Raw genomic sequence first — 72,089 nt, 5'->3', positions numbered from 1 at the left:
CCTTCTATGCGATGGCTAGACTGTGCGGACTACAACTGGTATTCCTCATTATGCTTCAGTGAAATCAAATCTACATTTTGTCTTCAGATACTTTTGTTTCCTAAAAATAAGTATGGGAAAAAATTAAGATTATTTGGTAAAATATGGGAAAACTGTTTTCAAGTAATTAACCCTGCTATGGGTTGCTTTCTTAGCTATGTTACTCTGTGTGGTTCTGCCTAGGGTAACACAATATTTTTGCCACCTGGTAACCACTTAGTGGCTTGCTGTCTGTCAAATTGGAATCATTAATCTAAGATCCACAAAACACACTGACCTCATCAAGAACTATCAGCCACATTAATCACATGGTGAGCAGTAATTAATACCCTTGCTGCACATCTCAGCAGATGCCAAGTGGTAACTGTGCCCAGAGACAGAGACATTTGGTGGGTGGTCTGAAGGTGGTATTCTTTTAGGATGAATTGAGACACATTGGTAGGAAACTCGCTGCCCAAATGAATGAGAAAATCAGATTCCTTACTTGTCTAGTCTTGAGCACACCCAGTGGTCGTACAGATTTCCTTGATGGCCCTAAGTAAAGCTGATCATCTTTCCTTTCATCTGTGCTACTGCAGTATCTTTGACCTGTTTCTCTGAATGCAGTTATCATAGAGGTTTTTTAGTAGGCATTTCCCCCTCCCTTATTAATATGTGAGCACCCAGAAGGCTGAATATATGTTGTATTTATATTTCTAACTCTGGACCAGCACAGCTCCTTGCACTTGTCACTGTATCATTAGGTACCTATTAAATGAATGATTGAATATGCACATGAATATGCAATATATGCAAACAAACTATGAGAAAAGCATGTCCTTCTCAGGGGTAGACCGATGGGTGTCATGTTCATATCCTAGCAGTATGTTGGGCACCAAGAAGATGCTCAGTAAAGGCTCACTGAATGTGTGCACTTCTTGCGAAGACTTCAGTAGGATGCCTCTCCCCTGGGACTGCTGCTGATCCTGTGCATGTTGGTAAATGGGGTCAGCTGTCAAATGAATTTTTAAAAGACCTCTTTATTCAAGTAAAAGTATTTTGTAGAAAGTTAGAAACTATAAACAACAACAACAACAACAACAAGCCTGGAAGGATATTTATTGTAAGGGAAAATATTTATGTTATTTTACCTAAAGAGAAGAACCAGCAGAAGTCCCCGATGTGTTTTCAGAATTCTCTGAGGACTTCTGATAAAGAAGGAAATACAAGGATCTGAAATATAATTTCCTTTTGAAAACAATTAAAAACCACACACACACACACAGATACAGGTACACACACACACACACACACACACACACCCCTAACTCCAGAAAGGGTTATGTTAGAGTCTCATTTTTACTGTAGCTAATAATGACATCAAAATAAAATGAAATATACCTTCCTATTTCTGGCTAAAACAACAATAAATAAAAACAATTTTTTTATGTTGAAGGATTTATGTAGCTTTTATTACATAAACCGTTTTTACCAGTGGAAATAGGTCTGTTATACATTAAATACGTATTAATGAATATATGAATTTATTAAAAAGTCTAATGGAGTTTCCTTTTTTTGTCTTCAGAGTGTACCATGTGAAAGGAAACTTTGAAATTCCCTTGTGATTTTACTGAGTTTAATTTTTAATGGAAAAAATGTTTAGCATGTATTGGCATATCTGGGGCTAGGTGAGTAGTGATCAGTGAAGAAAATATGTCTAATTTACCCTACCAACTTAAAGCACTCTAAAAATTCTAAACAAAAATGACAGGTAACCATGGTGAAAAGCTAACTGAGGCGGACTTTGGCATTCAGGACTCGTCTCTCTAATTTAGTGGCTTGTGCCTTTCTGACCTGCTGCTTCACTCACTTGATATTCTTATCAATTATTCATTCGTTTGGTTTCAGCCTGGCCCTCAATCTGATCATCCCATCATGTAGTCAGCTGGTCTGGTGTCTCTGCAGAGCTCATGGCCTCTACCTCCTTTTCTCCTGTGTGCAGGCCTGCTGCTTAAAACACTACCAAAGGGCAAACACTACCCTTCCCGTCCTTCCCACTGCATTGGCTTCAATTTTGGGTGGAAAAATACATCTGAAATAATTAAATTTAATAATTTATTTTCAGAATTAAAATGCGTATGTTCAAAATGGGTTGTTCGTCATAGTAAATCATTTCATCAATTTACTATTCTATCCTAGGTCCTTTTCATTTCTCTCTCTCTCCCTTTTTTTTCTGAGATGGGGGAGAGGAGCAGAGGGAGTGGGAGAGAGAGAGTCTCAAGCAGACTCTGGGCTGAGCTCGATGCTGCTGTGGCGCTCTGTTCCATGACCCTGAGATCATGACCTGAGCCAAAATCGAGTCGGAGGCTTAACTGACTGAGCCACCCAGGTACCCCCATTTCATCAATTTAAAAATAGTCCTTCATTGCTGTCCATTTCACCACTTTTCACCTTTCTGAGCTCTGAGCTCTGTTTATCTGCACTCAGGGTTGCCCCCTCTGGCTTGTAACACAAAACGCCCATAATATGGGCTCATTTTATTTCTTCACCAGCTTTAGGGAGTTTTTTTGAAAGGGTGAAAGTAACAGCACTTTAATTCATACAATCAAAATATGGAAAGCAGTTATTTATTTCTGTGACTGTGTCATGTGCCTAAACATTTTTATGTCGCAAAGTATATATCATCTGTATTTGTCTCATGAAAACGTCCTGGAGACACTTAGCGTACCCTTTTACTAAACAGCAGTAGCGTAATAGTTCCCACCCCGAGAGGATGCTTTATCATAGCACACATATCTACGGTATTGACCTTGGATTCATCATAAAGAAATTTAAAAATGATCAGACCCACAGTTTATTTTCCAAGTATTCTGATAGATGATCTGGGCAAATACAGTTTCTCCAGTCATGTTTCAGCCTCCTGCCATTTATTTTACTGGATTGAAGCCTATCAATTTGAAATGTATTGGCACAATCGCGTGAAATGAGGTTTGGAGGATATTTGAGGAACGAAACTTGAAATTCAGTAGGGAAAATTGAGAGGATTATATTGAGTAAAGCCTAGTAAATGGTAGTATTTGAACTGAGCTAATAGACAATGGAACAAGAAAGCTATAAGTCTGACAAATTACTGTATAAAAAGGTAGTGAAAAAGCTGAGTTATCAGAATTTGGCACTGGTAATATGTGGGTTAGCTGAAGAAAAATGTGTACATATGTGTATGGTTTTCCTACTCTTTCTAAATGTGTGAGGGTGACAAGGTGTTTTCATAGCTGATCATGTGCATTATAGGTACATGATTAAAGGAAACTCTACTGGTGTTAATGCAAGAACAAGAAACCATTCATCATATGAAAAGATAAGCACTGCCTAGCCACCGAGTTGTGAATTTGTATATGAATGAAGCTATATCTGCAACGGATTGTCTGTTTAAAACAGAAAGCAAAACAACTTACTCAGATTCCTTTTTAACCCATACTGCTAAGGCATCGGTTTCAAACTCCCAAGATACAGACGAGTGAGAAAAGTTAGCATGCGTAGTGTGATATTATGGCGTGTTATAGATTGGTAAACATACACTTATGTCGTAACAGTGAGAAAACTACTACGTGGATATAGGACTTTCTGATTATGTATTTGTTTTTAGAATAAAACTTCTGAAGGACAGAATCATGTTTTATTTAATAATCCGAGTAAACCACATAAAGGGGACTGTGGAAAATTAAAGGAGAACAAATATTGAAGATTTTTCTGCCAACTGCAGCCTTTGCAGAATAAGTGTGAGCATTTCACTCTTGTACCACAGTAGTTGTAGGAGGGAGACATTTTAAAAGGAGGACAGGGCAAGGTCACGGAGCAAGGGTGTGGGGTATGTGTGTGTGTGTGTCTTGGGGAGGGAGGAAGTGGGGAAAGGGCACGGAATAGAAGAAATACTCCCAGAGTTACTTCCCCTCACTGCCATTCTTTATGTCTGGATTCTTAGGACAGGCCAAATAATGTCTAACTTGCTGAAAAGAGAGAGAACAGAGAGATCAGTGGAAACCGAAGGGCAAGAAAAACCCTGAAAGGAAAACACAGATTCAAAAGCACGAGTAGGCCAGCAAACTATGTGGCTAGATTGGGCAGCATAGCTATGGGTGGTCAGAAAGTTCATGCCATGGAGCTAACCACCATCTTGGGACAAGAGTGCTATTTCTTGGAACATCTAAACCACAGTCTGTACAAGTATCTGCAGACAGCATCAGAAGAGGAGTCTTGGTGAGGTATCCTAGAGCACATAAGGAGTGGGTGAAACCATCCTCTTGGCCCAGATGATGACTCTGTACCAAGTGCGAACTGTAATGTATAAATGATGAGTTTGGTTTTTGTGACTGGTCGGGAAGGTTCTCCCATAGAGCAGTGCACAGCAATGTATGAACATGGAAATACAGAGGGACGGAGATAGATGAACAGTAAGAAGACAGTGGTAGTAACAGTTGAGCCCAGAGGCCTTGTCCATTAGAGACTGGATTTATGTAAGTACAGAGAAATTATGCAGCTTGTTATACTTAGAGCTTCTACCTCTTATCAGAAGACCACCTTGATAAAAGTAAGAAAGATAAAAACAGAACCAGTACTAGCCCTAGGACTTTGAGGAGAGATCGTTAATTAAAAGAGACTCCCACCTGATAAGTAAATGTTACCATTAATCATGTCTGTGCCTACATCAGTCATTTAAGAAAGTCACCACCTTTGTTACCTTTTACAGCATTTTTCTTCCAAAGTTTATTTTTAAATTATAATTTAAATATTATGCCCCCAATCCGAAAACTCCATTCAAAAACTCTATTAATTTATAATATAAAAATATCTGACTCTGAATGAATACAAATTAATCACGTGATTGATCAGTCATCTATTTTATTCATTTACGCTTCCACCTATCCATCCATCTATTTATCCAGCCAGCAAACATTTATTGCAAATAGATGGTGTACCTGACCCTAGAATAGAAGCATTAACAAGATCTTCTCCCTGCCCGGAGTTTACAAGTCTATAGATAAGAAAACCAACATTTAGTGAATGCAGAGAGATCAGTGTGCCAAGAAAAGCCTACATAAGGAAATGATGGAGGTCTCCTGAGTTAGTATACTGACACGCAAAATAAATGAAATAGTTTTTCTTACACCTTTACATTCTAGGCATAAATTACTGGTGTAGTCTGGTGGTTACATCCTGTCAAGGCTCTGGGTTTCTTCTATCTTGTTGCTTTGCCATCACCAGTGTGTTCCTTCATCCACATGGTCCACTGTGGTTCCCACCACCGTCTTCACTCCAGTCAGCAGGAAAGGGAAGGTGGAGAAGTTGAAGCCACTCAGGATTCTCTTCCGAGCACAGCTCACAAGAAATGCAGCATATAAAGATTTCTGCTCACATAAGAAAATCCTTCTCCTGGAGCTCAGTAATGGAACAGAAAGCTGGGGCTGCCTTTGGATACACAAGGATGGAAAATTTAGGGGATTGATTGCTTCAATTCATGGGAGTTAAGAGAAAAATCTATCCAAAACAGATTATAGAAAAAAATTTATTTGTATTATGTGTTGTATTCCTGGTCCCTCTTTTTGCTGCCTCTTCAAGGCATTTCAGTAGACTTATATATTATTCTTTGATACTTTAGGTCATATGATTTTATTTTATTTTATTTTTTGGATGTAGTACTACACTGAGATAAGATTTGAGGCTGGGGTAAGAAGATACCATTTTATTTGAAGGACTTAGGATATTCCTCTTGCCCAAGTATTTTTTTGAACTTTTAAAGATCAATAAACTGAATAGATAGGTGCCCATATAATGAAATCTTGGATCCTAGAGGAAAAATTCACCAAACTCTCTCCCCTGCCCAGTTTCCTAGAATCCATCTTTTGGTAGATTAAGTAATGATTGACAATTCTCTAAAAATGTACCTGTTCCTTCCTCTGTGGAGTGACTTATTCAGTCTCTAACATTTTAGTGTACATTGATTTACATTTCAGTTATCTGATAACTGCAGAAACGAGGGCCTGGGGACACAGGTGAAAAAACTCCCAGCCGAGGGGAGGTGTTTGAAGCAGGGATAGAGTAAAAGTGGAAAAGTGGGCAGAGGAGAGGGTATCAAAGACAAATTTCATCTATTTGCTTTTTTGCCTAAGGCTGACTCAGCCACAAAAACTTAAAAATGCAAATAACAAAAATTATGTTTCTCAAGGAAAACCTCCTTTATAGAAAGACTATGTTTGTTTGTTTGTTTGTTTGTTTTTCCATGTGGTATTACTTGTTAAGGCAAAGTTTTCTCTGGAATAAATGAAAGACATTTACTATATTTTCTCTAGGTGTACTTCTAAGCCTTTCAACAAATATGAGAAAAGCTAGAAAGGAATGTTCCTTTCCTAAAAACCTATTTTTGTAGGATGGATTTAGAAATTCATCATGTTTGTCAAAATGTGACAATTATTTATCAAACTTGATAGACTTCAGGGCTGTCTCATGGTCTTATTTCATTTATTTTCTGTAAGCAATCCCTCTTCTTCTTTTGACAAATGAATGCAAACAACATTTACAGACTGACATATTTTTCCCAGAGCCATCATCATTGGATTTAATGATCACCAGTGATGACTTTTTTCCTTCATTTTTAGCCCTAATTCCACAATATAAATGGAACACAAAAGCAGGTTTGTGTGGCAAGCCCCATTTGAGGGATAAGTATAGTTCAGAGCCCTAGGGAGATGTCTTGTTTATAAAGCTTTTCCTTCCATTAACACTACCTGACCTTCAGGGTGGTCTCACATAGCCCTCATGTGCCAGAGATAACAGGCCTCAGGATGACTAAGACTGTATGTGTCACAAATCCTCGACAGCAGAAAACCCAAATTATCTTGTCACCATTTCACACAAATGAAATAGAAGCCCAAGATAAGGACAATGGCTGTTTTCCACAAGATGGCAGTGGTCTTTGTGTAAAGAATTGAAGCATAGCATTCACTGGGTCTGATACCAACTGTGACAAAATTTTGCCCTTGTGAATTTAATGCCTGTGAAAGCCATGTCATGGTTGTTTTCTCTGCCAATGGGCTGAGTTCTGAAGAACAATTAGCTCTGTTTTCATTGGAGAGAAAAAAATGCTACATATATAATATAATGTCTTATATAATGTCTTTCTCTAAGGAGCCAAAAGTATTTTGCAGCTGTTATTTAATTAACCTCACACTATGCCTCTGAGGCAGGAAAAAGGAATTACTGTATATCCTATTTATCACAGTGAATTTAAATAATTTACTGATATCATTCATAGGGGGAAATGGTGGCACAGGGAATAAAACATTTGTTGAATTCTGGTGCATACCCCTAATCATTAAACCAAGCTGATTTTCTATAGAGGGTGATGTTTATAAATTTAGAGAAGACATTCTATATTTAGTCCATATTAAAAAATGAATTCCTCACAAATGCAGATTCCAAAACAGTGGTTTTCCCATTTTAATTTGAGTGCCTAAGTACTTTGTGAGTTTATTGCATAAGAATACTGGGGAGCTTTCAAGACACAAAATCCATGTCCCAGACAGTTTGCTTTAATAGATCTAGGAAGGGGCAAGGACTTCCTTCTAGGAAGGAATTTGCATGTTTGAAATGTAATCCAGGTGATTCTGAGACACTTTGAGATACTGCTCTTACAAGCCTCAAGTAATATACTGGAATGATAGAGAAATGGACCCAATTTCTGAAATTAAAAGAACATAATTTCTTTGGAGAAAGATACTCTATTACTTAAAAACTTGAAACATAACACTTTTCCTCAATTTGGAAGGGTAAATCCATAAGTGCAATTATTATGCCTTATACATAAGTTTTATTTAAAAATCAGTTAACAAAATTTTAAGCATAATTATTTTTAAACTGTACTGTCAGAAGAATAACTATAATGATTTTTTTTTTTTTAATTAACACATAATTTGTCTTTCTCTTGAATTCAGTGGTCACTTTTGCCTAGGCTTTAGGTACCTGGATTCTGGTCTATCTAGAATCTTGTACTCATAGGACTAGAAGGGACCCTAAAGATAGGCAGGTGCCAGGTGTCGTATAAAAGTTAACCCACTTCTGGTAGCATGAATCTGTTCTCCTTCTTCTGAGATAGAAATCATCCAAGTCTTTTTACTTGGTCTTATCTGCTTGTTCAGTTGGACCTATATTAGCTCTCATGATAGTTAATACAATGGTAAACTTAACTGAATCACTGAGTTAACAGATGCCCCATTCCAAAGAGGTATGAGTCCATGATGCAGGATATTTGAGGAATATGATAAGAGACCACATGAAGATGGCTGTGCAACTATAGGAACCCTTCCCTTGCATTTAGGGTACAGAAGGGTCAAGGATTGATTTGTGAAGAACACTTTCACAGAAGGCTCTTGGTGTGCTGTGTCTCTTGAACCTGTCCACAAAGGGATGGTGGGATTCTGCCTTTTGTCAAGTCAAGTCAAGAGCATCTCATTAAATGCTTGCTGCATTTTGATATTTTAAAAAATATGTTGCTTATTCCTATTCTTTGCCCATTTTTCTGCCGGGGCTATTATTTTTTTTTTTCCTATTGATTTACATAAGTTCTAGGTAGAATCTAGTGTATGTTTATGTATATAGCATATTCTGGTGTAAGTCTTTGATGCTTTCAGAAATTACAAATATATTCTCCCATTCTGTCAATTGTTTATTAACTTGGTGGTATTCCTCATTGAATAGAAATCCTTAATTCAGTTGCCATGAAATTCATCCCCTTCCCTTTTTTCAGTCTTTATAATTTTGTTTAAGCAGTCCTGCCTTGCTTAGGAAACAAATAATGTTTACCCAGGTATTCCCCATTGGTTGCAAATTAATACCTGTTATATATTTATATTGATGCAGAGATGTACAAATTATTTTTCTGCTTGATCTAGAAAATAATCAAGATGATCTATAATAAAAATAATTATATAAAAAGCTACTCCTAATAAAATAGATACATTTGAAATGTCAAAAACAGTGGAGACAATTTAAAACTATATAGCTAGTACTTCTGAAATTGAGGTCTATGGGCTACTTGCATTATAGTTATCTTAGGTATTCATCAGGAGGGCACATTTGAGGCCCTATCCCAGACCTGCTTACTCAGAATCTCTTGGTGTGGACCCAGAAATCTTTATTCTTAATATGACTTTTGAGATATTTTGAATGTGTACCAAGAACCGTTTAATACCACTAGTCTTAAGAGTACTAAGTTTGAGCTTTAAATTAAGATTTGAGCTTTTAGGCAGCACTGATCATGAAGAAAACATTATGGGATGTAAATTCTAACTATATGACAAAAATAAATGCATAAGTTCTATACAAGAAATAAGCTTTTTCCTGGTTCTAAATTCTGAAAGGATATATCCCTATCCATGCTGAATCTGCATGAATCCTTTTGCAGAGGATTCTGAGCAATATAAAAACAATCTCTTCAAAAGTTCTTTTAAAAAAATATTTAGTAATGGTTTTTTTTGTGGTCTTTCTTGGTTTATATAATCTTCAGCAGAAACTGAGAGTAAAACATTAAAGTAACTGCATGAATGCATTTTCCCAACTGAGTTTGAATTTGTGTTTTATAATGTATCAAGATTAAGAACTAGTTCAAACAGTTCTGCATGGTGAAGGATAGTCTTGGGGTGGGGGGAGGGGCAAGGTAAAGAGGGTCAAGGTAAAGATGCTTAGTCATCACAGGATACTTGGATAAGTATCAAAATGTTGAGGTAAAGGTCTCCTAGGTTGTTACATAATGAGAGGAGGAACTTGCCGTGGACCAGGGGAGACTGAGTTGTTCAAGGATTCCTGAACTGCTCTTTCTTTCTACTCCAAAGCTTTCAATTGCTGATCAATAGATGAAAGCCCCAGGAGCCCTTGGTATTGGCTTTGTTGTAAGATATCCTACTTAAGGACTCACCTTTGATAATGTGTCAGAGTTACTATAATTTGATTGAAAAACACTTAGCACTAGTTCAGTGTACCTGGAATCATAGAGTTTTTAGGGATAGGAAAAAACCCTTTCAAGTTATCTAGCTCAATTCATCATTTTATATGAGAAAACTGAGAAAACAAAGAAGTGATATGGCTTAGATCTTTCATTTATTGGCAAAGCTGAGCCTAGAATTCAGTACTCCTGAGCCAAAATACAAGAGAAAATTGAGAACAGAACTTTATGCTGGAAAATATTGGATTTGGGACAACACGGAGATAGATTTTCTTCATGTCTGCCAACTTCCAGAGAAGGGCAGAGGGGATTAGGTGAGCACTTTAGATGCATGAAGGGTTTTATTTTGAGATACTTGTAGATTCATATACAGTTGTAAAAAATAATATGGAGAGATAGTGCTCTTTACCTCGTTTCCCCCAGTAGTATCATCTTGTAAGACTATAGCACAATATCACATCCAAGATTTTGACATTGATGCACTCAGAATACAGAACATTGCCATAAGGATCTCTCATGTTGCTGGTAGATACGTATGTTAATAAGTGTTTTTTTTAATCAATTAAAACAAAAGATATTAGGTAATATCTTTTATTAGACTATGTCCAAGATCAGGTCATATTTCTATTTCTTAAGGTTTCCATATAAGTCCAGGAACACTCTCTACTACCAGTCAAATGAAGGGAGCTTCATGAAGAACATTCTTCTCAAAGAGAGAACAAACTCAGTCCTGTCCTTCACCTGTAGTGGGGGGGACCTAGATGTCAGGGAGTCCTATTTGGGAAAAGTAGTTAATGACTCCCAAGATGGTTGTAACTTTCTCTTAATTTCTTTGAAAATGTTACCAAATCAAGACTAAAAAGAAAAAAAATAAAAGAATAAAAAATAAAAGTGAATATTAGTCACCTGAAATAGTGAGTTACCTTATACTAATAAAGTAAAAGTACTACAAAAGTAAAGCCATTCATAAATGATATCCATATTAAATTCTGAAACTGTGGTTAAAATTTGGATATTAAGTAAGCATTTAAGAAAAATGTATTTAAGATGAATAATCTTAAGAATGTGATAAGAAAATATGGGGATTTAGGTTTGCTCAACATGATTTTAGTTAAAATTCTTGCAGAGGTTTGGCATCGATAATTATTGTATAGGGAGTTCCTAAGCAGCAGGTACAAAGATTCAGTTAAGCAAGACAAATAAGCTCTAGAGATCTGCAGTTCGACATTGTATCTGTAGTCAACAATAATATTTTGTACACTTAAAATTTGTTAGGAAGATAGATCTCAAATTGAGTAAACAATAAAAAAATGTTGTTTAGACCTGAAGCAAGCCATCTATGTACAGAAAGTAAATGGATTTTGAAAAATAAGATGGGAATATCAAAACAATTCTTGCCAATAAAAATAAAAGGAAACACACGATGCAGAGTACTAACCACTATGTGACCATGGCCAAAATAAAAGGAAACAACCTTCATTAGAAAAATCTGGAAAATAACATTTCTGGATGACAAAAAGTGAATTGGATCCAGATTTATTAGGATATTTTTAATGAAGATACAGAGAATTTAAAATATCTGAGTGTTCATAACTGACAGCTATCAGGTATAAGATAGTTTTTTCTAGAATTTCTTTTGAATCAAAACAACAGGAATATGAGCAGGGCCAGTTTCATGTCTTGAATAGTTTGTAGTAGTAGTAATACCTCAAGAAAACTCTTCTTAACTAATTAATTTAAGGACAATAGCAAGAGATCAAAATCATGCAATTTCTAAGTTGGATTTAGAGTGAAAGAGACTGATTCTTATTTTTACATAAGAGAGCAAACAAATTCATAAACAAAATGCTCTTTTAATGGATTCTAGAGGAGAGGACTAGGACTTACCTTGTCCAACATAAGACTGTCTTTTTGCATTTCATTATTTTATTGCTTGTTTCACTCTCTGACATCAAGGTTACTGGCAGCTTAATCCTAATTTCTAAAGCACAGTTAACAGCTATTTCTTTTCCTTTAAAATAGGATTGAAGTTCTGTGAAATGATTGGAAGTAATAAAAAAAAAACTTATCCATCATAAAACCAAACAACTGATAAAATCTTCCCATCTATCTTTAGCAATGTTAGGATGGTGAAAGTTTAATATTAGCCACATTGTTATGAGCATTCAGGAACTATCCAAGGAAGTCATTAGAGTCAGAATCTAACACAATTCAATGAATTTGTAACCGACTGGCAATTTTAGGAAAAAAAAATGTTTGCTTTTTTAATATGATTTAGTCTTTCATAAATTTCTCACTGCCAGAAACAATAATTTTTCATTTTCTGATTGACTATACTGGATATTTAAAAATTTTACCCTGCAAACACAGGGTGCAGACACACAGAGAAAGCCTTCAGTATTTCATGTGTTCACTACTCTTGTTTTGCCATTGGTTAGGAAAGAAGGTTAAACAGTCAAAACTTCATTAATTGCTTAAAAAAATTAGCTCTAGTCACTGAATTATTAATCAGAAAATAAAAGTGACATGTCAATGGCTGAAGTTGGAACAAGTCCCTGTGGGGCCAGGATGGGAGGCTATTTAGGTGGGTTTAGCAAATCCTGTGTGTGTTAGATAACAGCACATCAACCGGGCACCTCATTGGCTGGTGCAGTCAAGAATAGCAGACGTGGGGCGCCTGGGTGGCTCAGTTGGTTAAGCGACTGCCTTCGGCTCAGGTCATGATCCTGGAGTCCCTGGATCGAGTCCCACATCGGGCTTCCTGCTCGGCGGGGAGTCTGCTTCTCCCTCTGACCCTCCCCCCCTCACGTGCTCTCTCTCATTCTCTCTCTCTCAAATAAATAAATAAAATCTTAAAAAAAAAAAAAAAGAATAGCAGACGTGTAGGGCTAGAAAGTTGTTGAAGCAGATGCATTAACTGTTATCCCATAACACATGATAACCTGGACCTTGAAAGTTAGAATTTTCAGAATGAAACCCTTGACCTGTATTTAATTAGGTAATAAACAAGAAGCCATAAGAAATTATACTTCTCTGTTGAAGAGGCTTGAAAGCATACCGTTATGCTCAGGGTAACCCCATGTTTTATAACTCCCTTTATTGATAAGTCAGAACCTAAATTTTCTTATGAAAACCAAGAGCTTCACATCCATTCTTTTTTTCCCAGAGGAAATAACCTTCTGCAGTAAGACAATACAATCTGTTTGACAGATGTGAATCACCTTGTTCTGCCTTTATGAGAGCCCAGGGGCTGGTCTTTGAGAGGTTGACTGCCTGTCCGGTGTGAGGTTACCAACACTGGCTCATTCTACTTTAACTTCTTTCTCTAGGGGAATAATAGTAATAATTGGATACTTTTGTTTTGCCCTGTGAGGAAAGATAACATCATGTTTAAACTTACTTTCCTTTCATTAATTTTTCATAATTGTACTCTCTGAATTTGTACTCACACAAACACATACTCCAGTGTAATCCTTATAGTCTATAAACAGAAACCTTTAAAATTCTGCATCTGTAGTTTAGGGACATGAATTATCTGCAACTCTTCGCTACCTCTTGTGACTGTTTTAGCTTATTACCATGGTAGCCATATGCTCTACACATTAACCTGAAAACAATACAAATTAAGAAGATATATTTTACCCCTTTTCCACTGTATCACTGTCTGGTTGATCATTGTGGGTAATATAAGACCAGGATTATATATTCTCTGTTATTTAATGTTAAATGCATGGATTTGAGAAATTAGGTAAAATTTTCCCTTTTTTTCCGTCTTGTGCCTTTGGTTACCAAGAAACTATGTGAAGGTAGTTTGAGGGACAAAGGAAATTTTGAGGTTAGAGATCACTGCCTTTAGTTCTCAACAATTTATCTCTAAGGGCAATGTAATTTTGCATGAGTGATGTATGAAGATAATCAGTTGTACAGTGTAAATGGTTCCTATTGCTTTCTCTTGTTATTCCAATTGGCTCATGAAAGATAATCTTAAATTGGATCTGATATGCATCTATGATATGGAGAGAAGAGTTTAGGCAGTAGTAGATCTATTTCATCCAATAGAGTGACAGCTATAATTCTGCTCTTTTTCCAACCTGTGTCATATATAAAATTTGCCTGGCATTGTGAAGGACCCAGTTAGAATATGATGGTTCAAACCTAGGCATGCTAGAAAATGATAGCTTTATTCTCACTTGAGAGTGCAAATTTGAAGGGATCTCCAATTCTTCAAGTTTTCTGCAAAGTTCTTCCTGGGCTGGGCAAGTAAGCCTGGGACCCACCTACTCTATCTGCTTCTACTTTTGGTAAGGAAAACATTGCAGTTTCAATGTGTAAGCATATTTTTATTGAGATATTAGGTTTATATCTGCTTTCAAGCCAGGAAAATGGATAATTCTGTATTTGAGCTGCAATACCTATAAATTCTAAACTCTAAAATCTAGTTATTGGAAAGTATAGTCCATAAGTACAGTTAACATTATAGGGTTAACTGATAGCCCTGGGCAAATATAACTGATGTAGACTAACACTAGTTTATAATTGAAATGCAAGAATAGCAGTGACTGAAAACTTCAAGTAACTCAGAACAAAATGAATGGTTCATGAAAAAATTAAATGTCTATCTGAAAATAGTGGGCAGCCCAGCCTTATATTTGTATGCAAGCAAGCCAGGAACTTGAAATTTCGTTTGGCCATTGTGTGGCAGATTGAAAGTTCAGATGTAGCAGAGGTGAGGGGGTCTTTTTTCTCCTAGCCACTTCTTTGTGGGATTTCATGTTGAATTCTCAATCCCTGCTTGTTATATCCCTCTCGAAGCTACTGTTTTTCTGCCTGACTTAGCCAGCGAGTGACTATGGGCCTCCCATATTGCCCAGTGCCTCACGTGCATAGAGTACACTTTAATTGAACATTTGAAATCATTGTGGCAGTCTACAGCATAGCAGAGAACAGAAAATAACCTAAAACTACTCTTCTTATAATTCCTTGCCATCTCTACCTTGGGGATTATTATCTCTTTCCTTGACTTTTGTATGTCATTGGTATCTCCCTTACTCCCTTGAACATTCCTCCCAATCAAACTTGAAATTTTGTAAACTTCTTGAAATAAGATCTAGAATTACAATATTTCATTAACATATCCTAGTTCAAATTCTTAGGCAGTCCTTTTTCTCCCACAAAGCAAAGAAAAATCTAAGCATTTTTTCCTCTCTCTATTATACATATGTGAAAATGAAAGTTATGGAATTACTTGGCATTCATCCATGACATCAGAAGAAAGAACTTGCATTTTTCATGTATTCCTGGCATCTCATCAAAAGAATTTTGTGTGTACTTCTGACTCTTTGTAAATGATTACTCTTGTATCTGTTATTTATCCAATATTTAAGATTAGTCATACTACCTGTGAAAATTCAAACTTTTTTTTGTCTGTATAAATATCACTTTGGTGTCATTGGATTGGCAAATTAAAAAGTATTCTAAATTATTTGGCTATAGAGTTCCATAGTCAGTGAGTAGCATTCTCTTAATGATTTTTAGATTTTCAGATTTTAGAAATTGTAGATTTTCGGTAGTCTTAATGAAGGAGTAAAAATAAGGTACTTTTTGTCTTGGTGGTAGTGAAGACTTGTTTTGTTTATTTTTCTTGCAGGTTCAGATTTCTTGCTACTGTCTGAAACATTTTTTCTAGAAAAGGCAACCTTTATTTCACAGTTTAATTTTTAAATATATAAATTCTTTGAAATTCTATAGTACTTAATGAAATAAGAGAGAATTGTAATTTAAGCTAAGAGTGTTAAAACAGTGGCTAAAAGCATTAACTTAAATCATTTTCATTTCATTAAAGAGTTACTGAGAGACTTTGTTTTAAAGAATTTCGTGGAGCTGGGAGAGACCTCAGTGGTCATTTGGTCTGTTTACTGACAATGTAGAAAACTTATCTATTTGTACCTTCTTTGAATATTCTAATTATTTCAAAATAATGTCTTCCCTTACAGCCTCAAACCCTTTCTCATATACTTAAAATCTTGTCTTTTCAAAACATTGCTTTTTCCTTGAAGGTGAAGTCTCTTTCTCCCATGATTTTATTCCCTTCTAACCCTCACTCTGATTTTAGTCCTTTCTGCTTGGCTTTCTTCTCTGAAACAGTATATGCCTATATGTTCCAGGGGGTTCAATTAATTCTGGTATTTATTTAACCCCATATTAAGATACTTTGATATCATTCCTCTACACAAGTTATGCCTAACCTTTTTTTTGGGGGGGGGGGAGACTTCAAGATTCTAAGCCTGGCTTATTTGTTTATATAGATATTTTTTGGTTAATAAACTCCCTTGTATCACAAAAATGTAAAGTTAGTACACTATCGTCTACGAAATCTCAGCTATTATATTTAATAGGTCTTAGTGCTGTCCCCTTGGCTACACTCTGTTGCGTATATGTTCTTTCTATCAGATAACTTTTAGTAAAGCGTTGTGGGTGATCTGAAGACTGTGACTAAACCTAAAATTACACTGAGCAGCCACTGTAAATCTCCTCCTTATTTAACGCTGTGCCATATATCAATAACAATAATAGCAGCTAATGCTGGTGATCTTGAAGATGTCTGTCAATCAAATACATGATGATTAATTGTACCTTTCTCCCTCTGAGTTTAGATTCAGTAAAGATTATATATATATTCTATATATGTGTATCTACAGAAGCATGATACTAGGTTTTTTTTGTCTGTTTTGTATTTTGTTTTCTGATAAAACTGGACTTTAGACCTGCCACCACAATCAAATTTCCTGAGACTTGCCTTCATAGCTAGTATTTGGCATTGACATTTAAGAAGAGACTTAAAGTAGACATCTAGCTACATGTGTGGGGAATCAACATGCTTTATATCCAAAGGAAGAAGCAGGCTTCTAGTTTGACTTGTAGTAGAGCTTTGATCTTTCTGTACTTCCTGCAAAGTGGCAAGGGCAAGAATAGACTTCCCTGCCTGGGGACAGGCTATTTCAAGAAGGGCATCCTGGGAGGAGAGTCAGTCTTGCCTAGTGTTTTTCTAAAACTTAGCAATCACTCAGATAAGTCACTCTTGCTATCTAATGAGAGAGAGCGGGAGAGAGAGAGATGGAGATTGAGATAGGAAACTGCCTTCTCAATATTTCTGAACCAAAAACACAGTCATTCTTCACAGGCAAAAGCAGGAGCATCTGGGGAGGGAGAGAGAGTCCCCACTTCAATAACTATCATTTAATGAGCACTTATTATGTACCAGGCACTATGCTAAGTATTTACATTTATAGTCTTGTTTAAAGCCTCATAGTAAACCAATAATATACCAACTTTTTATTTACTTTTTTAATGTCTGGCATTTATTTACCCCCATCTTCTGCTAATAACCCTTTTCTTCATTAGGAGAACCAATATTATCTAGTATATAGATTTCTAGTAGAGCTTCTAAATAAGTACCCTCTGGAGTCAGACCTGTGCTCAAACTGGACCATTGATAGTTCTCTACCCCAAGGCATAGTGATTCGTCCAGAGGGTGAATGTGTGCCCCAAGTAGTTGGAATTTCAAATCATGTCATCTGCAAACCAGGATAGATTTGTTTCCTCCTTTCTAATATGTACACCTTATTTTAAAAATTAAGTTAAATGATTTATAGTTAAGCTCAAAATAGGTGTTGATTTTTCAGGATCTTCTGAGAGAGCATAGATTTTTTTCTTCTTTGAAATTTTCAAATAATAAATTATATTAAGAGTTTCATAATATTCTTAATCTGAGTTTAACTCAGAGCCAGACATATAGTAGGAGCTATTAGCTAAACACATGGATAAATTCATGAAGGACCAGTGGTAATTTGGTGGATGATTTACTTACTGTATTGGAAGTTAGCAATGGCTGTAAAAGAGGTCTGTAAACCTATTCATGAGTACAAAAACTCTTGAAAACCTTGGTTATAGATTTTGCAATTGCAAAGATGTTACCCTTTTTCCTGAAGATTGAATGTTTCTTTATATTTTATTTAAGTGCTTGATTTCATTTTTTTAAAATTTTATTTTATTTTATTATGTTAGTCACCATACGGTACATCATTAGTTTTTGATGTAGTGTTCCATGATTCATTGTTTGCGTATAACACCCAGTGTTCCATGCAATACGTGCCCTCCTTAATACCCATCACCGGGCTAACCCATCCCCCCACCCCCTCCCCTCTAAAATCATTAATTTCACTGTTGCCATCATTTAACATGTTAAATTTCTAGAAAGCTTTAATTCCTCTTTCTGCTAATCCACCCATGTTCCATTCTTTAACATAATTCCCCTCTCATTACTCTTGACGTGCAAACCATTAAAATTATATAAACAAAGTAGGCCTGGAGGTATATTTGCTTTTCTTTTTTTCCCCCCTCTTCTTTCTTTCTCCACCTTCCAACTTTATTGAGATATAATTAACAAATAACATTGTGTAAATTTAAGGTGTAAGATATGATCCTTCTGCATTCTTAAGGTCACTTCCCCACTGTAGTCTTCTGTAAGTTTACAGAGATGTCATTTCAATCAACTTATTAGAAACTTCTTTCCTTACAGAATAACTATTAAAAAAATAAAATTGACGTTGGAAATAAAGTTATCGTAACACAATGTTATGTAATGGAGTATTTTGACAATCTTAGAGTGTAGGTGAACAAGATAATCTTCTCATATCTGGCATTTCTGTGATGCTTGGCGGATGCCATCATTTTTATTTTATGGAGGTGGGAAGGGGGATAAGAACTAGACACCAATTAATCTACCTTAAGTTACATGGACTTTATCTTCCCTTGACTGAGAGAGACACAAATACCTGGCTCCTCTGCTCCCTGAATCATCTTTCTTCTTGATTTATGTCTACTTGAAATATAATATTACACACAGTGCTTTTAGAGGTTATTCTTAGGTAAATGCCCATTAGACAATCATGTATTTGATCTATGCACATTATTCCTGCAGAACCTTAAACAACATTTTATTAATCAAAATATACTGGCATGTGATCCTAAATGCCAAAATATAATGCTTTATCGATTGGGCATATGCTACAAAATAATTATGCAGAATTACCTTGACTAGTTTCTATTTTAACACAACAATCACTACACCTGAATGACCTTGGGTGTAAGATTAGAAGCTATAGTAATTAGTTGGTGGGTTCCATATCACTTTAAGAGGTTCTATTAAAATTGTGAGAAAATAAATAGAACAGCAGTCTCTATACTTAAGTATTACATTGCCGGACTGTCAGAACATTTTCAGAAAAGCAAAAAAAAAAAAAATCTTTTGTGAAATCTGTCTTCAGATTTTTGTCAGTCAATATTTTTATATCAAAGAGATAAGTGCTTTCTGCAATCATTGTGTGATCTTTGCTCATATTAGATAACTTTCTTCTTTCTTTTAAAGAAGAAAACTCTTGGCTTATTTAGTTTTCTATATACTGAATGATGCAATGTCTTGGAAAGCACCTCATTGATTTTTGTTGAGAGAAGTTGCCAGTTTAAATTTTGGAATATAAGATTATTTTTGAAGTGCAAGTGTTGAAATAGTCACTGTGAGGAAAGTTGAGGACAATTAAATAAAAATTTAAGTGAAATTCAGGATGAATTGATATTTGTACAAGATACTAGTAATTCAGAGATAAATATAACAAACGATTTCTGTCCTGATTTTTTTCTCAGCCATATTGAAAGCAAGTGTTTGCAATAAGACAGCATTGATTTTTGTCTCAAAACAAAGAGCTTTTTTTCCAAAATCATAGCAACTCCAAGGTCAAAACAAAACAAAACCTTAAAATACTTTTCATAAAGGCAGCAAGTTTTCTTTTTTAGTTATCCAACTGTAACATAATTAGATTTTATGTAAAGTTGTCAAAGAATTTTCCAGGTGTAAAATATTTTAGATAACTATAAAGCAATAAAGCAACAAATGAAAAATGAGACAAAATGGATTTATATATAGAATAGTTTATCATCAGTTATGCTAGGTGATATCTTGAAAATAGTATTTGAAGTAATATTATATGATTTAGCTGCAAGTATGTGTGGCAATAAATTCAAGTCTAGAGTTATCCTTCAGTCATATAAAATATTGAACACAGCATATCATTTTAAAATGATGTGTAGTGCACCATGTAGAGAGCAAAATGACAATCTACGATAATACTTTCTGACCCCAGCTCTCCAACAAAGCCACAGTTTAACTGGTTTATTGACAGGGTAGATTATTATAGATTAGAGTGGTTCACAAAAGATGGCAGCTTCTATTCTTTTGTAATAGTCCAACTGAGCTGTTTTTGAAAACCTTTCATCTAAGGAACTCAAAACATTACTAATAGGTACTCATGTCTAAACATTTATCTGGTAACTACTTATTTGCAAGGGATTTGGAATCGTAATTAGTATTCATCAATTATTCCTTTGGGACATTCTAGCATATGCAAGTCATTTAAAAAAAATGAGTTGCTGAAACCAAGAAGTCTGATTAACCCCTTGAGAGAAACACTGATAGACCACTTGCTCTCCAAAGCTCAACTCTCTCCTTGTACAACTGACTCATAGTTATGACTTGAGTAAGGGGAGTGCTAACATGAGTTAGCCTTTTGAGAATCATTTGATTTGGGGCAAATTGCTTTACCTCCATTTGTTTCTGTCCTTACATGATTGTAAATAAGAATATCACTGATTTTCATCATTCCAGTTGCTTTACAGTAGACTTGATTTAGTTCATGTGTTATTTTGTTTTTCCAGAAAAGATTTATGTATATCAAGTATGATTAAACACTTCTTTGTTATTGCAAACACTTTGAAGAAAGGGTTTCATTTCATGCTTAGGGGACATTGTATTTTCTTAGAAACTTAAACCCTTTGAATTCTCTTCATATGTTTCTGTGGAATATTTAGCAACTGAAATCTCCTTCATTGAAAGTGTCATGAACAACAGATGGTGCCCCTAAAAAGACTAGTTTCATATTCAAGTCACTTTGCAATAAAGCAATATCCTTGAATTGTATTCAAAGTGAACTTAGTGCTTGTGAGTACAGATTAGAAAGCCAAATGAACCAGAAGATAAGAATGACAGATAATAATAATTCTTGCAATTGAATAATTTCATTGTTATCTTAATTATCAAATCCTCATCAGAATTGCAGTGGTTGGACTTTGGTATCTTTAAATTCATTCTCATCCACACACTTTGAGGCTTGAACAAAAGTTTCCTGCCTTACTTTTTAAGGTAAGTATGTCTTTAGGATCCTTGTGTGAATTTTCTTTAACTCTGGACTTCATCTGCACCATTAGTTCTCCTCGGTCTCCAAGCTACCAGTCCACACTGCAGTTTTTGGACTGGCCAACCTCCATAATCATGTGAGCTGGTTGCTTATAATAAATCTCTTTCTATATATGTACACATCCTGTTGATTCTGTTTCTTTGGAGAACCCAGACTAATACAAATTGATTTCTAGTTTGGTATAGGATATGATAGATTTAGAAATGCAGGAATAGTGGGAAGTAGCAAAATGTGGTGAGAAGATTGTAGCTTCACTCTGGATCTGAGCTAACCACCTGTGTGATTCTGAGTGCGTCTCAATGGACTTAAAGCTTCTCCTGTATCAAAATGAAGAAGTTCAACTAGATCAACTCTTAAATCCTTTCCAGTGTTAACATAGGTGGCTACATCCCTGGACGCTGTTCCCCTGGGGGTGGCCTGTAGTTTCTCTGATACTTCTTCCATCACAACCATGGTATTAAGGATTATGGGAAAGATTTACAAAGTGGGGCATTTGCTGAATATAAAGGAATAAATAACTTCTTTAATAAATTTCTGTAAAATGGCAAGGCCCATATATCTTATCCCATACTCAATCAAAATCAAAATAATGAAGTAATCCATTCACAAAATAATCAAATTCTTACTATGAGCAATTCTTTTCTATGTGAGACATTTTGTTTTAATACCATTGTTGGAGAATTTAATAATTCTAAAAGAAAACAAAAACAAAAAAAGGACAAGGCAATAAGTAAACCAAGTTTCAAGAATGAGGTCTCCCAGGAGTGTGAGTTGAGACTCCCTGAGGCAACAAATAGAAACTTAATGGGAGATGTGGATGTAATTGTCATTGTATCAGTGCCTTTAGCATTTCCTGTTTCCTATTATATGTTTTACTGAGCGATTTTTGTTAAGTGACTTCTTTCTTTGCTTTCTCTCCCACTTTCCTTTTGAATCTTGATTTTAAAAATCCTTATATTTTCTCTCTGTTAACTTTCATTTTTTTCTTTCCTAGATACTCTTTTATAATGACATGGAAATTACGTTTTTAATTAGCAGTGTATATTTTTTATCTGCATTATCATTGTCATCAACATTATCATGTTCATTATCTTTACAGATTTTTGTGCATTTGCTGTGTGCTACTTTTGTAGACACCACATAGTTTATGAAGAAGATGCAATTTATGAGGACTTAAAGATGAATGTAGAGAGCAGATAAATAAAGGATTATATAAAAAGGAAGCAAGTGTTCCAGTTAATAAAATAGAATATAATTCCCTTATCATAGTTATATAAGAGTTCATCACAAACAAATTCCAAGCACTGAAAATGCAGATTTAGAAGTCATTGTTACATTTTAAGAATTATCATTAAATTGACCTCATACTATTGGCTGTAAACCGTGTTCCTTGCTCTCAAGGAATATAATTTGGTGTTCCAGATTCGTGCAGTAAATTTTGTTCCAGTCCTTTTGTAGTGTTTTGAGCATTTGCATCTACCACCAAGTATGCAAATCTCTGTCCAGAATGACTATCCGGTCCTGTTAGGACCCAATGATAGCCTCCCAGAGTTGCCGGTGGTAGCCTGATGTGGTCTGCTTGCCCACTGTGTGTGGAAATTTTTCCTCCCTGGGGAAACTATGCAAGTCATCTGTGAATGTTGTAATTGTTCAATAGTGAGCTATGGGTCTTGCATCACCCCAAATATCCTCTTCCATTCTGCATTGCACAAAACCAAAACAAGTGCTCTTAAGTTAGTCACTTTCATAATCCAGTTAATGAAGATTCTTCAGGAAGCTGATGACATCAATTCATTAAATGAGACAACTCCTTCACCTTATACTCCCTGGTTTCAGTAGCTTTTTGTCCCCCCACAACCCTGACTACCTTTTTGGTGACCAGAAGTTATAGAAGTGCTATTTGTTTTTCCAGCATAATTTTTCCCTCTGGTAGCACCTCTAAGGCTAAAGGCTGTATCTTGGAAAGGTCAAAGTCTGCGCTTAATGCAGCACCAGAATCTACCCCCAACACTTTCTTTACTATGATTTTAGCTATAACAGATAAAAATAACCAAAGGATTGTATTTTTAGCTTGTTTGTCATGATTTTGCCTTTTTCTATGTATCCAGTGAGCCAACTCTTTGGGAATTGGATCTATATTTCTAAATTCCACTGGTAACTTTTACCTCCAGTAACAAATGGCAAAGTAACTGCCATCTCCTACCACAGGGGACTTAGAAGCTATCTAGGCATTAAAGACTCACCATTCCTTGACCTCTATCCTTTTCCCAATTAATGCTTTCATGATGCTTTAGTGACAGGGCCATTCTGGAGAATCCCACTTGTGATGTCAACTGTATTATCTAAATTGATGCAGAAAAACATGTGACAAAATTCAGTCTTCACTCATAATAAAATAAACCCCCAGTAAACCAAAAAGGGAATTTTTTTCAATTTGAAGACATCAAACAAAACAAAACAAAACCCACCCTGCCCCTTTTCCCCCAACCCTGCAATTAACCTCATACTTAATGGTCAAACACTGAATCCTTTTTCCCTAAGATCAAGAATAAAGTGAGAGGGGTACCTGGTTGACTCAGTCAGTTAAGTGCCCTACTCTTGGTTTAGGCTCAAGTCATGATCTCATTGTCCTGAGATCCAGAGCCCCAGGATGGCTTTGTGCTCAGCATTGAGTCTACTTGAGATTCTCTCCCTCTCCCTCCCTCTCTACCCCTCCCTCTGCTCATGCATGTGCAGGAGAGCACTCTCTCTCTCTCTTTCTCTCTCTCTCAAATAAATAAATAAATTAAATCTTTGAAAAAAAATAAAATGAGAGTGTTTACTCTGATATTTCCATTCAACATTTCTGTATATTTTCCATTTCTAGCATTCCTTTGGTTCTGTTTTTTTTTCTTTTCTTTTCTTTTTCTTTTTTTTACAGCTTCCAACTCATTGCTGAAATTCCCTATATCTTCATGCATGTTGCCCACATTTTCACCTGGATCTGTTAGCATTTTTCTCAGATATTTTGAAGTCCCTATCTAATAATTCCAACCTTTGAGTTATCTTTGGGTCTTCTTCTATTGATACTTTTCTATTTTCTGTTTGGCCCCAGGCACATTTTCATGCTTCTTTGTGTGTCTCATAATGTTTGATTGCATACAGGGCATTCTGCATAAAAGGATACTAGACACACTGAAGTTAACAGTATTTACCTTCTAAAAATTCCCGCCACTTCTTTTGCCATATTGCTAGAGTGGCACCTAAGTTAATGTGGTCATCTGTTGTTGTCGAGTTGGTCTGTTATTAATTAATTTATTTAGCTTTTGTTTTATTCTCTTCACCACTGGCCCAATAGCTTAAGGTGGGATCAGAACTTTCCCTTTAATGGTATTTGGAGTCTAAGCCCTGGCAAGATTCCAGAAATTTCTTAGTGCTTTACAGGTGAGCCATCAGTTTTTTGTTTTGTTTTGCTTTTAATTATGGATGCTCTTTCTATTCTTTATATTTTGACTGTCAGCTTTTTGAGTCCTGGGGAATTGTCGTTGTACTAGGTGAAGAACTTTGGGAGAAGGTAGCATGTGGGTGCAGATACACTTTGTGGCTGGGGCTCCTTTGAATTCTAGTGTGTAATTCCATATGGTGGTTAAAAGTTTGTTAAAAGTTCTGTTCATTCCTCCTTAAACCATCTGTGGTACATTTGTCCTCATTCTTGTCACGATGCCTGGGATATAAGCAGCTGTGGTCTTTTTTCTCCTATGAAGGGCTTTTTCATTTCTTGAATTAATTCACTTAGGTTTCTTTGTAACCTCAGATTTTTAATTGGCTTACAAGTTATGATTTTGTGGCTGACTTGGTTTGTTTTGGTTGTTAGGATAAGAAGATGGACTTTTAACTTTTTATATTCTAACCAGACTTATTTTACTTATGCTCCATTTCACCTTTCTGTCTGGAATTGAATGCTTTGGTTATTAAGTTGTAATATTTCTTATCTAATAATGACATCATTTAAAACCATGGATTGGCATCTGGGTTAAATTTCTCTTATACCCCATAAGTTTTTATATGTAATGCTTTCATTGCCATTAATTTCTAAATACTATTAATTGCAGTTTTGATTTCAGTTCTTTCCAGGAGTACTTAGAAAGTGATGTGTGTGTGTGTGTGTGTGTGTGTGTGTGTGACAGAGAGAGAGAGAGAGAAAGAGTAGGAGAGAGAGTGAATGAGTGTTTAATTTTGGTTTTGTTATATTGTGATCAGACAGTGTAGCCAAAATAATTGCTGCTTTGGGGGAGTCTTGGAGTTCTTTATGTCCTTACACTTGAGGGCATTATCTTTGGATCAGGGTACTGAGGTTTTCTGGCATACAGGTTACAATTAATACTTACTGAATGAATGAAAGAAGCCCTTGCTTCTGCTAAATATTAACCCTGTACTTTTAAAATGCTATTTGTGGCCCAAAAGTTTGATCAATGCTATTATCTTATTCAGATCTATTTTTTTTTTTTTGCTAATTGATCAAAGACTGAGAGCACTGTGTTGTCTCCCATAGATTGTGTTGCTGTCAATTTCTCCTTGGATTTACTAAAATATGTTTGTTACTAAAATATGTTACTCTTGCACTGTTTTGTTGCTCTTAATGGTTCATGCTAGTTATACTTTTTTCTTCTTTTTTTTATACACTTTTCTTTCACTTGCTGATTATCTTTGCATTTTCATCACTTTTACATTAATGTTTAATTTTTGTATTACTTTTGTATTTGGTAAATATTTTTTACATAATTTTTTAAACTCTTTTTTTAATGTCACATTTTCTTAAGTGCAATTCTTATAAACAATGTGTGGTTGTATTTTGTTTAAGATTCAGTACTGGAGACTGTTTTTAATCCATTTTCATTTATTGCCCTAATTGAGTGTTTGCCTACTACTCTCATACACATTTTCCATTTTTGATTCAGTCCTCCTCCCTGTCCCCTCACTCCTCCTCCTCTTTCTTCTTTTTCATTTATCTTTTGCTACACGGATGACATTTTTGTTGTTATTTTAATTTCTCTTCAAATTCTTTTCAAATTTTACAGTATTTTAAATTTTACTAGTTTTTAACCTTTGATTTTGAAAAATGCTTGATCCTTTATTTTTATAATTGTTTAGGTAAAAAGTGAAGTACTATTCTTGACTGCTCGATGAATAATGTTAAATATGTATGTGAGTTGGCCACAAATTCTAACAGGCATTTGATCTTCATTGTTCTCGTTATTAGTGCCAGTTTTCCCCAATTCCCACAATAGATTGGCCTATAGTCTTCATTTGCAGCATTATTAAGAGTGTTCTCCTTGTTCTGAATTTTCATAGCTATTTTCTTTGGAAACTGAACAAGGCTGATTCATGCATGCATCACCAGATAGGTGCCATCTTTAGGAATTTGCCTCCATTAAAGTTTCTAATGGAGGTTGACAAAACATAGAAAAGCTATTGATTTTTCTTATTTATCTTTTATTTAGCTAATCTACTGAACTGCCTTATTAATTAGCATGAGTTTTCAATTGATTCCCTGTAATTATCTGTTTATACAATTATATCATCTGGAAATAATGAAAATTTTGTATTCGGTTTTCCAGGTTTACTGTTTCTAAATTATCTTTCCTGTCTTATTTCACTGTTAAGTATGATTTGGCTTTTGGTTCAAAGTATACAATTGCTTTGGCAATCACTGCATTGTTTGTAAATGTTCACAAACTAACTGTATTATAACAGTTACTGAATATGTAGATCTTGCCAAGTATCCACATCTGTAGTTTTTATATTCTTTCCTTTTATTCTGATTGAACATTGCTATTTCTAGCCATCTGGATCGTCTTTCTTTCAGGATATCTCTAACCTGGCTCTGAGATCATGCTTTTAAGTTCTTTAATACCTTAACTTAGAGTTAGTCTCAACCTAGTATTTTAAACTCATTTAGAATAGCTGCATGCTCTCTTTTACTATAGCCTCACCTATGATATATTTCTGTACTCTCCGTAAAATGCTTGTCCTATTCTTCTATAAATTGAAACGTATGAAATATTCTTTAAATGAAAATGGGCATCTATGGAGAATCCCCCTTAACCTACACATATGGGTTAATCTAATCTAAGCAGTCCTAATACGCAGGCTTTAAAAAATAGATTCCTGTGTATTGTGGGTGCAGTTGACAAGTAAGTAAATAGGACCAATACCAGTCCCAGGTCAAGAGACTCTTTTGGACTGGGCATCCTCCCTTGATTGGACTTGGCTGGCATTTAATGTGATAGTGGTGGTTCCATTTAGACAGTGGTTTGACTGCTACTGAGACCAAATCTCAGAAGAAAGCCAAAGCGACTCACTAGGTTTGGGTTCCACCAGCCCATAGCACCCACATCTTTGGTTAGGGTTTATTTCTTAGTTTTGCCCCCCCACCCCCAGTTCTTTTCATCAGTTTATTTCCACCAAGATTTCTCTACTAGAAACTGGAGTTTAATTTGCCATTCCTAAACCTAATCCCTTAGGGGACATAGTTAATGATGTCTAGCTTTCCCTTCCTCACTAATAGGAGCTAATAGTCCCTAATAGAAGTCTTTTTCTCACCAGTCTGTCTTTCCTTGTTGGTTAGAACTAAAAGCATCATGATATAGTAGAGTCAGCTCTCACGGGAAGTCAGATTTCTGTTCTCTAATTCTGACTCTCTTCCTCATTTTTTGGGAAACCTTTGGCAAATGTGGGCAGGAGATAAAGGAGTGATGAAGTATGTTATAAAGGAATACCTGAGAAAATCAAGGACAGAATAGTAGAGCATTCATGTGAGGATAAAAGGACAAATGCAAGTGGCCACGTGGAGGGCAAGGAAATCTTAGTCTTTCCCCGGATCACAGATGCAAAATAGTTTCAGGGAATTCAAGTATTCAGATTTCTGCTGAATCATTTGAGCTAAATAGTATCCAAAGCTAAATTCTTTACTACTTTTGTTGATTATTTAGTTTTTCAGAAATCAGAGTTACAAATTTGGAAGCTGCTGCCTTAAAGCTAATTCTGGGCCATAAGGAAGAATTGGTCAATGCACCAGAAGTTCTAGACCTTGGGGTAGCAGGATTGCTGTCCTTCAAGTCCTCATGCAGTCCTGGAAGGGGAACAGTGGGCGGAGGCAGCTGCCTTAGTTTTAGGAAGGCAGATTCCATATAAGAGATAAGAGCCATATTCTTATGGCCTGAAAATAGAGAAAGGAAAAAAAAAATCTCTGAAGTTTGAGTGCTGTGAAAAACAAAATTTCAAATACGAAAGAGAAAGATCTATGGGAGTAAAAAGAGATGGAAATGAAGAGAGTGATGCTGCTGTTCACAGAGCTTTTTGATGAGATTTAAACATTTACAAAAGGCAAAGGAGATGCCTAATTAAAGACTCATGTAAAAAATCAGTAAGGTCCCGTAAGAAAATTGTCAGGAAGGCCAACAATGGAATAAGTTGAAATATGCAAATAGGGGAAAGAGGGCTGGGGTTGCCGAGGCCACAAGCGTTCAGTTTTCTGTGTAAACATGCCTGATAGGTGATCAACCCTGAAGCCATGGATGAGGGCCTTGAAGACCACGGTGCAAGCTTCTCGGCATCACTCTAGTCCTGTCTTCAACTTTCTTTTCCAAACCTGAGTACTCTGCCCTCTTTTTTCTGTGGCTTAGCTTGATTCTGTCATTATAGTATAAACCCTTAGATCAAGACTTTATAAGGCTGCTGAATGACTTATCTACCAGTTTGCCCAGAGAGATTTTTTTAAAAAACATTTTGTTATATGTTTTTGAATCTTGCAAAAAGTAGAATTAACATACATCTAACTACTATTTGTGTGTGGGTATTGTTTCATCTTTATATATAGCAAGGGGTAAACTAGTTTAAAGTAAATTATAGATCTAGAAGGACTTTCCTAAATGTTGTAGGATACATTTCTAAATTAAAAAAAAAAAGCATGTATTCCTACAGAACACGTGCAGTATCATAATCTCATCAAACAAATTTAGCAACAAATCCCTGATATAATTTAATACTCTATTTATATTCACATTTTCCCAGTTTCTTCCAGAATAACTATTTTCAAAAATCAAAATATAATCAAGAATTATACATCACATGTAAGTCTCTTAAATTTTATCTCTTAAATTCCTTTAATCTAGGATAGTTCCATCTTTCCTCCCTCCTCCCTGCCCAAATACAGACTTTTCCAAGACAGGCCAGTTTTCTTATAGAAAACATCATACTCTGATTTTTTCGGACTTTCCTTCATGATATCCATTATTCTCTCTTCCCTGTATTTCTTCATAACTAGAAGTTACATGTTAAAAGTTTGATTACAGTTAGTTTAAACATTTTTGGCCGCTGACATCAGGAGGCAATTGATGTCTAGTTATCCCACCTAGGCATTGTTTTTTTGGAAATCTCTTGGCTCCATGCTCTGCAGCCTGAGCGCACTTATGCTTATCTCTGTCCATGTCCCTGCTCTTGGAGCTCTGGCCCAGGTGTGATCCCACGAGACACACATTCTGTCCCCAGCCTGTCACTGTCCTTGGGTAATCCCATCCACTTTTACGGATTTAACAACCACCCGCAAAGAGACGTTGAATGATTGATTGTCTATAGGAGATAAAATTGGAATGTCATTCAGGGTAGGTTAAATTCAGTCTAGCTTAGCGATGAAGCACTCTGTATTTACTGTATCTAAGCTGCTGTTCTTGTGTCGTTTAACTTGTGATTGGATATGCCCATTAGGTGGGGAATGCAGACTGAAGTCATTATTGCTTCTTGTTATTGTTGCTGGCATCTATTTCTATAGCTAGCCTAAAGAAAAATATATACAATCTGACTCTCTCATGTTCCAGCTTCTTGAGTCCCTGGTTGAAATTGTAGTCTGTGGTTGAGCTACCTGTCAACACCTTGTTCCTCTGCAAGTGAGAGCAGAAAGAACAATAGAAACGATGTTGCAAGGAGCACCTGTCTCTTTAATAATTTACGGTATGATACTAAATAAATTAAAAGAATGAAATGGAAAAAAAAAATCCCCAACTTTATTCTCTCTGAACTTTCACATCTGTGGCACACACATTTATGAAAAATCTGCTTGTTACAGCCTCTGATTTGTAACTATGGAAAATCGAATTACGCTTATGAAGATGTATGTTTGTGTTTGGCAGCTTTGCGTTGGCAGAGGGACACAGAAGTGCAGGGCAGATATCCCAGTATCCTAGGTATAAAATCAGGAAGGAAAACTCTGTATGCCCAAAAAGTTCCTGAAATTTTCACAAACATTTCTATCTGCATTATTAATTGGCTCATTGTGGCCCTTTGTGAAGAATAATGTCATCTATTATTCCATTACTCTTAATTCTCATTTTGTCTGAATCAGGGTTGGGTTTTGTTGTTTGTTTGTTTGTTTGTTTTTGTTAAGCTCCAGATGGTAAACATTTTAGGTGGTGTAGGCCACAGGGTCTCCGCCACAACCCCTCGACTTGGCTGCTGTCACACTAAAGCAGCTGTAGAAAATATGCAAATGAATGAGCTTGGCTGGGCTCCAATAAAACTTTATTTATAGACATTAAAACTTTATTTTCTTTAATTTTCATGGGTCATTAAATATTATCTTTCTTTTGATTTTTCAAACAGACTTTAAAATGTGAAAAACATTCTTCACTCACAGGCCATACAAAAGCATATAAAAACCGGGGCACACTGGATTTGGTCTGTGTAGTTTGGCGTGGGTAGTTTAGCAACCCGTGGACCAAGTCTTCTATTTTCAATCCTTATCTATTTCTCTTTCTGCCTTTTTTTTCTCTCTCTCTTCTTCTTCTCACACATGTATACATATTGAACAATTGTCCAGTTTTTCACAGTTTTAAAGAAGAATGGTGTGATACTGTGATTTGTAATAAAAAAAAAATGTGTTTGGTCTTTGTCTGGCTCTTGACACACAGTTCCTAAAACCCCTGGAATTTCCAAAGTATTGAGAGGATCACATTGTCTTTTGTTACGTTAGTGAAGCGACTTTTTGGAAAGCCCCTAGGTAACCTAAGGGTGGTGGTGGGGGCATTGCCAGGAGAACCAACCCTCTGATTAGAGGATGAGAATTTTCAGTCTCACCCCTGACCTCCTGGGATAAGAGAGGGGTTGGAGTTTGAGTGAATCACTGATAGTCAGTGATGTAATCAATCATGTCTCTATAACGAGGCCTCCATAAAAATCCAAAAGGTCAGAGGTCAGACACCTTCTGGGTTGGTGAACACATGGAGACTTGGGGAGAGCAGCCCAGAAGGAGAGAGCATGGGAGCTCTGTGCCTTTTCCACATATCTTGCCCTACGCATCTCTTCCATCTGGTTCTTCCTGCCTTACTTCCTTTTATAATAAACTGGTGATCTAGTAAGTAAAATGTTGCTTTGACTTCTGTGAGCTTCTCTGGCAAATTAATCAAACCTGACAAGGTGGTCATTGGAACCCATGGTCTGTAGCCCGTAGGTCAGAAGCCCAGGTGGCATTTGCGGTTGGGGAGTGGGATTCACACTGTCTTGTAGGATTGAGCCTTTAACTTGTGGGGTCTGACATTATCTCCAGATAATTCGTGTCAGAATTAAGTTGAATTGGAGGACACCCAGCCAGTGTTGGAGAATTGCTTGGTGGTGTGTGGAAAAAAACCCTGCACACTGAAATTGGGTGCGGAATCATAAATGGCAACTCATCAAGATACTCATTTCCCCTCAAAACTACAAATACAACATAAAAATAAGTAATACGTACAGATATAATATAAAAATACAAATACATAGCTCTTAGTAGAAAAAGAAATGATGAATAAATGTAGTAATTGTCACTAATATCTTTGGTAATACAAGCTATGCCATTATTTTATGTTTGAATATTGATTATAAAACACACATGCTTATAATTTAGACTGCCTTGATCAATAAAATCAACAGGTATTATTAGTTTAATTGTTCTTCTATCAAGTGTTATCCACAACAATTAATTATAAAATCTTTACTTATACACAATGATTTTAAGTTTCATTAAATTTAAGCAGATACTTAATAGAGGCAGATTTCAAACAGGTATATTGAATCCAGATAACAATCCAACTGATTTCTGTGGTGGGTTTAAACATATGCACAAATCCTTTGATACTTTTCCCACTGGGATGGGGGGTTTATGTCCTCTCCTCTTGACTATGGACCTATTTAGTCAGTCACTCGTAATCAAGAGAATGCAGAAATGATGCTATGTCATTTCCAAGATTGAGTTGGAAAAGGCCATGTAGCTTTTGTTTGGTTCTTTTGGGATAGTCATTGAGGGGAGAAGGGCTGCCACGTAAGAAGTCCAGTTACTATGAGACCACTAAGCTGAGGGTCCATGAGTGGATGCTCTGGTTGACAACCCATTCCTAGCCAAAAGCCAACATCAACTGACAGTCTTGAGTTGATTTATCTTTGATGCGCAACCCAGTTGAGTCTTCAGATTACTACAGCCCCAGCCAAAATCTGACTATAAGTGTGTAAGAGACTATAGGGCAAACTACCTAGCTGAGCCCTATAAAATATGAGCAAGATAAAAGGTTTTTTTTTTTTTCTTTTTTTTAGCTGCTAAATTTAGGGGTAATTTTTTTTTATGCTGCAATAGTAACCAGAACAATATTCTTTTCTTTTTTTAAAGATTTTATTTATTTATTTGACAGAGACACAGCTAGAGAGGGAACACAAGCAGGGAGAGTGGGAGAGGGAGAAGCAGGCTTCCCGCCGAGCAGGGAGCCCGATGCGGGGCTCAATCCCAGGACCCTGGGATCATGACCTGAGCTGAAGGCAGATGCTTAATGACTGAGCCACCCAGGTGCCCCCAGAACAATATTCTTAAAGTACCTTAATATAGTGATTATAGGTCTGGATTCAAGGATTTCTGCATTTAGTCTGAATCTCAGTCCTGTAATTTAATACCTGTTTGAGCTTTAACAAGTTAACCAATACCTCTAAGCTTTATTTTCCTCATTTGAAATAGGGATAGTTATAGGACCTATCTCATAGAGTTGTGTGAAGATTAAACTAGAATATGCTTGTGTAGTACCTGATATATGGTAAGTAAATATTAGTTATGGCTGTTAAACACACACTCTCTCTCTCTCTCTCTCTCTCTCTCTCTCTCTCACACACACACACACACACACACACACACAGAGGGCCTGCTCATGGGCATGTGACCTGTGCAGTCACAGAGGACTCCATGTTCAAAAATCATGTTTCATGCTTGGTTTAATGGTCTGCAGTTGCTGTTTTGAAATTTTTAATATTTTTGAATAAGGGCCTCATTCTTTCATTTTACATCAGGCCCTGCAAATTATGTTGCCAGTCCTGTACACACACATACACATACGTGCTCGCACACACACAGCTATGAAGTATTAGACAGTATTCTTAAACCTTATAATACTCCTGACTAACATTTAACAATTCTGTTTCCAGAAACTGAAACACATCAAGGAGACCAACTGGCAAATTTTCTCAATTTTTGTAGACCAGGAATTTTGAAATGGCTTACCTGAGCCAGGGTAGATTGACTCAGTGTCTCTTACGAGGGTCAGTCCAAATATCAGTAGGGACATTAGTCATTTGAAGGCTTGCGTGAAGGATCTTAGCTGAAGGATCTACTTGCAAGCTCACGTGGTTTTCAGCAGAAAACCTCAGCTCCTTATCATGTGGGCTTCTTATGACATGGTGGCTGGCTTTCTCCAGTGCAAGTGATCCCAGAGAGAGAGAAGCAGTCTCTGGCCACAGTGTCCCCTTGACCTAGTCATGGAAATACATACCTGCCATATTCTGTTAGTCACACAGACCAATCTTCATGCAATGTGAAAGGGACTCTACAAGGGCATGAATGGCAGGATGTAAGGATCACTGGGGCCATCTTGCAGGCTGGCTACTAAGGAAGTCACACTGTAAAAAAAAAATTTTAGTAATTATGGAAATCTCTGGGGCTTCATCAAATGTTGTGCTACCCACTGTGCCAAACGTCATCTTTAAAATTAAAAATTTCAGATAAATTACTTAGATTTATTATGGTGAATTACTTAAAGAGATCTTTAAAAAATGAGTAAAGTGCCCTTTTTTCTTTTTCTGTATTTATAAGAAAGCAAACCACCATAGAACCAATGAACTTACTTATTACTACAAGTAATGAGTAGGGGCTCCTGCTAAGTTGTTAATAATGGGCCCATTTCCCTGCAATTAGTGTCATCCAGAACTTCTTATGAAAGTTCTATCAAATACACTATCCAATGTGTCTAAAAAGAAGCCCAAATTTTTGAGGAGAGTATATATAGACTTGAAAGGGGATGAGACTTTTAACAGCCAGACCTGCAATCCAATTCTTGTTCCTGGGGCACCTGGGTGGCTCAGTTGGTTAAGCATCTGGCTTCAGCTCAGGTCGTGAACTCAGGGTCCTGGGATCAGAGCCCTGTGTTAGGCTCCCTGCTCAGTGGGGAGTCTGCTTCCCCCTCTGCCCTTCCTCCCTGCTTGTGCGCTCTCTCTCTCAAATAAATAAAATCTTTAAAAAAAATTCTTGTTCTTGCTACATACCAGGCATATGATCTTGGGTAAGTTACCTAATCTCTTTAAGACTCCTCTACTACAATTGTAAAATGAGGAAAATAATATCTAAATCATAGGCTTGTTGTAAAGATTAAATATGAAACTAATAATCCCTCTACAAATGTTGGTTCCCTTTCCCCATTAAGGAGATGCAGAAATGTGTTTCTAGGGATTAGAATGAAAAGTTAGAGAACAATGGAAGTGCAGGCCTTTATTAACAATAGATATAGTCTGGAAATTCTCCTTGCTGTTAGAGAAAACTTGATTATAAAGTAGTTTGCCAAGAGGGATGTTGTCCTTTTGACCTGAAACATTTTGCTGTTGAGAAGCTGCTTTGGGACAATTTCTCGGATAGAGTAATATACTCTGGCCAATCACATCTAAGAATTGATTCAAGTTTAACCAGAAGGATAATTGAATTTTCATCCTGGCTTGACTGTTGGTTATTCCTTTGCCTCCAGTCTTCCCATCTGCAAATCCATCCTACCCTCAGCACCAGATTAACCTTCCCAGGACACCACTTACAAGCACTCATTCCCAAATGTAAAATCTTTAGAAGTCTTCCATTGCATTCAATATCAAATCTAAATTATTTAACAAGTAATTAAATGTGTTTGAATGGTCTGGCCCCGTTTTACCTTTTCAGCTTTATTTCCAACTGCTCTCTTATACAAATTTTCCCTTCTAGTTGTCTCACATCCTTATTCCCCTCAACTGTTTTAGCTCTTTCTGTAACACTCTCCTCATTTCCTTTTTTATCGAAACTCAACCCAATCTTAACCCCCCCATATACTTTAATACAATACTCTCTCCTCTATAAATATTTTATCAGTACACCAGCCCAAGCTGTGACCATGTGTACACAAATAACTATCTGTAGAATAAAATGTGATTCATGCCACAAACAGTTCAAGTTGCTAGGATTGGGAGAAGAGGGAGAAACCATTTTCAGCATGGAGCTCAAGAAATGTTTCCTTGGGGTAGTTAACATTTGAAAGAATCCTTGAAAAATGGCTTAGAATTTCTTTTTTTTTTTTTTTTAAGATTTATTTATTTTAGAGAGAGAGAGAGTGTGTACACGTGCTGGGGCAGGGACAGAGGGAGAGGGAGAGAAGCAGACTCCCCGCTGAACATGGAGCTTGAAGCCCAATATAGGACTTGAGGCAGGGCTTGATCTCATGACCCTGAGCTCATGACCTGAGCTGAAATCAAGAGTTGGATTGAGCCACAAGGTGCCCCTGGCTTAGAATTTCCAGAGATAAGGAGAGGCCAGTCTTGGTAGAGGCAATAGTATATAAAATAAAAGAAAGTTTGGAAAATACCAGGTATTCTAAAGAAATAATGAAAAATTCAGCTTGGACAAAATGTAAAATATTCATAGAGATATTTTTAAAGGGATTTGGTAGATTGGAATCTGATTCACAGACATTATAAATGCCACATTAAAACATTTGCACCAGAACTCTATTTCAAAAAAACATTAAACTGGCAGAGAAGTGTCAGATAAAATGAGGGTTGGGGTCAGGAAGACTAATGAGACAATTGCAATCAAGGAGGAGAATTTAATCAGGGCTTATTTTAGGGTGCTTGATAGAAGACTACAAAGGATAGTGCATATGTGAAATGAGGAACAGATGTGAAAGAGGTAGAATCAACATCAGATAGTGAATGAATGGATGAATAGAAGAATGTACTCTATACTTAGAAGGGTATTAAATCCTTGTTAGGAGTATGGACCTTGGATCAGACTGACTGGGTTTGCACCTTGACCACTCCAAGCTGAAAGACCTTGGAAAGTTTCTTAAACTCTGTGTTTCAATTTCCTCTTCTGTAAAATGGGAATAAAAGTGTGAGGTTTAAATGTTAATATCCATAAAACGCTCAGAGCAATGCCTGGCACATATTAAGCTCTATGCATTATTATTGTTATGTGGACTGAAATAGGGGGCCACTTAGTAGTTTGGATAGTGAGAGCCTCATCTAGTCATGGCAATTGTCAGAGAATGGGTCCGTCTTTGTGGAAGTGGCAGTACAAGAGCTTTCACGGTGTCTTGCTCATTATACTGCAGGGGAGGAAAAATTTTTCTTCTCCCCTTGGAAAAGTTCTTCTAGCTAGTCTAAGAATTAAATTGACATGTAACAGATTGATAAGAGAAAATCAAATTTAATTTTGTACATACAGGAACCCCACACACATGAGAGGTTCAAAGAATGATAAAATGAGGTATAAATGTCATTCTAAGCAAAGGAATGGGAGAGGAGGCTGGGGACTCAAAGGGAGGAGGACAGTTCACAGATCAATAAGAAGAGCAGATGTTTGGTAATTAGGTGTTTGCTCTGCCATATAGATAGGTCATTCAGATAAAATTCATCTCTGGTAATAACTCTTACTCTGAGAAAGACCGCCAGTTTAGATACTTCTAGGTAGTTAGGGAGGGCCAGAAAGTTTCTCTTGAGCCCACGTGTCTCAGTTGTCTTCCGCTCAGAACAGTCCACGTGCTAAAATGGCACATTTGGGGGAGATTTGCTCTGAACTTCAATAGCAACATAATACATACGTGATAATTTCATTATTCCTAAGTATTATTAATCTGAACAATTTTTGCTTAAGTAAAAATAGTATTTTCCTTTAATAAAGAACTAAAATTATTAAAACATCTAAAATTTTCCAAGAGAAAGATCACATAACATTTATTAAATGCTTACCATGGCGCCCTGGTCTGTTAATGTACCATAATTTTATTCTCCTAACTACCATATAAGGCAGGTGTTTTAAAATTAATTTTAACCTTATAAAATCTGAGCTTCAAATATTAGAATTTATCCATTCTCATTTCTGCCTAGAGTTAAAGCTTAATGGCAAAATGATAAAAGGATCCCTTTAGTATCAGGAATAAGAAAAGGAGAATACCTGTCAGCACTATTATTTAGTGTTTTGTAGAAGTGCAAATAATGCCATTAAACAAGAAAACAAACATCAATACTGAAAAGAAAGAGGCAGACATTATTGTTTGTAGGTGATCTGATTGTAACCTGAGCCATGTAAGAGAATTACCATAAACATGAGTATGTTAGACTACACTTACAACAGTCACTTTCAAAATTAATATATCTAAGTCAATAAATTTTTAGTTAACTAACATTAATAAGAACATGTTGACAAAGATCTTATTCATAATGCCAGTTAAAAACAATCAGAATATTCAGAAATAATTCTAAGAAGAAATAAGAAAGTACTACATTAAGAAAACAGTTAAATATTTGGAGGGAAATTTAAAAAAAAAGTCTTTTATATATAATAGGGGTGCCTGGGTGGCTTAGTCGGTTAAGTGTCTGACTCTTGATTTCTGCTCAGGGCATGATCTCAGGGTCTTGAGATCAAACCCTGCATTGGCTCTGAGCTCAGCACAGAAGTCAGGCTCCATGCTCAGCGGGGAGTATGCTTCTCTCCCTCTGCCCCTTCCTCCCCTTGTGTGTGCTCTCTCTCTCTCTCTCTCTCACTCTAAAATAAATAAATAAATCTTAAAAACTGTCTTTTATATATAAAGGGAGAATTTTCTCTTGAAAAAGAAGACTCCATTTTGTAAGGATATCAGTTTCCTCCCTAATCTATACATATTTAATGCAAACTCAGTCACAATTCAAATTTTGTTTTTGTTTTTGTTTTTTTAATGGTGAGGGAAAAGGGAGAAGAAATTGGCAAACTGATTCTTTTTTTAAATTATTATGTTATGTTAATCACCATACGTTATATCATTAGTTTTCGATGTAGTGTTCCATGATTCATTGCTTGCGTATAACACCCAGTGCTCCATTCAGTACGTGCCTTCTTTAATACCCATCACCAGGCTAACCCATCCCCCCACCCCTCCCCTCTCGAACCCTCAATTTGTTTCTCAGAGTCCATAGTTTCTCATGGTTCATCTCCCCCTCTGATTTCCCCCCCTTCATTTTTCCCTTCCTACTATCTTCTTTTTTTTAACATACAATGTATTAGTTGTTTCAGAGGTACAGGTCCGTGATTCAACAGTCTTACACAATTCACAGCACTCACCATAGCACATACCCTCCCCAATGTCTATCACCTAGCCACCCCATCTCTCCCACCCCCCACCACTCCAGCAATCCTCAGTTTGTTTCCTGAGATTACGAATTCCTCATATCAGTGAGATCATATGATACATGTCTTTCTCTGATTGACTTATTTTGCTCAGCATAATACTCTCCAGTTCCATCCATGTCGTTGCAAATGGCAAGATCTCATTCCTTGTGACCTAGGATGTGATCTATTCTGGAGAATGTTCCATGGGCACTAGAGAAGATGTGTATTCTGTTGCTTTGGGATGGAATGTTCTGAATATATCTGTGAAGTCCATTTGGTCCAGTGTGTCATTTAAAGTCTTTATTTCCTTGTTGATCTTTTGCTTAGACGATCTGTCCATTTCAGTGAGGGGGGTGTTAAAGTCCCCTACTATTATTGTATTGTTGTCAATGTGTTTCTTTGCTTTTGTTATTAATTGGCTTATATAATTGGCTGCTCCCATGTTAGGGGCATAGATATTTACAATTGTTAGATCTTCTTGTTGGATAGACTCTTTAAGTAGGATATAGTGTCCTTCCTCATCTCTTATTATAGTGTTTGGTTTAAAATCTAATTTGTCTGATATAAGGATTGCCACCCTAACTTTCTTTTGGTGTCCATTAGCATGGTAAATGGTTTTCCACCCCCTCACTTTCAATCTGGAGGTATCTTTGGGTCTAAAATGAGTCTCTTGCAGACAGCATATCGATGGGTCTTGTTTTTTTATCCAATCTGATAGCCTGTGTCTTTTGATTGGGGCATTTAGCCCACTTACATTCAGGGTAACTATTGAAAGATATGAATTTAGTGCCATTGTATTGCCTGTAAGGTGACTGTTACTGTATATTGTCTGTGTTCCTTTCTGGTCTATGTTTCTTTTAGGCTCTCTCTTTGCTTAGAGGACCCCTTTCAATATTTCTTGTAGGGCTGGTTTGGTGTTTGCAAATTCTTTTAGTTTTTGTTTGTCCTGGAAGCTTTTTATGTCTCCTTTTATTTTCAATGACAGCCTAGCTGGATATAGTATTCTTGGCTGCATATTTTTCTCATTTAGTGCTCTGAATATATCCTGCCTGTCCTTTCTGGCCTGCCAGGTCTCTGTGGATAGATCTCTTGTCAATCTAATGTTTCTACCATTGTAGGTTACAGATCTCTTCTCCCGAGCTACTTTCAGAGTTTTCTCTTTGTCTCTGAGACTCATAAGTTTTACTATTAGATGTCTGGGTGTTGACCTACTTTCATAGATTTTGAGGGGGGTTCTCCGTGCCTCCTGGATTTTGATGCCTGTTTCCTTCTCCAAATTAGGGAGTTCTCTGCTATAATTTGCTCCACTATGCCTTCTGCCCCTCTCTCTCTTTCTTCTTCTTCTGGGATCCCAATTATTCTAATATTGTTTTGTCTTATGGTATCACTTATCTCTCGAATTCTGCCCTCGTGATCCAGTAGTTGTTTATCTCTCTTTTTCTCAGCTTCTTTATTCTCCATCATTTGGTCTTGTATATCACAAATTCTCTCTTCTGCCTCATTTATCCTAGCAGTTAGAGCCTCCATTTTTGATTGCACCTCATTAATAGCCTTTTTGATTTTGACTTGGTTAGATTTTAGTTTTTATTTCTCCAGAAAGGGATTCTCTGGTATCTTCCATGCTTTTTTTCAAGTCCAGCTAGTATCTTTATAATCGTCATTCTGAACTCTAGTTCTGACATCTTACTAATGTCCGTATTGATTAGGTCTCTGGCAGTCGGTACTGCCTCTTGTTCTTTTTTTTTGAGGTGAGTTTTTCCATCTTGTCGTTTTGTCCAGAGGAGAATAGATTAATGAGAGAACAAAATGCTAACAGGGTAACAACGACCCCAGAAAAATATACACTCAGCAAATCAGAGGAGACCTGAAACCGGGGGAAAAGAAAGGGAAAGAAAGAAAAAAGAAAAAGATGAAAAAAAGAAAAGAATATGATCAAATATGATCAGGCTGGTGCATAGATCAGTGCCACACACTAGATTTTGGGTGTATTTTGGTCTGTTAAAAGAAAGTGCCTCCCAAAATTTTAAAGAAAGAAAAACTTATATATGTACAAAAATAAGGGTAAATACAATGAATGGATGGAATATGACTGTAAAGATGAAAATTATAAAAGATTTTATAAAAGGAATTGATAAGAAGTTGGTTGAAAAAAGAAAGAAGAGGAATTAAAAAAAGGGGGGGCGGGAGAGAATGTGATCAGGCAGGAGACTAGAACTAAGCCATACACTAGAGATTTAGAGTATATTTTGGTCTGTTAGAAGAAACTGTATCCCAAAATTTAAAGAGAGAACAACTTATATATATACCAAAAATAAGGTTAACTACTATGAAGGGATAGAATATGACTCTAAAAATGAAAAATAAAAAAGATTTTTAAAAAAGGGATTGATGAGATGTTGGTTGAAAAAGGGAAAAAGAAAAATTCAAAAAAGAAAAAGAAAATTAAAAAAATTAACTTTGAAAGACTAAAGAATCAGGGCAAAAAAAGCCATGAATTCTATGTGCTGTATTACCCTAGTGCTGGCGTTCTGCCATTCTCATTGATTGGTAAAGTTGGTCTTGGCTGGCTTTTCTTGCTGATCTTCTGGGGGAGGGGCCTGTTGCCGTGGTTCTCAGATATCTTTGCCGGAGGCGGAATTACCCCGCCCTTGCCAGTCCCAGCTAAGTAATCTGCTCGGGTTTGCTCTGGGGAGCTTTTGTTCCCTGCAAGCTTTCCGTACAGCTTTGGAGGAGGAGAGTGAAAATGGCAGCCTTCCAATCTCCACCCTGGAGGAGCCGAGAACTCGGGGTCCCACTCCTCAGTCGCCCCCAGAGAAAAGCAGTCAATCACTCCTGTTTCCATGGTCTCCGGCCACACTCCATGCTCACCGGGCCTGTGACCAAGTATTTCTGTCTCTGGCACACGACCCCGTGTGGAGTCTCCAAACCCAGCAGATCCCTGAGGTGTGCTCCCATGCTGCTCCTCCCAGGGGGAGGAAGGGGAGTCTCCCCGGATCTGCCGCTTGTTGGGTCCCTGCTTCCAGAAGGTGGTCGCTTTTCTGTTCAGAGAGTTGCTGTTACTCTTTTCTTCGATCTCCTGTTGAGTTCATAGGTGTTCAGAGTGGTTTAATCCCTATCTAGCTGAATGCCTGGGACCAGACGAAATTTAGGTCTCCTACTCCTCTGCCATCTTGCTCCTCCCCCCTGGCCAACTGATTCTTAAGTTCATTTGCAATAATACTTAAATATCAATATGTAGGAATATTCTTTATCATAGTTACAATGAATAAGAATAGACAGATTAGAAATACCAGAAGTTGACCTAAATGTTGATCATATTTGGTTTTATTTAAGTCATTAGAGAAAAAATAGTTTATACATCAAATAGTATTGGTACCTGGATAGCCATTAAGAAAAAAGTAAGCTGATCAACTACCTCACTTGCACCGAGAAATAAATTCAATCTTATGAAACTGCTGATATTTGACATTTTTGACCTAATGTATAGTTCATCCTCACATATGAGTCAGAATTTAAATGTAAAAACTAGAATCATAAATTAAGTTTGTATTTGTTTATAATTTAAAGTTTGAAGGTATTTCCAAATGAGACACAAACTCCAAAAGCCTTACAGGAAAAGTTTGACTAATTTATTGACTTATTTATTTTAATTTATTTATTATTTGACTAATAATATAAAAATATAAAAGAATAATATAACATGCTTTCTTTTTTTAAAAGATTTTATTTATTTATTTGAGATAGGGAGAGAGTGGGGGGTGGGGGAGGAGGGAGGGAGCACAAGTAGGCAGAGCAGCAGGCAAAGGGAGAAGAAGCAGGCTTCCCACTGAGTAGGGAGCCCGTCCTCAGCCAAAGGCAGATGCTTAACCAACTGAGCCACCTAGACAACCCCGTGCTTTCATTAAATTAAAAACAAATGAGATCCTGGGAATATACTTACAACACATATGATAAACTGATAATCTCTTTGGTTTCCAATGGACTTGTATGAGTCAATAAAAACCAAAATTCAATAGAAAAATAAGTATAGAATATGAAGAAGTAGTTTCAGGCAAAAAAAAAAAATTATAAAGTTCCCCAAAATAATATAATCAGATGCCCAACTTCACTTACAAAGAAATGCCAATCAAAACAATAAGTAACCTATTGTTTTCACCTGTAAGTTGTTTTTATTTTACTAGCGTATTTATTACAGTATATATTTGAAACACTGCACTAGGATCCTATAGAGACATAAAAAATGAAATGTTTGAGGGTAGGTGAAGATAAGGGGAAAGGATGAATTAAGAGCGAATCAGACAATGAAATATTATTTTCACCTACCATAAACTAGGTAGCTTAAAATAATAGAAATTTATTGTCTCACAGTTCTGGAGGTTAGAGGTTTCAAATCCTGGTCTTAATGGTCTTCCTTCCTTCTTGAGGGCTGTCAGGGAGAATCTGTTCTGTGCCCCTCCTCTGGCTTCTGGTGGGCTGCAGGCAGTCTTTGGCTTCCTTGGCTTGTAGATGCAACACTCCAGTCTCTACCTTCATCTTCACATGGCGCTCTCCCTGTCGGTCTGTCTCTATCAAATTCCTCCCTTTTCTGAGCACACAGTCATATTGGATTAGATCCCACATGAATGACTTCATCTCACTTTGATCATCTGCAAAGACCCTATTTCCAATTAATTTCATTCACGGTAGTGGAGGTCAGGACTTCAGCATCTTTTGGCAAAGTTTGATGAGGTTGAAGAATGCAGGCATTCTCATACAGACGTTAGGAGTGTAAATTGGTCTTATCTTTTGGAAGGCAAGTTAGTAATATCTGTGAAACTTCAAATGAACATACTGTGTGTACAGGCAGTTCACTCACAGGAAGTCTTCTCTATAGATAGGCTTGCAGACATTCTCCCAAGTTACGTACACGGTGTGTTTACTGCAGCATTATTTGTAAGAGAAAAACAAAACAAAATTAGACACAGCCTAAATGTCTACCAATTGAGGGCACTGTTAACTAGTTATGACTCATGCACACTGGAGCACCACCTGGCTCTTTTCTAGAAATGGAATAGGTCTATATATACTCATTAGGAAAGATCTCCAAGATATAGTAAGTAAAAAGTGCAAAGCACAGGAAAATTGCTTTGTATGGTTCTTTGGTCTAAATACTATACTGGATTTGCCAGTTATTGTCCTGAAGGCTATGCAAGAAACTGTTGACAGGGTTTACCTTTGTGGAAAGGGCTTGGAACTGGGGATGAGAAAGAGACTTAATTTTGTACCTTTCAGTGGTATTTGAAATTTCTTACCACTTGGATGTATTACTCTTCTTGTTTTTTTCTGTTTGTAATATCATCAGAGTTTATATGTGCTGTGGGATTATGGGCTTTTAAAAAATATTTTCCTTCATTTTTAAGTATGGAAGAGCTAAGTAGAGATAGAGTTCTAGACAGCTTCAGAACTCTAACTGGAAAAACTACAGTTAGAAAGAGCTATGCATATTGCTTTTATGAAAGCTACAAAACAAGAAAACCATGGTATTTATTTTAGGATGAAGTCCAAAGACTAAACAAATGCAGTATTTTTTAAAAGATGCTCTCTCTTTCTTGAGGTTAAATAGTCTGCTATCGGATCTGCCTTTATTTGCTGTGACCTGGCAGTCAACTCAGTTAGACCCTTCCCAGTGGGAAAAACTGTTCCTACATTCGTAGTCAATTCATTTGTTTCGTGGATGTGTCTGTAAGGTTAGTTCAAACACAATGAGCGTTTTCTCTATTAACACAGTGGAAAAAGTGTTTTAAAGTAGCTTTATATCCCAAATAATTTTAAGATATTGTGCTAATCACCTTTGAAGATAAATTTAAGAATGCAAGATATATGAAGCATTTGAATGTATACCAAGAGCCTAACTGCTGGGAATAGGAAGATCGCTTAACCCAGCTAATTTACCTTCATCAGCATTCCTGTAAGCTACCAAGTTGAAAGTCAGTTGTACTCTGTGAAACTACCTGAGGGTTTTTTGTTTATTGTAGGTTTTTTTCATGTACTAGGGGATTTCATCATTCAAAGCATCTCCCAACCTCCGCTTACATCATCTTGTATTTGAAGACTTTCCTTTTTCCTTTAACATAGAGGATTTTGAAGTTTTGGCTTCATATTTGATTTGGTGGGTACAATAACGTTTGTTCCTCAACAGCCAGATTTTTCAAATCTGTCAAAGTCATTTTCTTAAACCGTCAGGTAATTCTGAACCAGCTGCATAGTCTGGGGAGGCCTGTGCACATGAGGTTTTATAAAAGTACCTCTCCTATAATACCAAGCACTTTTGCTGAACATGTAATTTAAATTGCTTAAAATAGACCCATAGGAAAAGGACTTTCATGTTTTTCCTATTTCTAAACATCCAGAAGATACCTGGTTAAATGCAAGCTAGTTAAAGAATAATGATGTCATTTTCTGTAAACAGCAGTTCTTATCCTTGGTTAATCTTGTCCTCCTGCATCCTTATCTATATTTTTATTAATGGCACTGCCATCCTTTAACTCACCTGTCTTCAGAACTTTCATCAATCCTGCTTCCCTTCCCTTTACCTCTAATAAATTTTAGCCTCTAGCAAGTTTTATAAATTGTACCTCCACGATACTTCTTAAAATTATTTTTCCCGACTCTGAAATTTGATGGTACCTCATTAGTTCTTTTCTTATAGTGATCATAGTCACCATTACAGAGCAGATCTTTGGCCTAGGCACCAAGTTACATGATTTACACGTATTACTTTATTTAGTCACCATAATGATTATGCAAGGTAGGCATCATTATGTCCATTCTATAGCAAAAATGGAAACTAAGTAACTTGTCCAGAGTCACTTTGGCAGAGTTGAAAATCACATCCACCATCAGTTGATTTTAATATTTTATGATTTTGTTTTTTAATTTTTAATTATTTATTTATTTTAGAGAGAGAGAGCATGCACATGTGTGGGAGTGGTGGGGGGCAGAGAGAGAGAGAGGGAGAGAATTTTAAGCGGACTCCCCACTAAGCCCACAGCCTAACATGGGGCTTCATCTCACAACCCTGAGATCATGACTGAGCCGAAATCAGTCAAATGGTTAACTGACTGAGCCACCCAGGCACCCCACGTTGGTTGATTTTAAGCCTTTTTTCATACAACTTCCTGCTTCAGCTTTTTATATTCATCACTTCTACTTTAGAGTGTGCCTGTGTGTGTGTGTGTGTGTGTGTGTGTATGTATGTCTTATTTCCCTTGTTTGTAGGCTACAGATTCTTTTAGGATAGGTCTGTATATAATTATTTACACATCTTCCCTTATTTCCCCTTATCACTTATCTCTTAGGGCCATATATTTATAAAGTATTCCCAAACATGTGTTAATAGTTTATAGTCAAATTAAAGACGTTGCTGGGTAACTTCTGAGATAAAAATAAAGACCTCTTTTATTTAAAGAAATTCCTTTTTTTTTTTTTTTGTTTTTTTTATTTAAAGATTTTATTTATTTATTTATTCATTAGAGACAGAGAGAGAAGCAGAGGGAGAAGCAGGCTCCCAAGGAGCAGGGAGCCCGATGTGGGACTCGATCCCAGGACCCTGAGATCATGACCTGAGCCGAAGGCAGACGCTTAACCATCTGAGCCACCCAGGCGCCCTAAAGAAATTCCTTTTAAGAGAATTGAGGAATGTGGATAGTTTTGTGAGCCATTTTATTCTCTAAAACCCGTAAAAAGAATCTGTGGACACATTGTATTCATTTCTTCAAACACAGGAAATTCAAATACAAGTGCCTCGGCATTAAACATTTGAATTTGCATGCAAGATGTCATAGTTACATATTTTTTTTCTGTCAGAGATGATTGGCTATGCTTACTGGCTTTTCAAATTTTCTCACGTATAAGTAGATGTACTTGTAGGGACAAATGCACTCTCTAATATATGGAAAACTGTACTAGCTCACCTTGAACAGAAAAATTTCCTTCCCCACTTTGGGCCACATATAAGAGAATGAATGTTGTATTAGCCAAACAGACATGTGAGACAACTTGCAATAAGTTTGCCGTCATCATAATAGTTTTTTCTTCATGATCCTGAACTTATATTCCCAGGACTTATGTGGTGTCAGAAAAATGATGGGAATTACAAATCCAGTGCTAGAATTACATAAAATATATCATAATCACAACTCGAAGGATTGCCTTAAAAAAAGAAAGATACTAGATCTTTGCCTATCCTTTTTGTATTTGTATTTGAAAAATCAATCTGACAGTAGCTATTAAAATTGAAAAGAGCAAGAGCTTTATAAGCATAAGTCCTGGGTTTGACTCTTGGCTCTTCACTTATTGGCCACAATCTAGGGAAAACTACAACTACTTTAGGTCTCAGACATTTTATCTGAAGAACTGTGAGGATTAAATGGAGAAAAGTATGTAAAGATTTTATAAAGAACTGCAGAAATGCAGGTTATTACTGTTGTTAACATAAAGACAAGTCACAAGTCCAAAGGTGTGATGGGGACACACGAGAAATAGTTTAAATAAGCAAGCAGAAGTTAAGGAACCACACTACATCAGGAGAATGAGTATCAGAGTGTTAGCATAGCAGTGGGTGATGCCGTGTCTCATGCTGATAAATGAATTACAAATTAGATGGAAACTGCCAAGGAGATCAGCACAAACTAAGCACTTAATTTGATAAGGGTTTTAAAAGCAGTCATAACATATTATTTACTACCATTTGTACTTTCAGCATTACTAGGTCCACTAGTGTTTATTTAGCCAGACTTTGTCCTAAATCCTACACAGACTATCTAGTTTAATGCTCACATCCGTCCCTTTATGATCAATCCTGATATTCTGTCTTTCTTTCAAAGATGAGTCAAAGAGAGTTTAACTCTCTTAAAGTCAAACAGAGAAGCTTCGAGTGATATCAGTATGATGGTCAATATTTAGCCAATTGGTATAATGTGGTAATTATCAGATGGCATCTAATGGTGAAATGAAGTAATTTGCGTTTTAAAAATAAAACTTGTTGGGAGTTTTCATGTTTATTTCTTCACCTCCATTTGGGAAAAAAATGTCATTAAATTAAAAAGAAATGTCTCTCTCTCCCCACCCCTCATATAGTATTACATATTATACGTAATATGCCACATATTATTATGTATGTATTATATGTAATATATAGAATGTTATATACTTTCCCTATTTTTCTTAGTGACCCCACTCCTAGTCCATAGTTACAATCTAGTGTGAATTCTGCAGGTTTATGTAATTATATAGGATATATATATTTATATAATTTAAACACTTATAAACACACACAAACCTATGTAAATACATATACAACTGTTTTGTCATTGATTTTCAAAAATAGGATCTAAATTATACACATTTTTACATTTTGCTTTTCTCAATATTACCTTGCGGAATTCTCTCCAATTCAACTGATTGGGCTCAAATTCACTCCAAAGGCTGTATGTGCCATAATCTGCCCCAACTTTTTCTACTGGCAGGCATGCCCTTGCTTTGCAGACTTTTTTGCCAATATAATGATGTGTTAAATATCCTGTACCTAAATCCTTATACGCTGTTCTTATTTCTTTGAAAAAGATTCCTAGATGTGAGATGACTGTATTGAATGGTCAGGGTAGGCCTTTTTAAACCAAGATTGGAAACTAAGCCATCAAAAAGGAAAGAGAATATTTGACTAGATAAATGTATGGTTAAAGAAATCAGTCAGGAAGTCAACTGATAATTCATAGACCTGGAAAAACTACCTGCAATACAGAGGACAGACAGAGGGCTTAAAAATTGACCAGAAGTTGACAAGCCAATAGAAAAATGTGAGAAAGATAGGAAGAGGCAACTTACAAGAGAACAAATCTAAATGGCTAAACAAAGCAAGATAAATAAAATAGTGCTCAAACTTAGTAGTATGTGAATTATGGTAACAATGAAATATCATTGTATACCCTTCAGACTGATAAAAAAATACAAACCCCAATTAATGTTCTTTGCAAAGGTAGATTAGGGGAAGAGGAGTCTTTAGGAACATGGGTACTCTTACTCATTCTTTTTTTTTTTTTTAAAGATTTTATTTATTTATTTGACAGAGAGAGACACAGCGAGAGAGGGAACACAAGCAGGGGGAGTGGGAGAGGGAGAAGCAGGCCTCCCGCAGAGCAGGGAGCCCGATGTGGGGCTCGATCCCAGGACCCTGGGATCATGACCTGAGCCGAAGGCAGATGCTTAATGACTGAGCCACCCAGGCGCCCCACTCTTACTCATTCTTAATGAAAACGTAAAAGTAGCTATAAATTTTGAAAAGAAACCTGGCAACATCTATTTAAATCTTCATTTTAACTTGAAATCAATTTGTAATTGCTGCAGTTGATCTGGATTTCAGGGCTTGGCTTTTATCTGGGTTGATTCTTTCTATTTAATGTTGTTTCCTGATATTCCAAAAATATTAGTGCTATTCAGACTATTTTCATTCCTCTGCTTGTACTCATCCTATGTTCTTAGTGGATACTCTTCTATCTACTAAATTCTATCTATCTTTTGATGCCCATTTTATACCTTTTAATCACAAGAAACTCTCCTTTTCCAGACCACACTAATCTCCTTTTGCAGAAATCCTAATGGACTTTTTTTTTCTCTATACATTGTTCAGTATTATTTTTGTCTAGTTTTTAAAATTTAGTGCCCCAGCTCATCTGAAAGCTCCTGGTGGTCAAGATTGATTAGATAACCACCAAAATTCTTGAGATGTCAATATGCTTTCCCCAGGTATCATTCTTTAGGAGCCAAACCAGACCTGACCTAAGCTCATGAAAGCCCTTACCCAAACCACATGATTGCACACCTAGCAGTTTGGCCCAACATGAAAACCGAATGAAACAGTTCAGGTCAGCCTGATTCAGGATGTTGGGCTTTCCTAGTCTGCTACTTCTAAGTAGAACTCAAGCTCAAAATTATAATATTTAATGAAGCCCTAATGAAACATTTTATTTTATTTTCTTTATCACTGGAGATTTTTCACTGCCTATGAATTTAAAAATACATGAAGTAAGCTTTGTTTCTAAATTAATTCTCATTGTTCAAAGTTTGTATTGTGTAAAGGATATTAAGAGGCAAATCAGGAATGAAAGATTTAATAAAAATTCACTAGGTTTCTTATATATAACCATAATTTTCTTCCTCTTGCTTGTATCCAATAGTTAAGATGTAAGTTCCATGAAGGCAGGATAGTGTCTGCCTTGTTTTCTGACCTATTTTCTGCTAAGTTCTGGGCACAAGGCACTATGGAATGATTATTTTAAATGACTGATTTATTACTGATTTTTCTTAGGAGTAGAATATATTAACCCATGTTTCTTGAAGTGTGGCCCATAGACCAGAACTAACTTTGGTGCTAGTTAAAAATGCAGATTCCTGGCCTCCATTTCTAGAGAAATGGGTCTTTTTACAGGTGCATTCGGTTATTCTGAGGCACACAAACATTTGAGAGTGATTTCTATAATTCATGCTTCATGTGTACATTATACATTTCTCTTTGATTCATTACTTGGTATCATTAATATGATTTCAAAGCTACATCTCCCAATTTTAAGTGACTGTTATGACCAGATGAAGTTTGCATCATTCAGTCTGAAAGTATCTGAGTTCTCTTCTTCTGGACCTTGTGCCTCTTCTGCTACTTATAGATTTTACTGGGCAAACCAGGTCGTTGAATATAAAATGTGATTGTTTGAGAAATTGTCCCAGGGGCACCTGGGTGGCTCAGTCATTAAGCGTCTGCCTTCGGCTCAGGTCATGATCCTGGGGTCCTGGGATGGAGCCCCGCATCAGGCTCTCTGCTCAGCAGGGAGCCTGCTTCTCCCTCTCCCACTCCCCCTGCTTGTGTTCCCTCTCTCACTGTGTCTCTCTCTGTCAAATAAATAAATAAATCTTTAAAAAAAAAAAAAAAAAGAAATTGTCCCAAAGATTTTATGAGGAACAAAGTTTATTTAGTTCAGAAAAATCAAAAAAGAAAGGAAGGAAGGGAGGGGGGGTGGGAGGGGAAAGGAAGGGAAGGGAAGAAGGAATGAAGGAGGGAGGGAAAGAAGGAAGGAAGGGAAGAAGGAAAGGGGGAAGGGAGGAGAGAAGGAAATCTTAGAGGCATTTTTTTTTTTAATTTCTAAGAATGAAATACAAAAGTGACATTCTAAAATTAGAATTTTAAGCATTAAGACACATTTGTTGAACACATGGTTTGGATTCGTTAGAATCCATCACTAAATGTCAGTGTGTCCCACCACTTACAGCTTTTATTTGTTTACAACATAGTTAGGGTGATGGTCTGCTTTGAGGTTGGGAAATAGTGCACCTAACCCCCAGATCTCTTTAGCCTCTCCTGTTACCATGTGGTGCTTGAACCATGGCTCTATTTTCCCTCTAGATGTTAGGACTGGAACACAGTGTTCTATTGTGGGAGAAAATGACAGAGGAGCATTTCTGCAAATCCTGTAAATCTCCTTTAGTCTTGATCAATCTTCTTCCTGTCTTCAGTCTGTAAGTCACACTTTTGATTTGGTAGACAGCTATACACTAAATATATAACTGGAACACCTTTTTTTATTCAATCAGGGAGTATCAGTTTGGGGAACTTCAAATACCTATAATATTTTTTTCTAACTTGGAACCAGACATCACAAAGAGGATTATAGAAACTTTCTTACATTTTTTTTTAAATTGGTACCTGTGCTCCTCACAGAAATAGCCTAAAGATAAATATGACGATGTCTTCAGTAGATTTAAAGCAGGAGAAAAGCAAGTTATAAATATTAATATTAGTGTTCCTTTTGACACAGCTAGCCTACCAACCCAAATTGCTGTTATCAGCACAACGTGAATGACTGCTGGCCTTACTTTCTCCCTATGGGTCTGTTCCTAAAGTCACAGCGAGCATATGTGGAAATAGCCAGATTTAATACAAACACAAATGTTTGCTCTAACTGTGCCCAAGACCTGTTATAACAATCTTTGAAAAGTGAATTTTTTTGCCAAGTAAAGACTTAAGCCGTAAACTGATAATTAATAATTCAGGCATGTTAGATTTTTTTTTTTTAATCTTAGCTCTAAGACACTTCACATTTGATAACCAAGTGAGAGTTTCCTTAAGTAAACAAATTAAGTTATGAATTTTGATGTTCTGAATGTGCCAGGGGCCTCTGAAGGTCTGTGTGTGAGCTAAGACTTAGATTGTTCACTTTCGATGTTGGCAGTCATGCCTGGAATTACAGAACAGCATAAACTCAGCTCTGAGAAATGGAACTAGGGGAACAAAGTACTTTTTATATATATTGATTTTCAAGGATGTGCATCACTCTTGCCATCTTCCTTGCGGTTGTCACCAGATGCATTTATTCTGTGTGCATCTTCTGTGGTCTCACCCACACATACAAAGCTAAACATAAGTTTGTTTTCCTGTCTACTTTGGGTTTAATTCCAAACCATGCAATGGGCTCATGGATTTGGGTTTGAGAAGCAGAATTTGCAAATAGTGAGGAAACATTATGTGGGGTGACTAATGAAAGAAAACTGGGAAGAGCCTACTAGAATCAGAAAAAATGTTAACTTCCATTTATGTCCTCCAAAGTTTAGAGGTGGTTTGTGTAAGAGATACATTTTAGCAACATTCAGGTATTCACAGTGTGGTCAAAGTAATATTTAATGTTAGATTCAAATCATATATGTATATAAAATCATATATGTATATATATAAAATATTTACCAAATTTAAAATGCATACTTTCTTGTGTTCCTTTTTTTTCTTTTTTGTGTTTCTTAAAATGCTTTTGTTCTTATAAAGGATCAAGTTCTAAAGTTAGTTACTCAATTCAGCCGAATTACCCTCCAAAACATTTATTAAAGAACAGAAAGAACACTAGTATGGGAAGTGTCCTTAGAAATAGAGGATTTATAAAAAGGTTTAGGAACATCATTTGTAGTTATATTCAGAAGTTGTGTTATATTTAAAAGAATGATATTTTCCTGCTAAATATCATATTTATGTGTAGCATTGTGAAAAATGCAAAAAAAAGACAAAGTTGCACATTTAGAAAAAATCGTCTGTAATCCCACCATCCAACATGGTTAACATGTTGATGTATTTTCTTCCCCATTCTTTTGTGTGTTTGTGTGATATGCTCAAATGCATATACATATGCTGTTCAAAACTAATAACGCACATTATGGTATATTCTTAAGTCTTTAGAATAGGGATGTTAGTGGACTTCCATAACAACTCCTCCTCTCTTGCTCCTGAGGAAGCAGTAGCATTCCTGCTTCAGCTACATACTCATTCCACAATTTCCTGTCACAGTGGTGCTCCAGCCAGACTAAAGAATGTTCACTTCCCAGAAGAGAACATCTTCTCTTAACTCTGGGCCCATGCACATTCTATTCCTTCTGTCTGGAACATTCTTTCCCACCCCCAACACTTACAATTAACTAATTTATGCTCATTCTTCTCTATAGGGGCTGTCCTTGACCCCCTGCCCTAGATTAGAGGACCCTATTGTGTGATCCCGTGGGATTTCATATTACTTGCTCTTAAAATATACCTCACTAGATTATAGCTGCTTGCGTGTCTGTATTTACCAGCATACAAGAGGCTCTGTGAAAGAGGAGATTGCATTTCTTTCTTTCTTTCTTTCTTTTTTTTGCTTTCCATTGCACACCCAGCACCAAGCTGGCACACAGTAGGTGCTTAGTAAATATGTATTGAATTAATCAATAAAGGAAACCCTTCATGTATTCCTCATATCTTAGGGGTGCTGATTTTTCTATTTCCTACAGAAGATTTTTCTGTGTGAGGTTTATGTCCCTCAAATCTCTGATCTGGAGATGAGAAAACCATCCCTGCAATTCTGTCTTTATTTTAGAAATCTTTTAATGTTAAATATCCTTATGTCAATACAGCAGTTTTATTTGGTTTAAGCTCACTTGAGGGTACTGAAAGCATGATAAATGGAAACTCTGATGAGTGGTCATTTTGTTTCATATGATTAAAATAAAGATTAAAAAGACAACCAGAAACCTCATGAAGTATCTTACATTCTTAGCTTTCTGAAACTTTGAAAAGGAGATAATTTACCTTTGTATTCCCAATGCCTAGCATATATAGGGATCTTGATTGATGTTTTCACAAGAATTAGCATGACTTTTTTGATATATTTATAAAACATATTTTGTGACTAATGTTTATTAAGTGCTTGTTAAATGCAAAGTCACTTCTTGGTTACTCCTGTCAATGTGGGGAACCATTGGTATGGATAATTGAAAACTGGAGCTACTTTGTTTGAGATGGATGGTGAGAAACACTGGCGACTTCTCTCAGGTTTCATGATTCCTCTTGACGTTCTGGATAGATGGTAGGGTTTGACTAGATTGCCTGGGTCGTACATGTAGACACACTGTAAGTTTGTTTTCAGTTTTTATTTTCTGCTTGATTTCAAATTATATCCCAGGGGGAAATGTAAACTAATGAAGAAAGGGCTAATAAGAATTGAAAGCACAGTGAGGAAAAGACTATAAAATTGAAATACGAAGTTTGATTTCAGTGTTAAAATTAGTAAATGCCTAGTATAGCATCACAAGCCAATTAACTCGTGGGGTTTCATGGAATTTAGACAGACTAATGTTTTGGAAAAACCAATTAATATTGTCTAGTACTGTGAAGAAATCTAAGAGTACTTCTGTTCTAATTTAAAAAGAGAGACCTTTGAAATTTAAGTAGGTGTGCCAGATAGTCTTCAAAGATGGCCACCAATTTCTTCCTTTCCCCTCATTCATGTGGTTCTCTCAATAAAGAGGTAGAGTCAGTCCCTTCCTCTTGAATTTGAGCTTCCTTTATTACTTGCTTTGCCCAATAGAATGCAGCTCAAGTAATGCTATGCCAATTCCAGGCCTAGCCCTGAAGGGGACTGACAGTTTCTACCTTACTCTTCTTGAAGCTGTTGTGCAAGAATCTAACTATCCTATACACGCCAACCCAAGAAAAAAGAAAAATCTCAAATAAATGATCTAACTTTACATCTAAAGGAACTAGAAAGAGAAGAACAAACAAAGCCCAAAGTTAGTAGAAGGACGGAAATAATAAAGATCAGAGTGGAAATAAATGAAATAGAGACAAAATATAATAGGAAAGATCAAGGAAACCAAGAGCTGGACTTTTGAAAAAATAATTAAATTTGGGGTCTGGCACCTGTGGCAAGGGTGGCTGCATGGTCAGCGGGTCCTGGGTGGGGGTTGGGGAGAGTAGGGGACTCTTCCAATCTCTATCTTCTTTTGTGTAAGTGTGGCTACTTCCCAGATGGCAGGAGTGAGGGTGCACCTTGAACTTCTGAGCCTGCCAGGCTTGGTGCAGGGCACCACCCTGGACACCTCTGAAGAGTCAGATTCTCCTCTAGTCTCTAGTCTCTGTAATGTGGAGTCCCTCTCTTGTACTCAGTTGCCTGCCCAGAGGTTGGAATATAACTGCACAAGGTGTACCTGGGTGTGAGGAGGAGGAAGGGCATAATCCAAGCCTGAGTGACCTGAACTCCAGCCTGGTGCCCCGTGGGTGGGGTGAAGCTGCCCCATCTTTTTTTTTTTTTAAAGATTTTATTTACTTATTTGATGGAGAGAGAGAGAGAACAAGCAGGGGGAGCGGAAGAGGGAAAAACGGGCTCCCCGCTGAGCAGAGAGCCCGATGAGGGGCTCGATCCCAGGACCCTGGGATCATGACCTGAGCTGAAGGCAGACACTTACCCAACTGAGCCACCCAGGTGCCCCTGAAGCTGCCCTGTCTTTATTCTTGTCCTCCACCCTGGCTTTGGCCCCTACCTGCAGGATGAACTGTTGCTGGGAGGTGCTAGAGGTATAAATGGAGGAAGTGATGTTGAAAAAAAAAGAGAGAAGCAAAATTGATGAACCTTTAGCCAGGCACATCATGAAAAAATAAGAGAGGAATCATATAAAATCAGAAAAGAAAGAGAATAAGTAACAACTGACACTGTAGAAATGCAAAAGATTATAAGAGACTACTAAGAAAAATTATTTGCCAGAAATTGGACAACCTAGAAGAAATAGATAAATTCCTAGAAACATAAGCCTCCCAAAACTGAATCAGGAAGAAACAGAAAATTGAACAGACCAATTACTAACAATGAAATTAAATCAGTAATTAAAAAAAAAAAACAAAGACAAACTCCCAGTAAGCAAAAGTCTAGGACCAGATGACTTCACAGGTGAATTTTATCAAACATTTAAAGAAGAGTTAATACCTATCCTTCTCGAATTATTCCAAAAAATAGAAGAGGAAAGAAAATTTCCAGGGTGCCTGGGTGGCTCAGTTGGTTAAGCAACTGCCTTCAGCTCAGGTCATGATCCTGGAGTCCCGGGATCGAGTCCCACATCGGGCTCCCTGCTCAGCAGGGGTCTGCTTCTCCCTCTGACCCTCTTCCCTCTCGTGCTCTCTGTCTCTCATTCTCTTTCTCAAATAAATAAATAAAATCTTTTAAAAAAATAAAAAAAAATAAAAAAATTTCCAAATTCATTCTAGGAGGCCAGCATTACCCTGATACCAAAACCAGACAAAGATGCTAATAAAAAGGGAAGGAAGGAAGGGAGGGAGGGAGGGAGGAAGGAAGGAAGGAAAAGAAAAGAAAAGAAAAGGAAAAGAATATTACAGTTTGATATCCTGTATCCCTGATGGACATAGATGCAAAAATCCTCAAGAAGATATTAGCAAACTAAACTCAACATACATTAAAAGGACCATTCACCACAATCAAGTGGGATTTATTCCAGGAATGCAAGGATGGTTTAATATCTGCAAATTAATCAACATGATATGCCAAATTAATAAAATGAAAAAGAGAAACCATGTGATCATCTCAATAGATATAGGAAAAGCATTTGACAAAATTCTATACCATTCATGATAAAAACTCAACAAAGTCAGTTCAGAAGGAGCCTTCCTCAACATAATAAAGGCCATGTATGAAAAACCCAGTTAGTATACTCAGTGATGAACAGCTAAACGCTTTTCCTCTAAAATCAAGATAAGAGTGTCCATTCTTAGAACTTTTATTCAACATAGTATTGAAAAATCTAGGCATAGCAATCAGGCAAGAAAAATAAAATGCATCCAAATTAGTAAGGAAGAAGTAAAACTGTGATTATGTGCAGATGACATAATACTATATAAAGAAAACCCTGAAGACCACGAAAAACTGTTAGAAGTAATAAATGAATTCAGTAAAATTGTAGTATACTAAATTAATATACAGAAATCTGTACATTTCTATACACTAATAATGAAGTAGCAGAAATCTCTTTAAGAGATTAACAATACCATTTACAATAGTTCAAAAACAGTAAAATATCTAGGAATAAATTTAATGGAGGACATGAAAGACTTGTACTCTGAAAAATTTAAGACATTGATGAAAGAAATTGAAGTGACACAACCAAATGGAAGATATACCTTGTTCATGGATTAGAAAATTAATATTATTAAAATGTCTGTAGTACCCAAAACAATCTACAGATTCAGTGTAATCCGTATCAAAATACCAATTGTATTTTTCACAGAACTTGAAAAAAATTCTAAGATTTGTATGAAACCACAAAAGACCCTGAATAGCCAAATCAGTCTTGAGAAAGAATAAAGCTGGAAGTATGGGGTGCCTGGGTGGGCTCAGTTGGTTGAGTGTCCCACTGGTAATTTCAGCACATGTGTGATCTCATGGGTCATGGGATCAAGCCCTGTGTCAGGCAGGGCACCCAGTGGGGAGTTTGCTTGACTTGCTCTCCCTCTGCCTTCCCCCCACTTGTGCCCTCTCTCTCTTTCTCCCCTCCTCTCTTTCCCTCTCTCTCTCTAATAAATAAATCTTAAAAAAAGATGGAAGTATTACAATCACAGATTTCAAGCTATACTACAAAGCTATAGTTATCAAAACAGTATGATACTGGCACAAAAATAAACACATGGATCAATGAAATAAAATAGAAAACCAAGAAAGAAACCCACATTTATATGGAGATTAATCTATGACAAAAAAGTCAAAGAATATACAACAGGAAAAAGACCGTCTCTTCAACAAATGGTGCTGGGAAAACTGGACAGCTCCATGCAAAAGAATGAAACTGGACCATTTTCTTATACCATACACAAAAATAAACTCAAAATGGATTAAAAACCTAAATAATGAGACCTAAGACCATAAAACTCCTAAAAAAACATGGACAGTAATCTTTTAGACATTAGCCCTAACAACATTTTTTTTTTTAGATATATCTCCCCAGGCAAGGGAAACAAAAGCAAGTATCAACTATTGGGACTATGTCAAACTAAAAAGCTTTTCATAGCAAAGGAAACCATTAACAATATGAAAAAGCAGCCTACTGAATGGAAGATGTTTGCAATGATCTTTCCAGCAGGGCATTAATATCCAAAATATACAAACAATTCATACAATTCAACACCAAAAAAAAAAAAAAAATCTCATTAACAAATGGGCAGAGGACCTGAATAGACATTTTTTTCCAAAGATGACATATGGATGTCCAATAGACGCATGAAAAGGTGTTCAGTATCACTAATCATCAGGGAAATGCAAATCAAAACCACAATGACATATCACCTCACTCTAGTCAGAATGGCTATTATCAAAAAGACAAGAAATAACAGGTGTTGGCAAGGTGGTGGCAAAAAAGGAACCCTTATGCACTGTTGGTAGGAATATAAATTGGTGCAGCCACTGTGGAAAACAATATGGAGGTTCCTCAAAAAATTAAAAATAGAGGGGTGCCTGAGTGGCTCAGTCGGTTAAGCATCTGCCTTGGGCTCAGGTCATGATCCCAGGGTCTTGGGATCAAGCCCCTCATTGGGCTCCCTGCTCAGTGGGGAGCCTGCTACTCCCTCTTCCGCTCCCCCTACTTGTGTTCTCTCTCTCTCCATCAAATAAATAAAGTTTTTTAAAGAATTAAAAATAGAAATACCATATGATGCAGTAATTCCACTGCTGGGTATTTACCCAAAGAAAATGAAAACACGAGTCTGAAAACATATATGCACACTTAGGTTTATTGCAGCATTATTTACAATAGCTACTTTATGGAAGCAACCTAAGTGTCCATGGATAGATGAGTGGATAAAGAAAATGTGAGATATATGTGAGAGAGATGTGTGTGTATGTGTGTGTGTATATGTGTATATATATAATAAAATATATATAAAACTATGAATGAAATCTTGCCGTTCATGACTACATGGATGGACCTAGAGGATATTAAGCTAAGTGAAATAAGTCAGTCAGAGAAAGACAAATACCATATGATTTTACTTATACATGGGATCTAAAAAAAACAAAACAAATGAACAATAAACAAAAAAGCAGAAACAGACTCAGAAATACAGAGAACTGGTGGTTGCCAGAAGAGAGAGGGATAGGGAGATGGGCAAAAGAGGTGAAGGGGATTAAGGGGTACAAAATTCCAGTTGTAAAATAAATAAGTCACAGGAATAGAATGTACAGCATAGGGAATATAGTCAGTAATATTGTAACAAATTTGCAGGGTGACAGATGGTAACTACACTTACTGACATGGTAATCAGTATGTTGTACACCTGAAACTAATGCAACATTGTGTCAACTATACTCAAATAAAAACAGTTAAAAAAAAAAAAAAGAATCTGACTCTCCTGAGATTACTGTGCTGTGAGGAATTTCTAGCTGGCTATGTGGCACGGCCACATAGAAGGGCACCAGAGTGCCAAACATAGGAGTAAAGCTTTCTGGGACCTTCCAATCAAGCTCAGTCTCCAGCTGAATGCAGGTGATTGAGTGACCCCAGTCTATGCCATAAGAAGGAGAAGAATTTCCCAGCTGAGTCCTGTCAACGGAGACACTTGTAAAAAATAATAAATTGTTGCTTTCAATTGCTCAGTGTGAGTGGATTTTGTACTAATGGGTAATGAAACAGTAGGTGACACATTGCTTCTAATATTGACTTTAATATTCTATTTTGTATAATTGAAATTTGCTAAATGAATAGAACTTAAATGTTCTCACCAAAATAAAAAAATAAATAAAAATCAATATGTGAGGTGTTGGATGTGTTAATTAGCTAGATGGGGGGATCCTTTCACAATGTATGTGTATATGAAATCATCATGATATACACTTCAAATATCTTACAATTTTGTCAGTTATACTTCAGTAAAGCTGAGAAAAAGGAAAACTGTTAAATAATTCTATTAACGTGGTGTGTGTGTGTATATATATATGAATACATCTAAGTGAGTATGTGTGGGTGTTTGTGTGTCAATACACACACACATCAGTTTAAAGTATACAGTTTGGTTTTTAACATAGGTTATGACTAATGATAAAGATGATCAATATCTACAAATTTTCTAGGTTATGTAGTTCTTTTGACTTATGTCCTGACTAAAATCTGCTTCTGATTTAAGTTCATTACTTTTCTCAATAATTTGAACTAAGTGGATAAATGAATTTTCAGCAAATTCCATGAGGAAATGCAAAAAAATAAAATCCAACTGATGCCAATTTCAGACTAAAACTGTACATCTCCAGTTGCTATTGGAAGTGGAAATTTCCGGGATGCCTAGGTGACTCAGTTGGTTAAGCGACCAACTGGTGATTTCAGCTCAGGTTGTGATTCCAGGATCATGAAATCGAACCCTGCGTTGGGCTCCGTGCTGAGACGTGGCACCTGCTTTAAGATTCTCTTTCCCTCTTCCCCTCCTACTCCCTCTCCCCCCACCTCTTCTCTCTAAAAAAAAAAAAAAAGAAGAAAGAAAGAAAATGGGAAATTTCATAAAAATACCTGAGACAACACAAATGTTCTCTGCATTCTGAAATTAAAATAAGATGCGAACTTAGATGAATGTCAGTGGAGGAAAGGGAAAGAATAAAGTTTAAGATATGCAGCTAAAGCTTCCAGGCTTCTAAACCTTTCATCAAGTGATGACTAGCTTCAGAGATCAGTAAAACATTATCATTACTCCACCAAGCTTGTGTACCCCAAATCAAATTCAGAAATGAAAATCAAATAACAACACTTTCTCCATTAATTCTGTTAGCTTCAAGCCCTGACATTGCAGGGACCCTTGAGGATTTCTAAGGGAACCCCAAGGTTATTGCTTGCTGACATCTGAGTCTCTAGTGAAGATCCAGTTAGAAAACAGATGTTACACCAGAGCTTTTCTTCGTGAAGAATAACAGATGAGTAGATAGAGGCTTTCAATCTGAGAGTGAACGCAGGGTGATCAGAATCCCAATCACTCGGTAGAAGATGATAAAATAGAGCAGTGGAAGAATGAATTAAGATGACATGCTGTGTTTTATCAATAAAAGTAATGGCAAGAGATATATTTCTTAAAATTATTTAACCAGGAGAAAGCTCCTGAGAATGATACATTTTGCTTATAAAGCAGTGTGAAGTGGGATAGATCACACTGTCAATTTAATGGCTCAGTTTGCTGCATTTGTATTAGCAGCAAGAGATTATTCTTTGTATTCATTCAAAATGAATGAAAACATAGGAAACTGATTCTGACTGTAAATCCGTTTCTGCTGGAAACCTTTTGTCATCCTATGGTCTCCTTATTTAGGCTGGAGCAGGTCAGAAAATTGAACAAATGACTCTTTGTGTTGGGGACACTTTGGTATTATGCCCTATACATCAGCTTAAACATGTAGGGTGTTTTTCTCTGGAAATTAAAAACACGATTTTCATTTTGAATGAAGGATGTGACATCTATTAGGTAATAACATTATAACTCAGCTTAGGGCAATGTGAGTGACAGTTCAGTATGATATATTCTGTGAAGGAAAGTTTTTAAAATTATTTATTCCCTTATATGTTATATCATGTATCCAGTGCATTTACTGTACATAAGTACCAAGGTAAAAACACAATCAAAGTTCATTCATATACTGCTATGGGTGTCAAATCTACAAAAGTATGCTTGCCTTGCAGAAAATGAAATGGGATTTTCTTCTTTCTCTAAATATGAACTCCTGCATACACAGACATAAAACAATATTCAAGAGTAGACAGGAATAGTTTTTTTTCCTTGTGATTGTAATTTTCATTTATATTTCTCCTGATTATTACTATCAAAACTGTGTAAACTGTGTTGCTAAGTAGTAGCATGACTGAGAACTCTGGGACACTGATTGTGGTTAAGAGCCTGACTGCCTAGGTTCGAATCCTAGCTCTGCAACTTACTGACCATATGACTTGGGCAAATTACTTGACTCTGTGTTCCTAATTCCTTCATCTTTTAAAAACGCATAATAATAATATTTACCAAATAGATTTTTGAATGAGGATTAAATAAGCTAATACATGTAAAATAGAAGTTTTAATAAGCTACTATATGCAAAACACTTAAAGAGCAATACATTGTCTTTCTTTAATAAGTATTATTTTATTTTTATTTTTTAATTTTTTTAAAAGATTATTTATTTGACAGAGACACAGTGAGAGGGGGAGTGGGAAACACAAGCAGGGGGAGTGGGAGAGGGAGAAGCAGGCTTCCCACCGAGCAGGGAGCCAGATGTGGGGCTCGATTCCAGGACCCTGGCATCATGAGCTGAGCCGAAGGCAGATGCTTAATGACTGAGCCACCAAGACACCCCTAGTTATTATTTTAATACTACATTTTTTAGGTATTGAGCAGGATGAGGATGTGGAAATGCAGAGATAAACCTAGTTAGGGAAATGATTTCTTTAGAATATTATAAGCTACCTTTTTCCTCTTTAAAATGAAGGATAATTTTTATTTTTAAGACCTTCATAAAGAGATCTCATGATTTAACTTTGGAACTACTCCTTTCCTATCAGGAAATTCTTCAGGGTAACTAACTCAGTCTGACTTTATTTTTAGAGAGGTGTATTTATTTGATGACCCTCTTTTCCACCACTCAAGAGCAAGGGTGATGTTCAACATTTCTTACACAAATAATTTTATTCTTCCCTCCACTCTCTTTATAAAATTACTTTCAAAACCCATCATTCACTGACTTAAAACATTTGATCAAATTCTTGATTTTCCATTTTAATATGAAGAGTGGAAGTATAAAATAGTCTTCAAAACCAAGCAAGAAATGTAACTGTCAACAAGATGAAATGAGAATCTAATGATATCACTACACTGCTGAAACCCCTTTGGTGCAACCCATTGCCCTGAGGTGGAATTCAAACCTCTTGCAGGGTTTATGGGCATGGTCTGTGCCCTCCTTTCCATCCCTTACCATCTTCTCATCCTCTCCCCATAAGTATGCATTCATGGCCCTTCAACCATCATAAGTTTTCATTACCTCCTCTAATAGATCGTGTGTTTTCTTTTCTCCTGGTCTACACCTTACTTCATCCTGATTTCATTCATCCAGGTAGGTCTGAACTTAGGTAATTTTTTTCTCCAGTGTCATCTTTGACCTCTCAACTCGAGGGAATGTACTTCTTCCATGTGCTGTCATAACAGCCGTAATTATGTTAGCCATCACACTTTTTATAATTGCTTATTTACTTATGGGTACCTCTCTGGAAGCAAGACATTCTACTGGTAGGGACTTTTATTCATCATTTCATCCCTTCAGCTAGCAAGGTACATGGCACATAGTAAGCATTCAAAATTAACTGAGTGACTGATCAAATGAATAAATGACCTGTTAGGTTTCCATTTCCATCACCAGGTAAAGAAAAAAAATCAGAAAGCTTATCTCTATATTTAAATAACATTCGTTATACTTTGAAAAACATAGGAAAGGAGAAAAACCCAATTTAAAGGAATTAAGGGGATTGCTCTCAGCTAGCTATAGAGGTAGAACTAAATTTCATAATCACTGAACTAAATTTCACTTCTATGTTTTTAGTGGAGACTGGGGAAGCATAATTTTGGGGGGTTCTTTTGGAAGAAATAAAATATACCTAACAAAGTAAGTAGTGAATTTTAAACTATAAATATTTCAACTGAGAAATTCCCTTGAAACTGATGATATATTAAAGATTTAATAAAAATGATGGTTGTATGTATAGTTCACAGCTAAAGAATGAGTTTATGCTCATTATTCCATTTTATTGCACCAATTCAATAGCCTTGTGATACCTTTTTATTGAATATTGATTATAGTTTTGAATACTTAATACATTCAATGAGAAAATTACAGTAAAACCAATTTGGGTTTGAAAAAATACCTTTAATGCTTCCTAGAAATCTTTGCTGATCCTTTTTAAAGTGATTTATTTTAAAACTGAAGTTTTTTCTTTATCTTAAGTTAACTGGGGTCTAACGTGTGACAACTCATAAACACCCACAGATAGCCTTGCCTAACATGTAAACAGTTCTCACCAACTATGAACCTCAAGCACCTCCACCTTGGGCCTGATTTATGTCCTGTGTGCTCTTTAACCTTAAGATAAATCTGACAGCCTATCTTCAGATGAAATATTCATGAAGTTTCATAACATTCATTACGATTTTATGATTATTTTAGTTGGTACAACAATCCTTTCTAGCACTCTATTAAATCAGGAAGCAACTTTGTAAATAACTAGCCAAGTGCATGAGGCCATCACTTGTTAAAGTCTTAGCTGTGCTGCGAAATGTGCTCAAGCAGGGGGAAATTCATGCTGCCATTTACATTCTCCTCCTTCAACATGCTAATTTGTTTGGGAAAATTCCTGTCTGATCTCTTCCAGCTCTGGGTTTTCTGAACTTGACAACTAAGTGAGAAATCTCTGAAAGCCTTGGATAAAAATATGTTGCTCTCTGTAAAATGTGCAAAAGAAGTGACAGCACAAAGCCTCCTCTTCAGGTTCCGAGCAGATCATGTTTCTTGGACAGGCAGGATAGGATTCCAAGGAACAAGCTGGATTGTCGGGGTGGTGGGGGGGAGATAGACACCTCTTCCCAAACTCTACTTTATTTTACTCTTTTATTTCAGCACCATTTCTCAAAATTTGTTTTTAGAGCATCAGATAACTTTGGTCTCCTATTATTTTTCTAGAAATCGACAAGACTCCAAGTTGGTAGTGCTATTTATATGTGTGTAAATTATTATAATCAATATCTTTGAATAGTTTTAAAGAGGTCAAAAGTCATAATTCCTGATTTAAAAGAACTGTCTTTTCAGTGTCAAGAATCAAAAATTTCTCCTGTCTTTTACTGTTTAATACTATCCTGATAAAATATCTAATGTTTATCATATAAAGATTAAGCTTTGAAATTTAAAATTAAAGGATAGTGATTCACATGATGCTGTTCTGAGAGTTTCCCTCTGTCCTTTGGTATGAAGCCTCAGTCATATTCAGAAGGAAGAATAATCAACGTAACTGAGCATACAGTGGATCTTTTAATGGATTTTGTAGTGTTTTATGATTGAGGATGTTATATTTAGGACAAAAGAAAAATTTGAGTCCAGAAATCCATGAACGGTTGTGGTGATAGTGAAGGGAGATTGAGAAATTAAGAAATAATGGAGGTGTCAGACAATTTTTATCATGAAGGGAAGTGTGCTGACAAAGTATCAGCAACCCCTTCATTGCCTATTATATCTTTATCATGGGATAGTTCAGTTCAGAAACTAATGGGAAAGCCATTTTAAGCCTCTTAATTGCTAACTGTTTTTATATCTATCCCACTCAGAGGGTGCTACATGCAAGCCAGATGGCTGAAAATGTTATTCTGGTTTACAAGCATGGAGATTTTTGTATCACTGCCAAAGCCATTGTCAAAATGTCCTATATCAAAACAAAACAAAAAATAAAATCCTCTGTTTTCCAAACTTTTGAAAATTCCACAATAGCAGTAAAATACCAACCCCCCTGTAGGTTTTGGCAGCTAAATGGAAAAATTATCCATCCCTAAGCAGCTTGTTGTCTGAACTAACTGAGCAGTGGGGCAGCCAAAAAAGGAACCGCATCATTGAGAAGCTCATGAATTTTCAAAGAAGCAGCCTTTGGAATTCAGAACCACTCATAAGGGGCCAAGCCAAACGGGCTCGGCGCAGAAGTCAGCCACTCAAAAGGATCGCGTGGTGACTAGAGGGAGTTTGGAAAATACTAACTATATTCACCCTCAAGCAAAGACAAGACAGTTCCTTTGCATGGTTTCCGATCTAACTAAGGTCTTTCCTACATAGTAGGTGCATTGGATCAAAGGTAGTTTTACCTTGAATAATATAGGGAAATATCACAATAAAGTAAGGGATAAATGATTCTAGCCAATACAAGATGGTACCAACCAGCAGCAGAAATATTAATGATAAATTCACTGTATCTTGAGGTAAAAAATATCTACTCTATCCTAAAATTATTTTAAAACTGAAACATATGTAATTGAAAGTGAATTTCTGACATGTGAATGTTGTTAATATGTAATTGTCAAGATGAAATTCTTACGACTTCTATGATATAGTAAGTTTAGTTCTCCTAAACTTAGTTCATTTGGAACTTAAGCTATGTTCTGATTATCTCAGAGTAGATATGATTGATTGATTGATTGATTTACTTATCTATCTCACAATAGAATCATCAACTTAAAGGAGAATTTTCCAGAGGGTGAGTTAGAAGAGAGTTTTGGCTCAAAGTTTAAGAAAGCAAAGTAGCCTTCTTACATTATAGTACAATGAGGACTCATTAGCATTATTAGCATTGCTTCAGTGGTAGATATGGCTCTGCTGTCATCATGTGTTGCTCCCTGAGTGTTGCTAACATGTATTCTGCTTCACTTTCTACTTCTTCAAGTTTGTCAATTCTGACCTTTCTATTAGTTAGAAGTATTAGACATTATTGCCAGTTGGGTTCTCCAGAAGCTGATAGTGCGATGGTATTTGGGGATACAAGATGTTTCCTAGAGATGGAGAGCTATGAATGAAAGAAGTGGAAGCAGGGTTGGGCATAGGGAGGATCTGGACTGTGAGGCGTGCCTGGCAGGGCCTTGGCCAATGTGTAGGGAGCTCTGGAGCAAGAGTGGCTCCTGAGAATGTCCATCATTGGGCCATCATGGGATGCATGCTGCCTCAAGAAAGGGTGTGACTATGGGGCAGATGGCCCTTTGAAGCTGGGAGCTAATGGAGCTGGCAGTTAGTCTGCTGACGACCGTATTTGCCACAGCTGGTCTACAAGTACTTTTTTTAAATTTATTTTATTTTTTAAATTATGTTAATCACCATACATTATATCATTAGTTTTTGATGTAGAGTTCTGTGATTCCTTATTTGTGTATAACACCCAGTGCTCCATTCAGTACGTGCCCTCTTTAATACCATTCACCAGGCTAACCCATCCCCCCACCCCCTTCCCCTCTAGAACCCTCAGTTTGTTTCAGAGTCCATAGTCTCTCATGGTTCGTCTCCCCCTCCGATTTCCCCGCCTTCATTTTTCCCTTCCTACTATCTTCTTCTTTTTTTTTTTTTTTTAAACATATAATGTATTATTTGTTTCAGAGGTACAGGTCTGTGATTCAACAGTCTTGCACAATTCACAGCGGTCACCATAGCACATACCTTCCCCAATGTGATAAAAGTATTTTTGAGAAGGGAGATCTAGGTGACACATCTCTGTTTCTATCACATAGGTGACTATTTGGAAAATCAGCCAAGGCTCAGGGACCAAATTGAGGGCATGAGTGTGCACAATCAAAAGACCCAGAGAATAAGGAGATTAGGAAGCAAGGGCTAAAAAACATCACTAGGAGACTAGAAAGTGTGAGTCAGGGATGTGGGCCCAGGTCCCAGACTAGAGCAAATTGCCAGGAAAAGCTCAAGATCCAGGGAGGAGTTTGACGAACTAACATAATGCACCAGATACCAGGAGAAAATTTTGATGCTTGAGGCAACATTCTAGAACGTTCCTGTGTTTTTGCAGCTGAGGGTGGGCATCTAGTGTGAGACAAAAGATGGGCCTGTTTTCCAAATGACAATTAAAAAATGCTCTTGAAATTTTCAGTTCACTTGCTAACTTAGATTCAACTGGAACTTTTCAGCTTACCTCTATGCTATAAAGGTATTGAAGGTCTTCCATGGCTCTTTGGGGAAAAAATACCAAACAGAAGTCTATGAATTTGAATTCAGAAAATAAACTTTTTAAAAAAGATTTTATTTATTTGACAGAAAGTGAGAGAGCGTGCGCACGCGAGGGGGAGAGAGAGAGAGAGAGAGCGCAAGCAGGGGGAGAGGCAAGCAGAGTGAGAAGCAGGCTCCCAGCTGAGCAGGGAGCCCAGTGCGGGGCTGGATCTAGGACCCTGGGATCATGACCTGAGCCGAAAGTAGACGCTTAAACGACTGAGCCAGCCAGGTGCCCGAAAATAAACAGTTTTGATTATTCAGTGATTCTGAATTGGAGAATAAACTTTGTTAACAATATGTTTTTTTTTTTTCTTTCCAGGATAATACCTTTATTATTTTCAAAGAAAAGAATAAACCAATTTACCATTAATTAATTTATTCAACAAATTTAATTGAATGTCTACTGTGCATATGCCAGGCACTGTTTTAGGTAGTTGAATTAAATGGATGAATAAAATAAATATTCCTGCCTTCGTAGGCTAGCATCATAAGCAGACAGTATACAGAAGACATAATAGATAATATGGACACATGAAAGACCTGGATGAAAGGAGTTGGAGGATTAGGAGAGAAAGGATTTTCATCTTTTGTAGGGTGGTGGAGGCAGGTGTTTTTGAGACGTTGATATTTGAATGCAATCTTGAGGGCAGTGATGTCTATGGGAAAGTGGCCCTGGCAGAGGCACCAGCTAGTGAGGGGACCCTAGTGCCAGAGCGTGCTGAGTGTATTCAAAGGACGACAAAGAGACTGTTGCGACTGGAGTAGAGTGAAGGGCGGGAGAGGGTATAGATGAGGTCAGCACAGCGAGGGCGATGAGTGTGTGAGGAGATGGTGTAACACTTGGGCTTTAATCCCAACTGAAAGGCAGAGCCATTGCAGTTTTGAGTGGATGAGATTCACCATCTGAGGTGTTTTAAAGGCTCACTCTGGCTGCTCTTGGAGAATAAACTGGAGGGGTGGGGGGAGCAAGGGCAGAAGTCAGTCACCAGTTAACAGGCTGGTCCAGTAATCCAGTAAATAAGAAATTGCCTTCCTTTTTGCTGTAGATTGGGGGGGAAAAAAAGCTCAAGTAACACTGTTGTTACTACTTTCACTAGACTTAGATCTAACACTCAAAGTCAGCAAAGGAACTACACTTTAAGAGAAATTGTCTATTGTTTGGTACCTTTATTTTTTTTAGGACTAAAGGTGACATGACATAGCAGAGAGCACGTCTCTCTTCTTTGTACTGCTCTGTGGCATTTCAGGATCTGAGAAGACTGTTCTAGTATTGAAGTTTACATACTGTCATGCCCACAATTCTGGTCAGCCATTCCCGATGCAGCTTGTGTCCTCAGAACTGATTTTTTAAGCTGAAATACCCAGTAGGATGTGGATTTTTTTTTGTCTTTTCTTTTCTATTAAAAAAAATGCACTCATGAAGCTGAAATAACACTTACCACATTAGTGGGTAAAAAAGAGAGGGATGTGTCATATTTGGAGCAACAGTTGGGAAAAGAAATACACAACGTGTGGAGAAATTTGATGGAGGCAAAGAAATATGTTAAAGGAAATAAAGTTTCCTGGGATGGAAGGCAAAATGACTCAACCCATTCAGGAAACAGTGAAGTGAAAACTGTGCTGTCTTGAAAAGTGAGGACCTTTGCGCGGGGCATGATGCCCATCAGTAGCTTAACACCTGTTCACTCTTGGCATATGGGCCTTTCTGAAACTGGGTTTTGACTCTTAGACTCTTTGTGTGGAACTAAACATTCTTGAGAGTAGTTTTTGATGAAGCTTTAAATGCCAGTTGTGCTGATCTTTATCTGTATGATTGTCAAAGACCTTATGGGTGGTTCTTTAAATTTTTTTCATTGTATTTGGTGGGCAAAAGAGCCCTGTGTGTGTGTGTGTGTGTGTGTGTGTGTGTGTGCACGCGCGCGCACGTAGTTTTCTCCCTAGTATAAAATTGTCTACATTCTGGTAATTTTATGTTCTTTGAATATAAGATTATTTGCACAGCTTAAAATCTGTCTGATGGGTAAATGGAAAGTTGAGGGCCTGTAAACGTGCGGATTTATTACTTTCCTATGTTATCAGATGCCACCTGCCTTGTTTTCAGTTACTCTACCTGATTTGTACAAACTCCTCTTTTTGCCATAAGACCCTGCCATAGACACTGTAGACCCTAACTGATACCATAATATCTACTTGAAATTGAAAGAAAGGAATGAGCATGAGCCATTTACCTCCTCTATTTGGTGATAAAGCCAATCTTAAGCTGCCCTACAATGCAAATCCTTCCCAAGGCCACAGTTATATAAAATGCCAGGAACACAGAGTAAGTGTGTCTGATTGTTGTTTTTTTTAATTTAATTTTATTATGTTATGTTAATCACCATACATTACATCATTAGTTTTTGATGTAGTGTTCCATGATTCATTGTTTGCATATAACACCCAGTGCTCCATGCAGTACGTGCCCTCTTTAATACCCATCACCAGGCTAACCCATCCCCCCACCCCCCTCCCCTCTAGAACCCTCCGTTTGTTTCTGAGTCCATAGTCTCTCATGGTTCTTCTTCCCCTCCGATTCCCCCCCCTTCATTTTTCTCTTCCTACTATCTTTTTTTTTTTTTTAACATATAACGTATTGTTTGTTTCAGAGGCACGGGTCTGTGATTCATCAGTCCTACACAATTCACAGCGCTCACCATAGCACATACTCTCCCCAATGTCTATCACCCAGCCACCCCATCCCTCCCACCCCCCACCACTCCAGCAACCCTCAGTTTGTTTCCTGAGATTAAGAATTCCTCTGTATTACGTTAAGCAAAATAAGTCAATCAGGGAAAGACATTATTATTTTTTTTATTTCATTTTGAAATTCAAAACAGTGACTGGATAACTTCAATCACTGCCTCTTGGAGAGTTCCTGAAGACTCCTGGGGAAATATTAATGGTGCTGGAAACTCCAAGGGGAAAGGCCCACTGAGAGGCTGGGAGGTGTGCTAGTGCTGATGATAAGTCCTTAGACGATAGGACTGAATAAATCTTCTAGCTCACTTATCCCAACTTTTCCCTTTTTGGCCAGGAATATCTTTAGTTATATTATTTGACATAGGGTCTGGTAGTAAGTAAATCCTTGTGATCTAACCATTTTTGAGCACTTATTGTGTGATCCAAACTATGATAAATAATACTGAGGACAGAAAGAGGACGTGTTAAGACTTCACATTTTCTCTCAAGAAAGTTTCAGTCACGTCAGGAGAAAAACATACCTTTATGAAGTAAATTTGAATAATGAAACATCATTATCTGTCTGAATATGTGGTAAAGACAAATATATTCTGCAAGAAAATTGGAGCTTTCATAAATGACTCCCCCCAAAAAGTTGGCCATCATATACAGGGCTTAACAGAAAGATGTTGCTCTTACTGCTCCCTTAATATCAATACAAATTGCAGCAAATGAGATATTTACTCTTAAGATGTTTTCATGGAACTAGCAATCCATGATAGATGTCAATATAAGAGGCTTTAGAAATTGAAATGCAGGATACTATGATAGAAACCATTTTTATGACTCAATGAAAGTGCTAAAATTAAAACAGTAGGGTAAGTTTTATTTGGAGTATACAGTTTTACCCTTCATAGTATTTGAATATAATAAGCAAATTAGTAAAGGCATTTTAGTTATTGGGAGATTTCATGTAAAAAGCCAGATTTCCAGCTTCTCTTGAAACACCTGAAGATCTCCTTTCCGTCTGCAGTCTCACGAGGCAACAGTGTCCCAGAGCTCAGTGGCAGGTGGCTTTTCCAGTATCCACAGCTCCACTGCTCCTTCTGCTCTTTATTTTTTCTCCCAGCATGCTTTAACTGTTCATGTGCAATACCTAGCCAGCTCCCTGTTGGCATTTGAATTTGTGATTCCCTGATGAGCCCCGCCATCCACCAGTTGCACTC

This window comes from Phoca vitulina, unplaced genomic scaffold (genome assembly GCF_004348235.1).
Source record: "Phoca vitulina isolate PV1807 unplaced genomic scaffold, GSC_HSeal_1.0 scaffold1, whole genome shotgun sequence".
In the NCBI taxonomy this organism is placed as follows: domain Eukaryota; kingdom Metazoa; phylum Chordata; class Mammalia; order Carnivora; family Phocidae; genus Phoca; species Phoca vitulina.
This window is presented reverse-complemented; position numbering follows the sequence as displayed.